Source organism: Balaenoptera physalus (genome assembly GCF_965194825.1).
Source record: "Balaenoptera physalus genome assembly, chromosome: 7".
Lineage (NCBI taxonomy): Eukaryota > Metazoa > Chordata > Mammalia > Artiodactyla > Balaenopteridae > Balaenoptera > Balaenoptera physalus.
The window spans coordinates 96,627,790-96,690,549 of record NC_138886.1 but is presented as its reverse complement, the minus strand read 5'-3'; the positions used below and the strand labels follow the sequence as shown (position 1 = coordinate 96,690,549).

Genomic DNA, 62,760 nt, shown 5'->3' with positions numbered 1-62,760 from the left:
CAAGGAGGGGAAAGACTGAAAACTATAAGAGATTGATTAAAAAAAATCGAAGAAGACACAAATAAAGGAAAGTTATGTCATGGTCATGGATTGGAAGAATTAATACTGTTAATAGATCTGGACTCTCCAAAGAAATCTACAGATTCAATGTAATCCATATCAAAATTCCAATGGCATTCTTCACAGAACTAGAACAAAGAATCCTAAAATTTGCATGGACCACAAAAGACCCAAATAGCCAAAGCAATCTTGAGAAACAACAAAGCTGGGTCTTCACATTTCCTAAATTGGAACTATATTAGAAAAGCTATAGAAAAAAAAAAAAAAGAATGCTGTTGACAAAAAAACAGACACATGGATCAATGCAACTGAAGAGAGTCCAAAAATAAACTCACAAATATAAGGTCAATTAATTCACAACAAAGGTGCCAAGAATATACAAGGGAGAAAGAACTGTCTCTTCAATAAATAGTGTTGAGAAATGTAGACAGCCATATGCAAAATAATGAAACTGGACCCCTAATTTATACCACACAAAAATCAACTGAATGGAATAAAGACTTGAAAATAAGACCTGAGACTGTGTAACTCCGAAAAGAAATATAGGAGGGTAAACTCCATGATATTAGTTCTGGCAATAAGGTTTTTTTGGATTTGACACCCAAAGCAAAGGCAACAAAAGCAAAAATAAACAACTGGGACCAAATCGAACTAAGAAGCTTCTTGACAGCAAAGGAAACCATCAATATATTGAAAAGGTAACCTATAGAATGTGAGAAAATCTTTCAAATCATATATGTGATAGGGCTAATTATGAAAATATACAGAGAACTCATATAACAATAGAAAAAACATTTTGATTAAAAAGTTAGCAGAGGATATGAATAGAGATTTTTCCAAAGAAGACATTCAAATGGCCAACAGACACGTGAAAAAGTGCTCAAGATCACTAATTGTAGGAGAAATGCAAATCAAATTCCCAATAAGATATCATCTCATGCATATTAGAATGTATATAAAAAAGACAATAGAGAACAAAGGTTGGTGAGGATGTGGAGAAAAGTGAACCCTTGTGCACTGTTGTTTGGAAAGTAAAATGGTGCAACTACTAAGGAAAACAGTATGGACATTTCTCAATAAATTAAAAATAGAACTACCTAATGATCCAGCATTCCACTTATGGATATTCATCAGAAGGAAACAAAATCAGTATCTCAAATAGAAACCTGTACACATGCACACCCCCAAGTTCACTGAATCATTATATTCTAGATGCACCACAATGATTTAATCTCACTAGTAGTTGGTCTGTTCATATTTTTTATTTTTCATGATTCATAATTGGTAGGTTGTAAGCTTATAGGTATTTAGTTTTTCTATATTGTCTAATTTCTTGGCAAATAATTCGTTCATAGTAGATTCTTATGATCCCTAGTGTGTCTAATACATCAGTATTGGGAACTAATTTTCATGGTAATACACTGTTCTTTTCCCCATATACAACTGGCTTTATGAGGAACATCTTTTATATGCTTCTTTATATAATGTATTCCATGCACTAGAATTTGGTGGATACATTATGTCAGTGAAATGTCACTCTGCTCTTTCATATGTATAAATAACTTTCTGAGAAACATCTCTTATACCTGTGTGTTTACATAGTGTATAGCAAATATCAAAGCGTGATGAAAATATCTTTAGTGAGCTAATATTCTCATTTATATATTCAGCTAGCAGTCTTTGAAATTTATTTTACACAGGTATTTTTACATAGCATATTCCAACAACAGTGTGTTGAACACGTTTTCACTGGAAAAAACCCTATCATTTTATACATTCACATATAAAACTAGCCTTTTAGAATAATCTTTTATACATGTGGTTTTCAATATGTATTCCATGCCCGTTCTTCCAGTGACCACATTCTTCCACTTAACACTGACTCATTCAGGAGTACAACTACAGTAAGTAGAAGCAACCTTTATATATGTGTCTTTTTTGTTTTTTGATTTTTTTTGGCTGCACTGGGTCTTCGTTGCTGCGTGAGGGCTTTCTCTATTTGTGGCGAGCGGGGGCTACTCTTCGTTGTGGTGTGCAGGTTTCTCATTGCGGTGGCTTCTCTTGTTGTGGAGCACAGGCTCTAGGTGCACAGGCTTCAGTAGCTGTAGCACGCAGGCTCATTAGTTGTAGCTCACGAGCTTAGTTGCTCCGTGGCACGTGGGATCTTCCCGGACCAGGGCTCGAACCCGTGTCCCCTGCTTTGGCAGGCAGATTCTTAACCACTGCACCACCAGGGAAGCCCTATATATGTGTCTTAATTAGAGTAACCTTAGCACCACAGTATGGTCATTCTTTCCTTCACTGAAATAACTCTGCCATATTCATATATACAATGAGCATTCTTTGAAACAATTTTATATGTGAGTTTTATCATAATATATTACATTAATAATAGTGGTAAACACTTTCAATCACTGAATTTATATCACCTTTATACACATAAACACTAGTATTCAAAGAAGCATGGTTTTCAAACCTACCTTTACATAATGTTTTCCATGTAGCACCTTGTGGTGAATTACTCGTTCAGTAAAATAAAACTATCCTTATTCACATACACAGTCAACATTCTGTAAAACATGTACATTTTTCTTTATAGTGAATTCCATGCATCACAGATTACTGAACACAGTCTGTCATTCAAATAACACTACAGAAATGCAACAAAATTCTAAGTCTTAGGAATGTCTTTTATACATGTTCCTTTACAGGGTATATGATATATTGTACTTGGTGAACACATTCTTTCACTGAAATAACACTGTCCTTTATTTACATATGCAACTAGCATTCTTGAAACATTTTTCATACACGTGACTTTTCATAGTGTATTCAATGCATCACAGTATTGTAATCATATTCTCTCACTAAAATAACAGAAATCTTATTCATGTATACAACAAGCATTCTATATGTTTCATGAACTTTTTTACATACATTATGCTATGCACTCCAGTATGGTGATTACAATTTTTCACTCTAGTAATACTGTTCTTATTTCAATTACACAACTAGCTTTATTAGGAAAAACGCTATACAAGTAACTTCACAAAGTTTTTACATGCTCCACAGAATGTTGAACTCAGTCTTGTACTAGAATTACACTGTCATTTTTACAAGTACAACTGGCTTATTTATAATCATCTTTTATACGTGTGTCTTAGAAACTTTTTTTTCCCATGTGCCACAGTGTGATGAACTAATTAATTCACTGAGAGAAGGTAGTCTTTATTTGCACATACCACTGGCATTCTATTTAACATATTTTATATATGTGCCTTTACACAGTGTGTTGTGTCTGGTCTGGGATTTTCCGTTGGGAGGCATTGGGAGGCATTTGATTACTAATTCAATCCCCTTACTCTTTCTTGGTCTGTTCAGACTTGCTATTTCTCCCTGGTTCCGTTTGGTAGGTTCCATGACTGTAGGAAATTATCTTTTAGGTTATCTAATTTGTTGTTGTATAATTATTGATAGTAGTCTCTTATAATCCTATGTATCCTGTAGTGTTAGTTATTATTTCTCTTCTTTCATTTCTTTAAGTCTTCTTTCCTTTTTTCTTAGCCAAGCTAACATTTTTTTCTATTTTTAAAATCTCTTTAAAAAATCAGCTCTTAGTTTCATTGATCTTTTCTATTGTTCTCCTGAAGTCTATTTTATTTATTTTTGCTCTGACCTTGATTATGTCCTTCCTTCTGCTACTTTGGTTTAAGTTGCTTTTCTTTTCTTAACATGTAAAGTTTGGTTGTTTACTTGCAGTCTTTCTAACTTCTTAATATATGCATTTATTGCTAAAAACTTCCCTCTCAGAACTGCTATAGTAGCTCCCATAAGGTTTGGTAAGTTGTGTTCTATTTTTTATTTCAAATATTCTTGGAATTTTCTTTTTTTTTTTTTTTTTTTGGTTATTCAGGAGTGTGGTGTTTAATTTTTACAATATGTAGATTTTCCAGCTTTCCTCAAGTTGTTGATTTCTAACTTCATACCACTGTGGTCAGAAAAATATTACTTGGTGCTGTTACCGAACCAAACATGGGTCCACTTGCACAATGCACAGCAAAGGCAATCTACTAACACTGACAGCGTGGTGAAGGAAAGTACACTGTTCACTGCATGGTGCCCAATATGGGGTCAAGCAAGGAGAATGGGCAGCTCATGATCAACAGAGATTCAACTCTACCAGGCCTGGAATGAGCCTGAATTGTTTTGCTAATATATCTGCATGGCAGTGAACTCTGAACAAGTAGTGAAAAATACTAATTAATAGTTTTGCTTGGGGTCCATGAAATATCAGGGTATATTGTACCAACTCATAAACATTGTGTATTGAAAACAGTAGGACAGATAATTGCACTTGGTTTTGGTGAGACCCCTGAAGGCCTCTGCTGTTGAAGCTCAATATGTAGCAGTAATATGCCTGAATGATTAGCAAAATATTAAAATAATATATCTCAGCCAACATTCCATTTGGGGCTCCCTGATTTCAAGGCGTCTTTGCAAATGTTCGTGGTTTCTGATCTAAGACAAAGTATATTCTGTCACAGCACTTACAGAGGTAGGATAATCAGAGCCAAAATTTGACCTCTACAAACCCCTTGCTATGACACAGGTTTCAATGTGATTCATATCATTACTTAGATGTGTCACTACATTGTATATTTTTCCTTCAATAAACTGTAGATTTGTAAGTATAGTCATTGTATGTCCTGTGTAAATTCTTTAGCAATTGAACCCATGTTGCATGACACATTTAGTGCAGTTACCTATCAAAAACAAAACACAAAACACACACACACAAGGAGAAGAAAAAGAAAGGTCAGTCTTTTACATTTGCTGATAGATTTACCCTCTCTGCTGCTCTTCAATTTCCTCTTGTGGATACAGGTATGCATCTGTTATGACATTACTACAGCCTGAACAAGTATCTTTCTCATTTTTTATCTGGCATATCTGCTGTAGCAAAATATCTCAGTTGTCATTTTTCTAAAAATGTTATTTTATTTCAACCTCATTTTTGCAATATAATTCCCTTGATATAGAATTCTGGGTTATCTTTTTGTGATGAGAAGGATGTCATCCACTTGGCTATTTCCAATGTGTAATATGTCTTTATATTCCCTCTGAAAACTTCCTTACATTAAAAAATAATCTCTGTTGTAATATGTTGTGTTGACTCAGCCTGATACCTTTGTTCTCTGCCAGGAATGCCTGGGCAAGTGCATTTACTGTATTGACTCAAAGTGAACCCCACAGACATTTCCCACCATCACCACTAGGGAAAATGTTATGACTGGGCCAGCCCTTGTGGTTCTTATTATGATTATAGGACACAACTCAGCAAGAAACCATCAGGGAAATTTGAAGAACAAGAGTTATTACTCACAGGTCCTTGAGAGTACATGGCACACATGGGGCCACTCAGTGAAGCTGTGGGGAGAGAGGGAGGGAGGGAGAGAGGGAGAGAGTACACACCTGGGGCTCTCCGTTTACTAGGATTAGATGGGTGGGGTGTCTATGGTTTCATGGGTTCACAATTTTTGGGTGAATTTAAAGCATAGGTGTGAGAATTAGGGTATGGAAAAGAAGAAGTGACCCAAGGGGTCGGTTCTAAGGTTACCAGAACTTTCTAAAAGGGAAATTTTATGAGTGGGGCAGTCTGGTTCCTTCTTTAGTACTTTTACTAATAGCTGTGTCACACAGTTGGCAATACCTTTGAGATGTATGCCTTTGACATTGATGCCAAGGCAATCAAAAGCTTAATGTCAGGCACTTACACTACAATCCACCCTAATATATCTAGGCATCAGATTTAATGGTGAGGACATTAACAGCCTGGGTAGCAGATGTATTAAAACTCAGGGGTAGGTACCAAGAAAGTATGTATTTGATTTTGGTTATGATAACAAATCCTATAATTACACAAAAAATGGTCTGAAATACAGTCAGTAGCCATTGTCCCAAACTTGAAATGTCCAGCCATGAAAATACGTCAGTGATCTTGGAGGCCTAGGGAATCTGGTCAAAGATTTTGGTAATATTACAAAACATTTTAACATCTTGGGCCATCTGATGTAAGTAAGTTTGAACTTGTCCTGAACTAGTGATGAACATGCAGCACGTGGTCCCTGGGAGGGTACAAACTGCTCTTTCCTTGGTCAGAAGATCATCTAGGGCCGGGAGGTTATCTGAAACCACTGGAGCAAGAGACTCATGGGACCGTTGCACAAGGTGTAGGGTTTAATGGAGGCTTTGTATTTGTAAAGATGGCCAATAGTTGTATTTTGGCCCCAATTACCCAATTTTGGGTGGCCAGGGCCACTGCATTGGTGCCTAGTTCAGTCAGTTCCAGCAGAATGGACATGCCCAGGACTAAAGAAATGAAAATGGCTTTTTGTCGGTGGTAGACAAACAAATTAGGAAACTGAGGGATTTTGCATCCCAAGGTTTATACCTCCAGAGGCAGGACAAGGGAGACAATGGTGCACTTAGTATGCAGCCCAGGGGAAGTTGATTGGAGGGCTGGGGAAGAGAGTAATATACTAGGTGAGATTCTTACACTGTGGGCCTACAGTGGAATCAAAAGGTGGCTGTTCTTACTGTAAAATATTCATTGGGGCCTTCAGTGAGAAAACCAGGAGCTAGTGCCCATTCATGTCTATCTGTGCTATATGAGTCCCAGTGGTGTGGTTAAAGGGGTATGTTGACTAAGATTTGTTTGTGTCTGGGCACAGAATCACCAAGGAGGCTTAAAGCCTACCTCAAAATGATCCTTTGAGGAGCTACTGGAGTAGAAACTGGGTGAGGCACATAACTGAAGGGTGGCCAGGGAAAGGACATCATTTTTTAAGTGCAGTTGACTGAAATTGAATATGTCAGCAGGGTAAGCATTTAAGGTAGAGTACAAGTGATTGGAGGACAAACAACAGGCCTAGCAATTTCTAATTTCAAAGTATGGGCAGCCTTCTCAGCCTACTGGATATAAATGTTGGTGGTGTTTGCTAAGCATCTTGCCAGTGTTGTGGAAAGTATAGGAGGAAGTGTAGTGGACGAGGTTCTGAGAGTGTCAGCGGTAGGGGATGGTGGTGGCCCACAGACATCATGGTTGGGAATTCCCATGTAAGCACAGAAAATTGGAAGGTCAAGGGGAGCAGGTGAAGGCAAGGAGTCTAAATGGGTAGTTTTTCTTGGCAGGAAAACTGTCTGCTTCTGAATGCACATTTTCAGCCACCAAAATAGGGAAGACAGGAGGCAAGGCTGCCCTGCAGTTGACAGAGGATGTACTCACAGTCTGACAAGCATGTTGGTATTAGGAAAGGTCAGCAGGCAAACACCAGGCAAATTCAGGAAAATAATATTCTGGTGGGTCCCCTGATTCTATTAAGGCAATACAAACACTTAGATTCAATTGCAGTGTTTCAGAGACTTTAGAGTGAGCTCGGGAGTGCAGCAATGTGGGCAAGTGTCAAGGTCTCTGACATGGTGATATGCCCCTGGTGTGTCCTCTCTATTGTATGGGGGCATAGTCATCTCCAGCAATGAACTCTTGGGCTGGGGCAAAGTCATCTGAGGTGATGTCCTCTCCAAATCTTTGACCCTCCCATGTGGCTATCCAGTTGGGGTTGGTCACGGGCTGGGGATGTTACAGGAGGCTTTCCTGATGTCTCACCTTCATATTTGGTGCCTCCTGCTAGTGGAACAAATTATTAACACCTCCTTGGCGTCATCAGGGACACATTTAGGAAACAACAGGTGGCTGCCCTTTCAATCCCAGTAGAGCTCATCCAAGGCACATAAGGATTCTGGGCACATTCACATCCCAGGCTAAGGAAGATCCGGATGTTATTTAGGCGTTCTTGGGACTGACCCATGAGGGTGATGGACAAAACATGGGAGCACAGTCCCTGTAACCAGATGAGTTTTGTGTATGGTCACTCACAGGGCCAATTAGTTTGTGACAATACTTGATATATAGAATTGGTGGGTGAGTATCACTTAGACATCACCTCCAGAGGGCCCATTTCCTGTGAAGGGATTCAATCCCTTTGCTCCCAGATTTGGTGACATGCTAGCCTAGGCCCTTCCAACACAGCTCTCCAACATTTCCCATTTTGCCACCTTGTGGTGCAGTTGTGGGCTGGAGCAATATTATTCCAACATTGCCCTTGTGTGATGGGTAGGCCCAAGGGGATCTACCAGTAACTCAATTATCAGGACTGCACAAAGCAGTAAGAATAGCTATAGCCATACAGAGTACCAACAGTTGATGAGCTTCGATAGGGTTCCTTCTGGCTGAGCTACTTGAATATTGTTTAACAGTTGACAAGAAAGCCTTGGGTTACCTCTTGTAGCATGGGAAAGTCACATTCTTCTGTAATTTGGAAAGGCTTTTGATGTCAAGCTTAGCCCTTCTTGAAGATACCATTTCCATTTTGCCAAGGATGCCTCAGTGGCTGTGCTGAGCTTCTGCTGGCAGGCATCTCGAACCCAGGGCATTATAGAAACTTGGGTATGGAGTAGTCCTGGGTGTGGGCTGTTTAGGGCCTCGGTTTCTAAAAGAGTCCAGTAGAATGCCAAGAGTTGGCACTCAAGGACAATGTATCAGGATGCCACTGATATACTAGGTTTTAACTTTTATGCCAAAAACCCAGAAGAAACCAGGTAGACTTAGGTTTGGTGCAGAGGCTCCAGGAGGAATAGTCAGGCGTGGCCACAGACTATACTCAGAATGTGGAGTCAGGTGGCACTAAAGGTAAAGCTTGTTGGACTTTCTGTTGGGCAGTTTCCAAAACACAGTATTGGGCCTCATCCTAATGGAAGGTGGCAAATTTGCATGTGGTTGCATAGACAAGGCAAATAACTAGTGAGAGATGAGGGATGTGTTGCCGCCAGAACCTGAAAAGGTCTATTATTTGTTGTGCCTGTCTGAGCGTAGTGGGTGACTCAATAGTGAGCAATGGATGTTTGGCAGTTGGGGGTATTTCTCAGCCCTTAAAAGTCCCAGGTGATGCTCAGAAACGTAAAGATAACACTGGGCATTAGATCTCCTGAGGGGCATTTGCCCAGCCACATTGGTTTAGGTGGTGTGTAAGGGTGTGCAACTCTGCCCATATCATTCCCTCAGAGGGACACCTCAGCATAATGCCATCAAAATAATGCCTCAAAAATACAATTTTCCAATTGTAATTTATCTAAATCCCAGGAGCAGAGGTCTGTGCGACTGCAGGGCTGTTTAAATATGCCATTGGGAGCCACATCAATGAATGTTTAACCCCTTCAAAAGTAAAAGCAAACTGGATCTGGGATTCCTTTGAGATGGGAACAGATATATTAGCTAGGTCAGTGACGGCAAAGAACACTCCTTGGGTCCCTTGTATCTCTCCAATCCTTCTATAATACTAGAAATTGGGAAAACTGAGAACTGAGGTTTAGCTAGTCCATGGTGAGGCACCACTCATTAGTGGCTAGCTTAAGTACCAGTAAAACACTGCTATTGAAAGGGGAGGGTGGGGGCTTAATGACTCCTATTTCTGTAATAACAGGGCACAGGCCTTCAGCGCCCTGTTTAAGTCAATATCGGGGGTGTTCACCATCTTGACCCAGGGAAGAAGAGTCACTGGCATCCACTTGGCCAGGCCCACCAGGAAGGCCAGGAAATTGGGCTTCTTCCACGTGGCATGGCATCATGTAAGTGCATCCATGCCAATAAATAGGGAAAGAACCAAGGGGGGCACCATGAGAGGAAGCCATTTCTTGTGAGTGGTCCCAATAGCTACATCCGAATGGATCTGTACACTTTTGATGGTTTTACCAGCAATGCCCTGTAAGTAGTAGGGCTCCCACACTGGGAATTTAGAGGGACTGCCCGGAATGACAGTGGTATTGGTTCTAACGGGGCCAAAAGAAACCCCTGTATATTTTTATTGTCCACCAGAACGGTGTAAGAGTGATTGTCCCCAGGAGGTGGAAAAAGCCCTCAGGAGCCACCAGTTTTCCAGGATAGGGGCTTAGAGGGCTGGAAGTCCTGGAGGTTAGGGAAGAACACAGAGGGAGCATTAAGGACTGAGGGGGCTTTGTGGGAAGAGGATGGATGGTAGAAAGGGGCTGTAGTGGGAGAATGCTAGTTTTATAAACTGAAATTTAGAGACTGGCTGTTCAGAGATCAAGTGGCCATGATTTCTGAGGTTTCATAACACCCAGTAAAGGTTTGCTGCGTATTCCCTTGAGGGGTAAAATTAGGATGGGAATTTATTGGGGAGGAAATGGGGAGCCTTTTTCATTAAGGGAAGTTTGCTTGAGGGAGGCCCCTCCAGGACAGTAGGGGCAGAGGGGCATAAGCCTGAAGTATTTGGGTGTCTGGGTGCAAATCTCTCCTCCATGTCTAAAAACCAGGTTCATGTCCGCCAGTGCCTTTTGAATGGTTTTATCAGTCCTAATAAAACGGAATAGTGCCACTCTGTAATTTAGGGGGAGTGCTTTGTAAAAATCCTCTGGACTCAAGGTCAAATGGGCCATCTTCAGGGTTAGAAATAGAGAGGCGTTCATTTGAGTCACTACAGTCATAGAAATGGTAAACCCATTGGGTCATGCCAATTTTGTGTAGCAGGAGATGGGCTTCATCTAATGTCTTCTATTCACTGAGCTTAGCAGTAATCACCATGATGAAAGGTGGGCATGGTGCCAGGCAATAAATATCCAGGTGAGGAGATGGAGGGCTCTGGTGCGAATATCCGTGGTCCCTGCCTTCTCTTGTCCTCCCCTCCTTGTCACTAGAGGCCTTAATAACCTTATCTGCTTTTTCCTTGGTGGCAGGGGTATCTCATGAGGTGTGTTTTTTGGTTCTGCCCTCATTCAGGGGAAAGCCAAGAGGGCTTAGGATATGTTATCTCAGAGGAAACGAGCACGCAGCCCAGATGGATCTTTAAGGTCTTTAAGACATACTGGCCAGTTGGTACATTTCAGCAGCTGAGAGTAACAATCCAGAGCCCATTCCAAAAACCCACAATAGTCAATCAGCTCCCTTCTCTTCCCTCTGCTGCACCAAATTTTTAAGTTTTCAATTTAAGATGTAATTTCAGATCTCAGTTTGACTTTGAGTTTTCTCCTGTTACCTGAACCTTATGTGTTGGTATTGGAAATTTTGTGGAGGACTTCTTGTAAGCCCTCTTAGTAAGTGGCTGCCTCCCCTTCCTGGGTGTCACAGTGAAGCACCCAAGAATTAGGGTCTGCCTCCACTAGTGTCTTACACACAGGGTCTTTGGAAAAAGCCCCAAGGCTGCTGGAGAGTAATAACACAGCCCTGGCCTGCTGGCGTGCTGTGCTACCAAGCCACACCCAGGAAGTTCCTATAGGGATTTTACATTTATGGAGGAGTTGCTGAATCTCCTCCAGAGTTTCAGAAGGCACTAGCACAAGATGCTCAGAACACTTACAGTTGTCCATTAATTTTTTTTTTTGCAACACTGTGTTAGGGATTGGACCCACTGTTTTGTTACAGGGCCCAGCAGTAAGGCCAGGTAAGAATCACAGGATTGAAAATACATGAAACTAGCCGATATTCAACCAGTCACTTGGTTTATTGCACACAATTAGCACACATCACAGATTAGTCAAAACAGTTAACGTTCAAAGGGGATAACGAAGCACACCAAGGAGAAGTCTAAGAAAGAAATGTGTCAGCACCAGCAGCAATCTCTCTGGTCCAGCAATGGGTCTTGAGACAAGCATGAGTGGGAAGCTGCCTCCTGCTCCCACAGAGGCTCCAGCAGCATCGGTCGGGAACAGCTCTCAGCAGGGTGGAGGCGGTCCTCCAGCAAAGTGCCTTCAAGTTGCTGAGTTCCGTGGTCTCATTTGAAGGAGCCTGCCAGCAGGGTATAGTAGTTACACCCAGGGGGTCGCGTATCTTATGAGTTGCTCCTTCTGTTTCAGTGAAGTCTTTCCTTGGATGTCGTCAAATTCCCTATCTATTTTTTTTTTTAATTCAAGTGTAGCTGATTTACAATGTTGTATTAGTTTCTGGTGTACAGCGAAGTGATTCAGTTATACATATATATACACATATTCTTTTCCATTATGGTTTATTACAGGGTAATGAATATAGTTCCCTGTTCTGTACAGTAGGACCTTGTTGTTTATCCATTCTATAGATAATAGTTTACATCTGCTAATCCCAAACTCCCAATCCATCCCTCCCCCACGGCTACATGTCTGTTCTCTATATCTGTGAGTCAGTGTCTTTTTCGTAGATATGTTCATTTGTGTCTTATTTTACATTCCATATAGAAGTGATATCATATGGTATTTGTCTTCCTCTTTCTGAGTTCACTTAGTATGATAATCTCCAGGTCCATCTATGTTGTTGCAAATGGCATTATTTTATTTTTTATGGCTGAGTAGTATTCATTGTGTAGTATATATATACTACATCTTCTTTATCTATTCATCTGTTGATGGATATTTAAGTTGTTTCCATGTCCTAGCTATTATAAATAGTGCTGCTATGAATGCAGGGGTACATGTATCTTTTCAAATTAGTTTCGTCCCGATATATGCCCAGTGGTGGGATTGCTGGCTCATGTGGCAAAGCTATATTTAGTTTTCCGAGGAACCTCCGTACTGTTTTCCATAGTGGCTGCACCAATTTTCACCCACTGTGTAGGAGGGTTGCACTTTCTCCACACTCCCTCCAGCATCTGTTACTTGCAGACTTTTAAAATAATGGCCATTCTGAGTGGTGTGAGGTGGTACCTCATTTTACTTTTGATTTGTATTTCTCTAATAATTAGGGATGATGAGCATCTTTTCATGTGCCTTTTGGCCATCTGTATGTCTTCTTTGGAGAAATGTCTATTTAGGCTTTCTGTCCACTTTTCGATTGGGTTTTCTTGTTGTTGTTGTTATTGAGTTGTATGGGCTGTTTGTATATTTTGGAAATTAAACCCGTCAGTTGCATCATTTGCAAATATTTCCTCCCAGTCCATAGGTGGTCTTTTTGTTTTGTTTATGGTTTCCTTTGTTATGCAAAAGCTTGTAAGTTTGATTAGGTCCCATTTGTTTATTTTTCCTTTTATTTCTCTTGCCTTGGTAGACTGACCTAGGAAAACATTGTCATGATTTATGTCAGAGAACCTTTTGCCTATGTTCTCTTCCAGGAGTTTTATGGTGTCAAATCTTACAGTTAAGTCTTTAAGCCATTTTGAGTTTATTTTTGTGTATGGTGTAAGGGTGTGTTCTAACTTCACTGATTTACATGCAGCTGGCCAGCTTTCCCAGCATGACTTGCTAAAGAGACTGTCTTTCCTCCACTGTATATTCTTGCCTCCTTTGTTGAAGATTAATTGACCATATGTGTGTGGGTTTATTTCTAGGCTCTCTTTTCTGTTCCATTGATCCATGTCTGTTTCTGTGCCTAAAGTAACACTCAACTTATCATACCAAGACATCTACAGTCACATACCAAACATTTCAAAACAACTAATATGTAAGTTCACATTAGCCACTGTGACTCCATTTAAAATTATTTAACATAGCTTGAGTCCTATAATTTCACACAAGATGGATCATGATACAAAAGAAATCAAATCATAACACATGATATCCCATCAGGTTGGGGGACAAAGAGTGATGGCAGGGGGTGAGGCAGCACTGAGAGAAAGCAAGTCTTGGTTGAATTTCCCTTTTCTTGGTGCTGTTAGTTTCTGTTGCAAGAATATTTCACTCATCTAGGTTAGGACACAAATAGTCCTGGCACCACCTACCGCCTCAGTGGATGCAGGGACAAGTTTCCCTCCACCTTACTTATGGGAATATCCTTTCCTTGTGCCTTTGACCAGAAGCTCCACCTTGTGCAGTGATAATAGCCTTATGATTCAATCCACCTTCCTTGGCTCTCCTTGGCGTGAGGTGTGTGAGCATATGAACAGTTAATTAGGCCTTTATAATTACTGGTCTAATTGTTTTATTAGATCATACAGCCTTGATCATGCAGCTCTGGGAAAACTGTTGAATTATTATGGCAGTTGTGATACTTGGGGACGGGTACTGCTGGCAACACATGGTAGAGATAATACACAAAAACAGATAACAGTGTCATGGACCTCCAGCAAGTGGCTGCTTCCTTCCCAAAGGGTGTTACCCAGCTAGGTTAGCCAATCACTAAGCCAGTCACAGCTAAAGGGCATTCCCCTCGGTTAATTGCAAGTGCAATCATGCAATCATGCTGGCTACACCAGCAGGATGTATTGGTCTCATTCTATTGATAGTGAGGTTATTGAGTAGGAATCCCTGAGGCACTCACCTAGGATGTACTATTGGTACCACAAACATTTCTCCTACCAGAGCCAATGCTGTGGCTAGACCAATGCTTGTGGTTATTATGATCACAGGATGCACCTGATCAAGAAATCATCAGGAAGTTCAGAAGAACAAGAGATCCTGGAGGGTACAGGGCACACCTGAGGGCCACAGAGTGAGTTAGATATACAGGCAGGGAGCATGGACATGGAGCTCTGCCTTTATTAGGGTCTGGGGTTGGCTGCATGTCTATGCTTTTGTGGGTTCACTCTTTCTTGGCAAATTTAAAGTATAAGAGCAGGAATTAGGGTGCAGAAAGGGAGAAGCAGGGTCATTCAAAAGGATAGTTACCTAGGTTACGCAGGGCTTTCTAAAAGGGGAACTTCATGGGTTGAGGTTGGCTGGTCCCTCATCTACTTAATTTGCTAATATCTGTGTTGCACAGCTGGCAATATGTTTATTTGAAATGGATGTCTCTGAATGGATCCCTCACCAATCAAAAAGTTTTTGTACTCTGTTCTACAGGTTTATTAATTTTGATCCAATTTCTTTATAATATATGGGCATAATCACAGCCTTGTGTTAGTTTTGGTAGACTGTCTTTTATGAAGTTATATTTCACAAAACTGGTCCATTTCACCTAAGGTATACAAATTGGGGGCATATAGTTGTTCGTAATATTCCTTCATTTTCCTTTTAATATCTATGGATTTAGTAGTGATGGTCCCTCTTTGACTTCTGGTACTAGTAATTTGTGTCTTCTCTCTTTCCTTGCTTAGCCTGGCTCAAGGTTTATTGATTGTCTTGATCTCTTCAAACTACCAGCTTTTGGTTTTGTTGATTTTTCTCTACAGTCGTTCTCTACTCAATTTAATTGATATCTGCTCTATTTTTTATTTCTTTTATCCAGCTTGATTTAGGTCTGAATTGTTGTTCTAGGTCTAGTTTCATAAGGTGAAAACATATACCTATTTTTCATACTCCTGATGTGTTTTCAATGAAATACCTACCTAGAACTGCCTGTGCAAATCTTAACTCTGTAATCCATATACTGTCTGACTTTGTAATTAGTATGATGGAGTCCCACATAGTGTACTCTGACTTTTCCAGGTTTGGTAAATGACACAACGTTTGAAAACATGGACTTGTTACCAGACTGCATATGCAGAAGTCTCAGGTCTCCTGTGGGACACTGGGTAGGATGCAAACTCTGTACCATTGTATGTTTATCTGAAAAATGTGTGTAATATATTGTCAACTTCATAGGGCTATTATGAAGTATGAAGACGTTAATCTATTGGATTGGCCAACAGGTTCCTTCAGCTTTTTCTGTAAGATGGCTCTAGTAGAACTTAGCTGTCTTTAACTCCATTTGAAACAATTTTGTTAGACTCTATGTGACAGCTGTCATATCACCTTGCATTTAAAAAAAGGTTTATCAAAGTTGGTGAATTTTTGTGCAGCCATTTTAATATTGAAGATGGATTTTAAAAAAGCAACATTTTAAGCATGTTATGCTGTATTATTTCGAGAAAGGTAAAAACGCAACTGAAATGCAAAAAGAGATTTGTGCACTGTATGGAGAAGGTGCTGTGACTGATCAACCATATCGAAAGTGGTTTGCGAAGTTTTGTGCTGGAGATTTCTCGCAGGAGGATGCTCCACGGTTGGGTAGACCAGTTGAAGTTGATAGCGATCAAATTGAGACATTAACTGAGAACAATCAACATTATACCACACGGGAGATAGCTGACATCCTCAAAATATCCAAATCAAGCATTGAAAATTATTTGCACCAGCTTGATATGTTCATTGCTTTGATGTTTGGGTTCCACATAAGTTAAGCGAGAAAAACCTTCTTGACCATATTTCCGCACGCGATTCTCTACCTAAACATAATGAAAACGTTCTGTTTTTAAAACAAATTGTGACGGGCGATGAAAAGTGGATACTGTACAATAATGTGGAACAGAAGAGATTGGGGGGCAAGGGAAATGAACCACCACCAACCACAACAAAGGCCAGTCTTCATACAAAGAAGTTGATGTGTATATGGTGGGATTGGAAGGGAGTCCTCTATTATGAGCTCCATCTGGAAAAGCAAACAATTCCAACAAGTACTGCTCCCAATTAGACCAACTGAAAGCAGCACTCAATGAAAAGCATCCAGAATTAGTCAAGAGAAAACACATAATCTTCCATCAGGATAATGCAAGACCACGTGTTTCTTTGATGACCAGGCAAAAACTGTTACAGCTTGGCTGGGAAGTTCTGATTCATCTTCCGTATTCACCAGACATTGCACCTTTGGATTTCCATTTATTTTAGTCTTTACAAAATTCTCTTAATGGAAAAATTTCAATTCCCTGGAAGACTGTAAAAGGCACCTGGAACAGTTCTTTGCTCAAAAAGATAAAAAGTTTTGAGAAGATGAAATTATGAAGTTGCCTGAAAAATGGCAGAAGGTAGTGGAACAAAAGGGTGAATATGTTGTTCAATAAAGTTCTTGGTGAAAATGAAAAATGTGTCTTTTACTTTTACTTAAAACTGAAGGCACTTTTTGGCCAACCCAATATATAAAGGGAGCGGAAATACGCCATTGCAGGTGTTTTACAAGTGTTAGGTGGTGGTGGTGGTGTTACTATCATCAAATTTACATGGAAGATAAGATAGGAAGTTTTAACAGATTCAGTTCATTGGCTGTCCAGGACCCAATCCTTGCTTATTCCTCGGGGGCAGACAAACATCTGTCCCAGAAGATACAGAGTTAAGGCCTATTAGCTGGATTAACCTAGGAATACACATCAAGCCTGTGGGCATCATAGTTTCTCTCCTGGGTTTACTCCAGCCACCTCCAAATGGTCCACTCGCCTCTAATCTTAGCATCTTTAATCCATTTTCTGCAAAACAGTCACAATGATCTTTTAAAAAATGCAGTGTCTTTAGACTTCTGGGCTGCTAGTGACAGAGTACTTAGTACCCAACTGGTACTAATTCAGCCAAAAACAACTGTATAAACGAACAAAATATGTCACACAAGTATTTTCAGTCATGCACAACTAGGCAATTGCTTTTTGTTATGGGGGCACATTCTTGATCCATAGAAATTACCTAAACTAAAGATCAGAGAGAAACAGGCTGAGAAACAAGAGAACACTGTATCAGTGATCTGTGAGAAAATACTAGTGATCGAATGTGTGTGGTTAAGATGTGAAAAAATGATAAAATATTTGAAGAAATAATTATTGAAAACTTCCAAAATTTGGTGAAGAAATTACGTTTTGTATCCAAGAATCTGGAACTCAAAGCAACATAAATGTGAAGAAAATATGTAGGTCCACAACAGAAAAACTTCAAAACCTAAACATAAAGAGAAAAATTTTAAAGCAGCCAGAGGGTTTTCTGAGGCTAACCACTCAGGTGTGGTGGATCATCTACTCATATTAAAAAAGAGAAAACAAAAAAACAGCAAAATAACTGATTTAACTGGAGAAAGTTGTCTTTAAAATATTACTAAGTTTCTGGATATTGCCTGAAGGGCGTATCACAAAGTGAAAATCATACATTCAAGAAAATCTAAACTAAGAACAGCCAGAGTCTGACATATGAATGCACTACTTTCCCCTTCCCCCACCCCACAGATCTTTGCTGTGGGCATGCTAATCTGAGCAAATTCAAACCAGCAAATGGGCTCCATCCCCTCATTTCAGAATTTTGCGTTTTTACCTCAGGAGGGACAGGACACTGAAATTTCTCATTTCTGCCAGCCCGGGGTTGTAGAAGCTACTTCTTATAGACATGGCAGTGAATATCCCCACCCAGACAGTACACATGGGATGAAAGCTGTACTCCTGGTACATTATGTCAAGATTATTTGAGTCCAAGCCTAGCAGCATTATCAAAAACTGTGAAGACTGCTCTGGTTTCTACTCCAACATGTAAAAACGTCGGAAACTGTCAGTCCCATCTTTACAACAATGAAGAAAATCTAACAAAGTGAACAACACTTCTAAGACAACTGAGGTCACTGGGAGAACAAATGCCCCAAGAAAGGTGAATACAGAGAAACACAGCTTGCCAAGAAGCTGCTAGAGCCAGAAACTGGTAGGTAAATATAATCAAACTGCTGGAGCTTGAGTATGGACTAGCTTGAGATTTAGAAACTCCCGTGAGCCTATTCTTAGGGGAAATGCCACACATTCATGAATTTTACCTCAAGGAGCCCCACCAAGTTCTCCTGATGACAGTCAGAGAAAAATTCCCTCGTGTTTCCAGCAGGGAGAGGGGAAAAGGAGCCATTTTTAACATATCCAGAGCATTCTGTTCTGTGCCTGTTCTTAAGGAAAACTATTGTGAGTTAATCTAACTCATGTAGGGGAAGGAAAACACTCAACTCCAAACCTCCCTGTTTCTCACACCTACGGGAAACAAGAAGCTGAGAAGCACTTGAGAAGGATACATCCCAGGGGCACAGGTCAAGTAAAAGACTGATATGTAATCATGGAATCATAGAATGCTTCCCCTGCCCCACAACTATCAACTCATCAACAGGATTCTTGCATAAAAGAGGATTACAGCTGAAAGAACTGCAAGATTTAGACTCTGAGGAGGAAATTCTAGGGAAACTCAAAGACAACCAAGAACAGAAAAACAAGCATATTAGCAGAAATTGATTTAGACATCTACAGGTATAGCAAACAGTGAACATGCTAGCATAAATCTTACCAAGCTAAACATTAACTCTCCCACTGAAGTCCTATTTATCTTAGATTCTGTACCCAATAAATCATGTCTGCCTTTCTACAAAAAATTACAATGTATTGCAAGAGAAGAAAAAAACACAGTATGAAGACACAAAGCAAGCAAGAGAACGAGACTTAGATATGACAGATTTTGGAATTATCAGACTGGAATTTTAAAATATGATTAATATGCTAAAACCTCTATTGCAAAAATGGACAACATGCAAGAACAAACGGACATTAGAAGAACAGAGATTAAAATTCTAGGAAAGAACCTAAGGGAAAAACCAGTAATTAAAAACAGTGCAGCAGAAATGAAAATACCTTTGAGGGGCTCCCAAGTAGCCTGGACACAGTAGAGGAACAGTAAATGAACTTCAAGATGGAAACATCAGAAATTGAAATGCAAGAGGAAAAAAAGGAAGAAAAAAAAAGGACAAAATACCTACAGAATGTGAGAACAATTACAAAGGAAGGAATGTACATATAATTAGGATTCCAGAAGAAGAAAAAACAAACAAATTAGGGGAGTTCCCTGGTGGTCCAGTATTAGGACTCAGCACTTTCTGCTGTGGCCTGGGTTCAATCCCTGGTCAGGGAACTAAGATCCCGCAAGCCACGTGGATCTTAACAAAAAATAAATAACAAAAAATAATGGCTGAGTTTTTCAAAATTAGTGACACACTCCCACCCCAGATCCAGGAAGCCAGAGAATACCAAGCCATATATAAATAAAAATATCTAGATATATCCTGTCCAAGCCTCCAGCATACAGAGTATTATTTGAAGGTTACTTGAATTACCTTTAAGTGTATACTGTACTCTGGGGCAACCACTAAAGCTTTAAAAATTATAATTGATATGCCAAGAAGAAAGAAAATGCAATCATATAAAATACACAGTTAAAATTATATAAGGAAGAAAAAGAAAAGAATGAAAAAGTACAATGAATAGATAATATTTCAAAACATGGCAGATATATGTGAATTATCTAAATGTACCAATGAAAATACAATCTCAGAGTGGATTAAAAAAAGACCCAAATATGCTACCTGTACAAAACCCCTGTGAATATAAAAAGAGATATATTAAAAGTAAAGGGATGAAGAAAAAAATGTCATACTAACACAAACCAAAAGAAAACTAGAGTAGCTTTATTACTTTCAGACAAAGCCGACTTTAAGAAAGGAAAATTATCAGGAATAAAGAGGAGCATTACATAATGACAAAGGGGTAGAGACAAGAAGGAGATATAACAATCCTTAAGAGTGTGTGCCTAAAAACAGATCATCCAAATTGGTGAGGCAAGAACTGATAACAATTATAGTCTGAGATTTCAACAAACTTCCATTTGTACTTCATGGATTCATCAGTCAAAACAAGGACATAGCAGAACTGAGCAGCACCATCAGTCAATGGGATCTAATCAACATTTATAGAATACTTTATTCTACAACAGCAGAATACACATTTTTAAGCTCAGATGGCACTTTGAGATAGGAAATAGTTGGGGTCAGAAAGCACAATTCAACAAATTTAAGAGCAGAAATCATACAAAGTATTTTCTCATATGACAAGACAATGAAGCTAGTCATTAATAAATCATGGCTATAAATATGAAAATATCTGCAGATTGAACACATTTCTAAATAACGTGTGGGTCAAAAAACTCCCAGATAATTTTAAAATATTTTGAACTAAAGGAGAATGAAAATACAACTTCTTTTTCTGTTTACAGTGTAAATATTGAGTACCACTGCTCACAGCAACTCCTCGATTGACTCAGATTTGTTCTCCAAACAACTGTGCTTATGACTTTTGCATAATGAATCTAATATTCACACTAAATGCACTGCCGACCTTGAGACAATAAAAGTCTTGCAGAAAACATTGTTTGGCTTCTTTCTTGAAGAGGCAATTCAGTTAACAATGGTCTTCCTTATATACACTGACCAGAAGACAGTAGGAAAAAATAGGAACATATGTATTTTAGCTAACCAAATGTATCCTCTAACGTATTTACGTGATGATAGTTTTTGCATAAAAAGTGCATAATTCCCACAACCCTCATGTTGGATTCCAGTACAATTAAATTGAAGGTGGTCTTTGGGGAGAAAAGTTTTCCTTATCCATTTCCTTCACAGGCATTTTTTCCTGTGTAAATTTCTAACACCCATTGAGTAGTCTGGCGGAAAGACTGTTCATAAGTGATTAATTTCAAGGATTTACCTCTTGTGTGAGTCCTCTAATGTCCAATGAGGGCTGAAATCTGGTTGAAACACTATCCATACACAATACACATGAGGGATTTCTCTGTGAGTTTTGTTGATTGATAGTTGATCTCTCAAAGGGAAAATTTCCACGTTTATTATATTCATTGATCTTCCCCTGAGTTCTCTGATGCTGCACTTCCAGTCAAAGTTTCCCCATATCCATTACATTCATAGGGTTTCTCCCACGTGGCGACTGTCTGATGTACTCTGAGGTTGTTTGTAGATGAAAACGTTCTCACATTCATTAATAATAGGATTTCTCCCCAGTGTGAGCTCTCTGAAGTGTTTAGGACTGGCATTTGGCTAAAAGCTTTCTCACATTCAACCCATTCACAGGGTTTCTCCCGTGTGAATTCTATGATGCAGAGGTAGATGAGAATTTCTCTTGAAGGATTTTCCACCCTTGTTACACTCCTAAGGTTTCTGTCCTGTGTGAATTCTCTGATGCCGAGTGAAGTGAAACTTCCTAGAGAGAGATACTTCACATGTATTACATTCATAGGGTTTCTCTCATGTGTGGACCCTCTGATGTAACCTGAGGTTGACTTTATAGGTGAAAACTTTCTGACATTCATTACATCCATAGGGTTTCTCCCCAGTATGAATTCTCTGATGTCTATTTAGTAATGACTTCCAGTTAAAAGCCTTCCCACATTGAATACATTCATAGGGTTTCTCCCCTGTATGATTTCTCTGATGCTCAATGAGGTTAGACTTTCTATAGAAGGACTTTCCACAGTTGTTACACTCATAGGGTTTCTCCCCTGTGTGACTTCTCTGATGCTCAGTGAGGTTAGTCTTTCTATAGAAGGACTTTCCACATTTGTTACACTCATAGGGTTTCTCCCCTGTGTGACTTCTCTGATGCTCAGTGAGGTAAGAATTTGTATAGAAGGATTTTCCACATTTGTTACACTCATAGGGTTTCTCCCCTGTGTGACTTCTCTGATGCAGAATGAGGTAAGACTTTCTATAGAAAGATTTCCCACATCTGTTACACTCATAGGGTTTCTCCCCAGTGTGAATTCTGTGATGCTCAGTGAGGTAACTCTTTCTATGGAAGGATTTTCCACATTTATTACAATCATAGGGTTTCTCCCCTGTGTGACTTCTCTGATGATCACTGAGGTAACTTTTTCTATTGAAGGATTTTCCACATTTATTACACTCATAGGGTTTTTCCCCCGTGTGAGTACGCTGATGTATTTTTAGGGATGACTTATGTCTGAAAGTTTTCCCACATTTATTACAGTCATAGGCTTTCTCCCCTGTGTGAATTCTCTGATGCACAATGAGGTATGACTTCCTACAGACAGATTTTCCACACTCACCACATTCATAGCGTTTCGCCCCTGTGTGACGTCTCTGATGTTTTCTGAGGTATGATATGTGGGTAAAAGCTTTCCCACATTCAGTACATTCATGGCGTTTCTCCCCTGTGTGACTTTTCTGATGCTCAGTGAGGTGAGAATTTCTATAGAAGGCTTTTCCACAGTTACTACACTCATAGGGTTTCTCCCCTGTGTGAGTTCTCTGATGTCTTTTTAGGGTTGACTTATGGCCATAAGCTTTCCCACATTCAATACATTCATAGGGTTTCTCCCCTATGCAACTTCTCTGATGTTCTCTGAGGTATGACATGTGGGTAAAAGTTTTCTCACATTCATTGAATGCATAAGGTCTCTCCCCACTATGAGTTCTCTGATGTCCAATGAGGTATGACTTCCTAGAGAAGGATTTTCCACATTCTTCATAGGGTTTCACTCTCATTTGAGTTCTCTCATGTACAGTAAAGGTAGTCTGAGGGTATAAGGTTTGCCAAAATATGGTATCATCACAGAAGCTCCTCTTTGTGTCAAGTTTCTGGGATATGGTAAGGGCTGCATTAGGGCTTAAGTTACTTCCAATTTCAAAGGGCTTTATTTCTGAGTGAGTGCTCTGATGTTCTCTGCAGTGTGACTTCTGGCTGAAAGTTTTCTCACCTGTGTCTGTATGCTCAAGTTGAGTAAAAAAGTCTTGCTGCAAATGTTTTCCTTGATTTGCCAGGCTTTTCTCTAAGAGGTTATCAAGTTTGCAGTCTTATAAAATAAAGAAAATAAAAATGCCTTATAAGCCTTAAAACACATTTCTTACAGGATGCAGCCTTTATATATATGCCCTATATTGTATTTGACTCTTTGGTTTCTAGCCACCACATCTTCCCAAAATAAATAAATTCCAAATGTATGTTTCCTATACTCCTTGAGAAAAAAGGACACCAAAATTATGATGATTATCTCTATATAGCTGGCATTTTAAAAATAAGGAAATGAACAGTAAATAGCTAATAGAGGACTCTCAAAAGTGATTCACTCAGGCAACCAGAAATGAGACATTGGGATGACTGATTATAAGCAATAAGTAGAACTACAAGAAAAATCAGTCAGTAAGGGTTTTCAAACAATATATCAGAGAAGGGATTGGACTGAGAAAGAATATCAATGTCTAGGTCCTTATACTTCCAACCAAAGATTACGATGGTAGGAACTTACTAGTCTACAAGCTTCCAGCTGGAGTTCCCTCTTTTCTATTCTACACATCAACACTGAAATAAATTCATAATTGCACTGATTTTCTTCTGATTAAAGAAACAATTCTAGGGGCTTCCCTGGTGGCGCAGTGGTTGAGAATCTGCCTGCCAATGCAGGGGACACGGGTTCGAGCCCTGGTCTGGGAGGATCCCACATGCAGCGGAACAGCTGGGCCAGTGAGCCACAATTACTGAGCCTGCGTGTCTGGAGCATGTGCTCTGCAACAGGAGAGGCCGCGATGGTGAGAGGCCCGCACACCGTGATGAAGAGTGGCCCCGCTTGCCACAACTGGAGAAAGCCCTTGCACAGAAACAGAGACCCAACACAGCCATAAATAAATAAATTAATTAAAAAAAAAAAACACTTCTATAGCTCAAGCTCAAATCCTCCTGGAGTTATTCACAGAATTACAAATGTACAAGAAGTGTAAAACTGATGAGAGGTAAAACCATATATTGACCTGGAATGAATTCACTTCTGTATGCTGTCTCTGATGCCTTAGTTTATTATATCAATGTTGGTCAACAACAAACTTCTCTTGAATATCAAGTCACAAGTTTCCCCTTTCATTATGATCACTCACTCTCCTGAAACTAGTTTTTTTTGTTTTGTTTTGTTTTGTTTTTGTTTTTTGCCACACAGCACTACATGCAGGATCTTAGTTCCCTGACCAGGGATCAAACCCGTGCCCCCTGCAGTCTTAACCACTGGACCACCAGGGAATTCCCCCTAAAACTAGTCTTAACCAGGACTAATCTCTATGTAAGCATTCCATCTACTTCTGAATATACAGTTTCTATTAACTGAGATCCTTTAATATCACGTTTCAACCTGTTTCCAAAAGCCTATTTAGAAATGCACATTTTATTCATTTCTCATAAAAGTTTCTTTCATATATTTGACTGCTCTTACCTAGGCTATTTTCACTTTCTACATAAAATGCCAGCCCTATGCTAAAACCTAAGATGGCACTGAACACACTGCTCTAAATACCACAGATAAAAAGAGTTAAGTGGCATCATTTTGGAAAACAACCATTTTTACCAACTTTAGGCACATGAGATATTCTAGCTATCATTCCACAACTCCACGATATTTTCCAATCTAGCCTGGCCAGGCTATTTGTCTCCCATCAGTGGTTCCTTAACAACAATAATATTTTTCATTTTCAACAATTATCTTCTACCCACATCCTTTCTCTACATAACCCTACATCCCAACTTAAGGACTAACGATTAATCTAGATATTTTTTGAGGCAATGCTATTCTCTAAACTTGACCAAGAAAATACCTTCTAAGAGGTTCCCACCAGTAATTTATACTCTCACAATACGAGCTGCCTATACTATTTACCTTAATAATGAATACCCGGAGAGCACACATGCACATTGAGGCACACATTTTTAAGCAAATTACCATCACTCAATCAGGATGCATCTTAAAATTTATGGCATGTCCACAGTTTTTTAGCTATCCCTAAAATAATGGCTTGTCTCTCAACTGATACCATTTTAGATCCTATAAAATATATTTCATGCAACTCTGTGCTCCTAAATCTGGAACAGAACTCTCATTCTGTGATTATTTTTGCACCCCTCTGTGATATAAAATAAATCAGTAGTCTTTAAAAATGCAGTATGCTTCAGAGCTACCCAGACCACTCTTGGTTACACTGGCTCAGGTTCAATGCCAATATACAGGATGATTCAGAAGTCAAAGAAATTTGACTGGTGCATCAATAAACATGAAATACCTCTCACCTACCTGGCTCTATTGTCAACCCCAATGTAACTGTACAATATTAATTATATATTACATCCTAGAGGAGGGAGGAATAGGGAATATTCTTTTTTGGTGCATTACAATACACCAAATTATTTATACACACACATTAGTTTTACATATATCTTAATTTGTGTATGTATGTTTTAACATTCTTATTCCAAATAATGAGGCACTATTCAGTTTATTATGTTTCTGACCATTATTTGTATGGCATTTTTCTACCTACAAACATCTTCTGCTTGATTTCATATGCACAATTTTCATTTTAGATTCATAGAACATGATTGCCCTACAGTGTACAATGTTCCGTTTTATTACTACATCATGATTTAGTTTTAAGTTCACTTGTGAATAAGTATTGAGGTTCTTTGCAGATTTGGGCTTTTTATAAATGTTGTATGAAGAAAGTCTTATTTTTGTCTCCCAGTGAAAAAGTGCAGGAAACTCTAGAAGATAAACCTGGGAGTGAAACTGCTGAGTCATGGGGAACAGGTATGTTAAACTTTTTTTTTTTTTTTTAATATTTATTTATTTGGCTGTGCCAGGTCTTAGTTGCGGCATGTGAGATCTTCAGTTGCAGCGTGTGGGATCTTCAGTTGTGGCATGCGGGATCTTTTAGTTGTGGCATGTGAACTCTTAGTTGTGGCATGTGGGACCTAGTTCCCTGATCAGGGATTGAACCCAGGCCCCCTGCATTGGGAGCACGGACTCTTAGCCACTAGACCACCAGGGAAGTCCCAGGCATGTTAAACTTTAAAGAAAATGCTAATCTGGTTTCCCAAATACTTATACCAATTAATTCTGCTACATGCTTTGTAGATGCTTCCCTGCATGATATCCTCATACTCTTGGAATCATAAGACCTCTTCATGTTTGAGAATTGAGTGCATATAAAATCATACTATATGAGATCCAATCTGAATTTGTACTTCCCACATTACCAAAATTGAGCACTTTTTCTCATAAATTCCATTTATTCCTTTCTTTGAGAAATGCCTGTTTATGGACTTTGACTCTTTTTTTAATGGGTTGCTTGACTTTTTACTCACAATTTCAGTAGTTTAATGCTTAACATACATTTGAGTCCCAAGTTTTTGTCTCAGGTGTTGAATCAGTGAATAAAATATTTTAAATATCTGCTCTCAGAGAGCTCATATTCCAGTGGAAAGAGACAGACAGAAAACAAAATACCTGACAATTGTATATTAGGTGATGAGTGGTTTGGAGAAAAATAAAACAGAAGAAAGGACAGGGGTGACATTTTAAATATAATAGTCACAGAAGGCCATACTAAGAAGATACTTGTCTTGAGATCTGAATTCTTTATCTGTTATAGAAACAAATCCTTTCTGAAATACATTTGTAACAAATATCATCTCTCACTGTCTGATTTGTCTCCTCATGTTTATAAAAATGTGAAATTTAGCATAAATATACATACAACTATTCTGTCCATTATAATAATACCACAGAGTGACCACCCACGTAACTATCATCCTCATCAAGAAATAGAATATGACTGGATCAGGGAAACTTCAGAACTTTCTTAAGCGCACGTTTCTGCATCATTACACGTCACATCACTCATAAAATTTAGAGTAATTATTTGCTCTCATTTCTGTACTGTTTTACAACTCTCTTTTAGAGGCCTTAAGAATTTGGACGTTTAGAAAAAATATATCCAATATGTGGAGGAGGAAGATGTAACAAAAGCAATGAGACGTAATCCTGATGTTTTTCTCATTGTGAAAAACTAGGAACCAAAATATATACTTTTAAAATCAAGTAAGAGTCATATTTGATATTCAAAAGCTAAAAATTAAGAGATTATAACAGAAACTAAAGTTGGGTATTAAAATATGGGACAGAAGAGAAAATAAGCATTTTAGTTTCATAACTGGTTTCATATCAGGTGATTATTAGATACTGTCTAAATAAATAGATGATTAAGCCATTACATGAGATTATAATTTTTTTTTGTGGCCACACCGCATGGCATGTGGGACCTTTGTTCCCTGATGAGGGACTGAACCCATGCCCCCTACAGTGGAAGCACGGAGTCTTAACCACTAGACTGCCAGGAAGTCCTAAGATTACAATTTTTAAGGTCACTTAAGCCAAAGTACAACTTAACTAAATTACCGGGAGAAAAATACACTTATTTTAAAAAGCAAAGGAAATAGGCCTATTATTGAAAAGAGTTTCTGTAACATTATACATAAGTTTGCATTACAGAAGTAACAGACAGTCAATCAATATGAATGGGCTAAGGTCAACTACTAAAAGAAAATGCTATTAGACTGTATCAGAGACATACCTAAAATTAATTTGAAAAATTAGAAATAAAAAATTGTAAATTAAGTAAACATTTAAAAATAATTCAGGACTCACTGATCTTAGTTAAGGTTAAATTCAATTTTTCAAAGTTAAATTCAAGGTTTAGCATAATGCCAAACAAAATCTCATGAGTATTATTTTGAAATTTGATCAGCTCATTATTAAAACATGCTATAAAGGTGCTATAATCAGTGTGAAATGGTACTAGGGTAGAGATAATTAAACAGGCTAGAGAAACAATAGAGAAACCAGGAGCAAACACATTTACTGACTCTTGATTTCTATCTAAGGTAGCAGTGCATAAAACTGAAGAAAATTACCCACATGAAAGATCAGTAAATTTTATATTTGAACGGAAATGCTTATATCATTCATATTTAAAGTTACCATCTATATAGGTGGATTTCTATCTTCCATTTTACTGTCTGCAAAGTGAGAACATCAACGTGCTTATATTTTACCCCTTTTCTTACACACTCCCTTACTACATCATATTAGGTCTACTCTTTCTAAACTTCAAGATATAAGTCCTCAAAAAGGGAAGCATTTAAACAATTTCCTGGTGTCCACCTCTAAGTGACCACTTTGGATCCTATTTCCCCTGGAGACCTGTATACTATACTCAATAACTCACCTGCATGGCTCTTGCTTAGAATCTCTTCCTCTAATAACAATGGATCGTCTTGCTCCAACTTGACGATTACATCTGGTTTTGTTAAACAATACCCTGCAAATGGGAAATAATTTAGGATTTGGATCAGCTGCATTGGCTTTAATGCATATAAATGTGAAGGAAGGAATAGTTCTAGGGAGTAGCATAGTTATGGTGCTCATTTGACCTTTCCTTTGGAGAGGAAACTACAATGTTGTTTTTTCTGAATCTAAAAAGAAATTGATCTCCTTAAACCCCTGAATCATAAGGATACATAACATTGAGTCTACATGTGCAGAGGTTTAAATAAGGCTCTGCATAGGAACTTCCAGTCATGGCCACGATGGTGTAAGAGGAATAATTCTACATGCCAAACAAATGGAAACCATACAAAATCAATGAAATAATGACCTTTAGGCATTACACACTGGACAATGGCACTGGAAGACAAGGATCTCTGAGAGGAGGGAAAGAAATAGAATTTCTAGGTTATGGTACAGGAAGAAGACACCGAATCACAGCCTGCTGATCTCAGTAACTACAGAAAGCAATGTTGGGAGTTCAGGAAAGCCAAAACAATTAGAATTTCTGGAGTAAAAAATTTCAGAGGAAAGAGGTACACTGAGAGAGAAGCAGGAAACTCTAACAGAAAGGTCACCTTGAGTAAAATTTGTACATTCATATAAGAAAACTTCCAACAGTGGAGGAAAAGAACCCAAATGCAATAGGTGGAAAAATTCCCAAAGCATAAACACAGACAGGATATTTAGAAAGAGTGAAAAGATCTTCTAATACATAAGGAATACATGAGGTATTAGACACTCTGTTCACAAGAGTATTACTGTCCCACTACTGTGACCAAATTAGTCCTAAACTAAAGAATGTTCTAGACCTGAAATAACAAGCAAACATTGAATTAATTTAATCTGCTTAATTACAAGCCAGCACTTAATGGATTAAAATTACTCCCAAGTCATTTACTACTCCCCCTCAGGAATGCCTCCAAGTCATTTACTACTCCCCCCCCCAGGAATGCCCCAAAGTATTTAAACAAACACAAGACAATCTAGCAGCCAACAGTGTAAAATTCACAGTATGCAGCACACTATCAATAGAGACCAAGTATGAAAAGAAGGAAAACATGATTCACGACAAGGAGACAAGTCAATCAATGGGACAGAAGAAGAAATGTAACCAGAGATTAAATTAGCCTCCAAGGACGTTAAAACTGCTATTATTAATACACTCCACATGTTAATGAAGATAGAGAAAACAGGAACATGGTGAGAAAACAAAGTTATAAAAAAAAGTCACAAATTGGAAGTAAAGGCAGGAAAATATATCACCTGGGGGAAAAAACACTGAAAGACTCCAAAAGATTTTGTGATATGGATTACCAATATTTACAATAGAAATAAAAACTGACACAGATCTCTTTAATAAGACATCTAGGTTCTCCCGTGCTCCTGCTCTATTTGTTCTATCATGTCCAGCCACGCAGTTACTTGAAAACTCCATTGTTTACTTGTGAATGGTGAAAAAGGCTAATATCTTAGTGTCATTATCACAATTTTTGACCTCAAAGGCACTCTGAAACATCACTGGCCTCCTAGGTCAAAGGACTATATGGTCTCAACAGACCTGCCACATTCAGTGCCTCCAAGAATTCCTCATAAATTTCAATGGGCACCCGGCCAACTGAGCACTCTATTAAGTTGTTGTTCTGGGATGACATATGAGAGATTGCACTTCTAACCAATTCCAAGATGATTCAAAAGTCTTTAATATTAGAATAGCAGACATTTCTGTTCCCCTTTGATTTATTCTAAACGGCAGCTTAAAAAAAAGTCAACACTCCCAAACATAAGATTTTCAAACTGTTCATACTTATCTTACACATTCAGTGTATCATTCACCTTATCAACTTTCTCAGCTAAAAAAAGGACCCAAAATTAAATATTAAGTTTCAACAGCCCCCAAATCAAATGAGGCTCCTCTTCTCTCCCCAAACCAGTTATTTGGAATTTTGAGCAAACTCAAACAGAACTCAGAGCGCTAGTACATATCAAAAAATATAATGCTGTTTTAAGACAAACAAATAAATAAATAAATAAAACCCACTGCCAGCTGACCTGATCTAAAAGAAAAGTTAAAATAAGTCATTTAGATTTAAAAAAATGATACAAAGTGTAAATTTGAATCTACACAAAGAAATACAGAGAACTGTAAATGGACGATATGTAAATAAAATATTGTTCTCATTTTAAAAACATACTGAAGTGAAAATAACACTATAAGAAGATAACAATACATTACGGGGATTACCAGATATGTAGAAATAAAATCAGTAACAACAATAACACAAAGGGTGAAAGAAAGTGAAAATATTCTGTTGTAATATTCTTATGACATAGTTGAAGTAACAAGTATTACTTGAAGGTAGACTGATACTTCAGAGATGTATATTTAGCAACCACTAGAAAACAAAAAGTACATTTCATAGAAGCCAAAAGTGGGTAAAAGAGATTCATTAAAAATAAGCACAAGACATTCCCTGGCAGTCCAGTGGTTAAGACTCTGCGCTTCCACTGCAGGGGACGTGGGTTTGGTCCCTGGTAGGGGAACTAAGATCCCGCATGCCATGTGGTGTGGCCAAAAATTAAAAAACAAAAAGCACAGAGAAACCAGGGAAAAGGAAAAAAAAAATAAAGACAGAAAAAAATAGAAGGTATCAACCACAAAGATAACATTAAATATAAGTGATGTGAACATTTCCCTAAAACACAAAAATTGTCAGAGTGGATAAAAATCAAGACAACCTTGCTGTCTCTTAGAAACCGACTGTGAATATAAAGACAAAGATAGGTTAGAAATAAAAGGACAGAGAAAAGTATATATCATATGAAGCACACAATAAGCAAATTAAAGTCTGACTGACTATACAGTACCAAACAAAATTCAGAGAAAGAAAGATTACCAGGGATATCAATAAAAACTGCAAAACGCTAAAAGGGAAAATTCACCAAGAGGATATAACAATCCTAAGTGGTTTACTACTTAAACACAGAGTTTCAAAATGCATGAAGCAAATCCTATTAAAAAGGAAAGAAGATACAAATAAATTAGACTTGGATACTCACATTCCTTTCTCAGTATTTAACAGAACAAGTAGATAAGATATTAAAAGGATATAGAAGTTTTAAGCAATACAATCAGCCCACTGGAACTAATCCCTATCTAGAAAAAATACCCTTTTCAGTCACATATGGAACATTCCCCAGGATCATATGTTAGGCCCTAAGACAAACTTCAGTACCTTTAATAAGACTGAATCATGCATGAAATATTATCCAGAGTAACACACAAACAAAAAAGGATATAAAAATTATAACAGTAAGAAATTATGAAACAAATATTTAGAAAGTAAACAAATTCTACAAAACCAATGGATGAAACAGGAAATTACCAGGCATTTAAAAAAATATCTTGGATTAAATGAAAATAAAAACACAACATCAAAACTTGTGTGATGCAGCTAAAGCAGTTTTCAAAGGAAAATATAGCGTCTTATGCTTACATTAAAAAAGCAAAACCAAGTCTCAATTCATGAGCTTAAATTTTATCATAAAACAGTAAAGAAAGGAAGGGCAAGGTAAACCAAATCAGTATAGAAAACCCTGAGGATTCCAAAAATAAACAAACCTCCAAAAGCTAATAACCAGGTTCAACAAGGTTGCAGAATACAAGGTAAATATGCAAAACTCAGTTGTATTTCCATGCACTAGCAATGAACAAGCCTAAAATGAAAAATAAAAACAATTTCATTTAAAATAGCATCAAAAAGAATATAACACTTAAAATAACTTTAACAAACGTATAAAATTTGACCACTTAAATCTACAGAATATCATTACAATAAATTTTAAAAGTCCTAAATAAATAGAAAGACAGATAATCTCAGTGTTCATGGATCAGAAGAGTTAATGTTGTCAAGATGGCAATACTCCAGAAATTGAGCTACAGATTCAATGGAACCACTAACAAAATCACAGCTCCATTCTTTTACAGAAATTGACAAAGAAAAAAACTGGAGAGCTCACACTTTTCAATTACTCTGTTTACAGAAAACACTACTGTTACTCATTTATATTACTGTCTCTACTCACAGAATACTTCTGTATTCTCAATATTACTTCATTGCTGGTCACTGAGTGTGTAGAGGTTTTTCCCACTACCAAGCAACTCTGCAACACCAGCAAGGTGTCCTACATTCAATTCAGTTCTGACATATCCACTTGGAGTTTGCATCAGATTCCACAGGCTAGGGGTTGAGTCCACAAGACTGCCTCTCCTCACACTTCAGATGTCAATTACAAGCCCAGGTTACTACCTGTGCTACTGACCAACTAGCTATAAATGGGAGGTTCCCACATCCTCGTTCTCAGGTTTAATTTGCTAGAATGGCTCACAGAACTCAGGAAAACAGTTTGCTTACTATTAATAGATGGCCAGGTTTATTACAAAGCATACAACTCAGAAACAGCCAGACAAAAAAGCTGCATAAGGCAAAGCTTCCATGCCCTGTCCAGGAGCATCAACCTCCCACCACCTACAAGTGTTCACCAACAACAAAGCTCTCTGAACCCCACAGTTCAGAAATTTTTATGGAGACTTGTTTATACAGGAATAATTATTATTAGTAATTAAGTCAACCTCCAGCCCTGTCCCCTCTCTCCCTGCAGGTCAGGGGGTGGGTCTGAAAGTCCCAACCCTCTAGTCACTTGATTGGCATTCTTGGCAACAAGCCTATATCCTCAGGGGGTTTCCAAAAGTCACCTCAGTAACATGAACTCAGGCATGGTTGAAAGGGGCTCATTATGAGTAAGACACCTCGATCTCCTGTATCACTTAAGAAATTGCCAGGGTTTTAGAACTCTGTGCCAGGAATAGGGATGAAGACCAAATATATCTTTCTTATTATAAATCACAATATCATACTATACTATTAAAATAGTACTGGTGTAAGAATAGACATATTAAGAATAAAAACAGAGAACAATGGAGAATTGAGAGGCCAGAAATAAACCCTTAAATTTATGGACAGTGGTTTCACCAGGAGTAGATTTCATCTCAAGAAACCACTTTCTTTGCTTCTTCAAGAAGCAACTCCTCATCCATTAAATTTTTATCATGTGATTGAAGCAATTCAAACATATCTTCAGATTTTACTTCTAATTCTAATTGTTTCTGCCACCACATCTGCAGTTACTTCCTTCACTGAAAATTTGAAACTGTCAAAGTCATCCATAAGCGTTGGAATCGACTTCTTCCAAACTCCTGTTCCGGTTGATATTGTGACCTTTTCCCATGAATCACAAATGTTCTTAATGGCATCTAGAATGGTCAATCCTTTCCAGAAGGTTCTGAATTGACTTTGCCCATATCTATAGAGGAATCACTATCTATGGCAGCCATAGCTTTACAAAATATATTTTTTAAATAATAAGACTTGAAAGTCAAAACAACTCAACACATGGGCTGCAGAATGGATGTTGTGTTAGCAAGCATAAATATACTAACCACATTGTACATCTCCATCAGAGTTCTTGAGTGACCAGGTGCATAATCAATGAGCATGTTCTGAAAGGAATCTTTTTTCTGAGCAGTAGGTCTAACAACAGGCTTAAAATACTCAGTAAATCATGTTGTCAACATACGTGCTGTCATCCAGGCTTTGCTGTTCCACTTACAGAGCACAGGCAAAAGAGATTCAGCATAATTCCTAAAGGCCCTAGAATTTCCAGAATGGTAAATGAGCATTGGCTTCAACTTAAAGTCACCAGCTGCATTAGTCCCTAACAAGAGAGTCAGTCTGGGCTTTGAAGCTAGGCATTGACTTCTTCTCTCTACCTTTGAAAGTTCTAGATGGCATCTTCTTCCAATGGAAGAGTATTTCATCTACATTGAAACTGTGTTGTGTAGTGTAGCCACTTTCATTAATCATCTTAGCTAGATCTTCTGGATAACTTGCTGCATCTTTTTCAACAGCACTTGCTGATCCCCCTTGAACATTCATCTTAAGAGAGACAGCTTCTTTCCTTAACCCCCATGAACCAAACTATACTAGATTCAACCTCTTCTTCTGCAGCTTCCTCACCTCCCTCAGCCTTCACGGAATTGAAGAGAGTTAGGGCTGTGCCCTGGATTAGTATTTGGCTTAAGGGAATGTTGTGGCTGGTTTGACCTTTTATCCAGGACACTAAAATGTTCTCCATATCAGCAATTGAGCTGTTTCACTTTCTTATCATTCATGTGTTCACTGGAGTTAGCACTTCTATTTTCCTTCAAGAACTTTTCCATTGCATTCACAACTTAGCTGACTGTTTGGTGCAAGGGGCCTAGCTTTCAGCTGATCTCAGCTTTCAAGGTGCCTTCTTCACCAATAATTTCTAGCTTTTAGTATTAAGTAAGAGACATGCAACTCTTCCTTTCACTTGAACACTTACAGGCCACTGTAGGGTTATTAATTGGCCTAATTTCAATATTATTGTGTCTCAGGGAATAGGGAGGCCTGAAGAGAGGGAGAGTGATGGGGGAATGGCCAGTTAGTGGAGCAGTGTGAACACACACAATATTTATCAATTAAGTCTGCCATCTCATATGGGTGCAATTCATGATGCCCCAAAACAATTACAATATAACATCAAAGATCACAGATCACCATAACAAATAAAATAATGAAAGAGTTTGAAACGTTATGAGAATTACCAAAACATGACACAGAAATAAAGGTGAGCAAATGCTGTTCGAAAACTGGGAGCAATAAATGTGGTCAGACCCAAGGGGTTGCCACAGACTTTCCATTTGTAAAAAACGTAACATCTGGGAAGCCTAATAAAGTGAAGCACAATAAAACCAGGTATCCTTATAGGTACAAATACTTGCCGTGAGACCCAGAAAACCACAACTAGAGTCTTTATACAAGGGAATGAAAACATGGACTTAAATATTTATAACACCTTTACTTATGATAGCTCCAAACTGATAAGGACCTCAATGTCTTATGAACAACTGAAAATACATGGCATAGAACAAAACACTACTCGTCAATAAAAAGAATAAATACAGATACACACAACAAACATCCATGAATCTCAAAAGAATTAAGCTAAATGAAAGAAGCCATACAAAAAAATAGTACACAACCTTGTATGTGAAATTTCAAAAAAGGCAAATGTATTGAAATAGTGGATCAATAATTATCAGAAAATGGGTGGGAAGAGAGGACTGACTGAGAAAGTCAGTGGAAAATTTTCACGTGATAGAAATAATCTGTATCATGATTTTACTGGTATAGCTGTACACATTTTTCAAAATTCACTCAATTATAAACAGAAACTTGCTGAATTTTCTTTTCTGTTAATTATACCTCAATATAGGTGTTTTTTTTTAAAAAAAAGAAGCAGCAGCAGAAAATCACATGCACTCTAGGCAGAGTCGCATGATAAAGTAGGCTCACCCGATGAGACAAGGTGGCTGTAGTTCTCCAGCATCACATCTCTGTACAGGGTCCTCTGAGCAGAGCTCATACACTGCCACTCCTCCAGGGTAAACTCCACAGTCACGTCCCTGAATGACACTGATGTCTGTGAAAGCACATTTCTCATCAATCTGAAGAATTCAAAATTAAGTGATATGGAAAATACCTTTGGAACTAATTCCTATCAAGTTTATGGTTAAAAATGTAAGACAAAAACTGAAAATCTTTTCATATTATCAAAAATATCTGACAGTATACTCTTTATATGCAATGTCCTAGGGAAGAAGGCATTTTCATATATTTGGCTCTGCCTTCAAAATCCATTCAAAATTTGATCACTTCAAAGTACAGCTGCTAACATCATCATTTCTTGAAAGGATTACTGAAAGAACCTGCTAACTCTTCTGTTTCCACCACTGTCTCACTAGAGTCCATTCTCAGAGTTATATTTTAAATTATAAGTCAGGTGATGCCCTTTCTCACCTCAAAATTCTCTAAAAAACCTAGTAAACAGAGATAAATATTGAATTCATAGATTAGGAGGTTCAATATGGTGGAGGTATCAGTTCTCCACAAAGAGATCTATAGATTCAATGAAATCACAGTTAAAAGCTTACCAGGTTCTTTTAGATTCACAACCTAATTCTAATATTTATGTAAAAAGGCAAACATGCTAGAATATGCAAACCATTTTGAAAAACAATAAAGTTGGAGAGCTGATATTACTTGATTTCAAGACATACCATACAGCCACCTCTAGATAGTATGTGATATTAACAAGAGTGAAACACACAGATCAAAAGAAGAGAAAGTCTAAAAATGATATATACAAACATATGTGCACACACACATTTCTTTAATTTAGGTGTCTGGGCAATTCAATGGAGAAAGTATATTCTGACAAAAAATCATGCAAGACTAAAAAACTCCATTAGAAAAAAATAATAACAATAACCTTGATTCATTCTTTGAACCACAAAAAATAATTCAAAATGATCACAGACCTCAATGAGTCTGCTTTCTGCTTAGATTTTAGAGTCAGAGGAACGTATCACCTATCTAAAAAAAGAAACTGACAGCTGGTGTACTGAAGTGGGAGCCAGCAAAATGGTTGAGTGTATGCTCCCTCAACTCAGTATTTAGAATACACTACCTGTACAAATTTCCAACCCATCCTCAGACTCTGAAATTCTAGATTTATGACAGGGCCAACCAGCAACACATTTGGTTGCTTTCTGATCAGCATTCTCTGTATTAAGTAAAAAATTTAAATATATGAAAACCGAAATTATAGCTATAACAAAACAGATATGAGAATACAATCAACAAGGTTATGAAATACATTTAAAAACAGATAAAAATGTACAATTTTCTCTGAAAATGTAGTAATTAAAAAAATAGAAAACCAGACTAGATCTGTGATTGTTTAAATAAAGTGATTCAATAATCTACATCTACACAAAAAAGCAGATGTACTCACAAAGCCCAATTTTAGAGTTAAGTTTAAGGAAATATATAGCAGGTGATTTTCTCATATGAAATAGAGAGAGAGAGAGACAGAAAGAGAGGAAGGGGGATAGGAGAAAGGAAAGGGGAAGGGAGGGGAGGGGAGAAGAGAGAAGAGCAGGAAAGTGCCCTGAAAAGACTAGTACAACCGAGATACCACAGTTGGTCAGGTATACAAGAAAACAAAATTATAGGCTAATCTAGTTTGTCAATACAGGAATAAAAATTCAAATATGATATTAGCAAAAAGATGTCAGTTATAAATTTAAAAACAAAAACAAAAAAACACACCCATGAGCAAATAGGGTCTACACAGGAGTTCAAGAGTAAGTTAACATTCTAAAATCCACTTAAGCTACATCTAATATTTGTAGATTAAAGAAAACAAGCTATACCTTTACTCCAAAAGATACAAAAAGGTGTTCAATATAATTCAGTGTAGATTCACGACTCAAGTAAAATCTTAAACTGATTATAAAAGAGAAATAACTTACACTGATAAAGGATGTGTAACACAAGCTGAGAGCAATCTGAAATCAAGTTATATCTATCACAGCACAAAGTAGCTGATGAATAAAGAGCTCACCTCAGATATGTTCATTTTCGGTAGGTTTTGGGAGAGTGTAGAGGACGGTGAAGATTCAGCTGGGGGGACAGAAAGAGGAAAGGGTTAGGACACCTGGCCTGCCTTACAGTTCCTACATTCACCTCCCAATCACCTCAGCAGCCCAGCCTAGGGGCAGCCTCTGTACAGCCTCCCCTTAGACCTTGAAAGGCGAGGGAAGGACACAGTGGAAGCACCACTTATCCATTTTCCAGTTTGAAATGATCACGGCCTTAAACCTACCACTGCTCATTTTGTAAAAACAATTCTGTCTATTGATTTAAAGTGATTTAAACAATACAAACAGAAACCTAACAACAGATGACTGAAGTACACCAAAGGATGACACTATTTCATAAAAATTAACAGTAGAAAAAGAGACACAGACTGTATTCTTTATCGATTTTCCCAGCAAAATTGTTTACCCCTTGAGTTAGAGAATCCACAAAAACCCCAGTAGAAAGGATGGGGTGCTTTATGGCAATTTAAAAAAATTATTGAAGTGGGCTGCACTTTCTCAAAAGGGACTCTTGATAAGTTTCTTTTGATGACTGAACGGTATGAACGACTGTTCGACTCCTGGCTCTGTCACAATCTGGGTGAGCCTGGAGAAGTCACCGGCCCTCTCAAACTCAGGACCACCTCACCAACCTGAGACTCAAATTTGCTTTTTGCTTAATGTGTGTTTAATGCAGATGCTCATACCGTTATCACGAGATAATTGGGAGGCTTATGTAAACCACCCAATGAAAAGAACAAAGTGTCTTCTAAGTACAACAGCTATTATCACTTTTTTGGCGGTTAGTACCTGGCACTTGGCTCTTTTTCCAAATGACACCACATCGAATTCTCAGAACAACGCCATGAAGCAGGCATTATTCATAGCCTCCTCTGCAGACCTGACTCGCCCCCAGGTTACTTCTCCCGCCCACAGTACAGGTGACACGGCTGTAACTGACCGGGTCTCTCCCGCTCCAGAGCAGGGCTGCCCAGCACACCCTCCGCCCGCGCTTTCTGGCCCGCTCACGGCCAGCGGGACCACCGCGCTTTCCCTCCCACTGTCCGTCCCGGCGTCCCCCCGTCAGATGCAGGCGGGGCCGGACATTCCGTCCCCACACGCACCGTCCCCGCTGCTAACGGGTCTCAGCTCCACCTGCCCCCGAGACCACAAGGCCCGAACCGGGATCGCCCCACCCACTTTCCCAGGGCCGAGATCCAGGCCAGACCCGGGCACTGCGGTCCCGCCTGGGCCGGAGGGCGGCCCGAGACGTACCACTTCCGCCCCCGCCACAAGAACGCGGCTCTCAGCAAAGCTCCAGGCCACGCAAAGTCCCCGTCCCGGCTGCGCAGTTCCCGCACCTGCGACCCCGACAGAGACGCTCCACGATCTTCCCTTCTCCCGACCTGTGAACGCAAAAGGGAAGAGGCGGGGCCTAAGTTGCACATGCGCAGAGGGAGCCCTAGAGACCAGGAGGAAGGTGGAGGGGAGAGACTACATGTCCCTTCGCTCTCTGCGCGCTCCCTGAGCTGACTTTGAACAGAGCAATCGGTTTCCTGCTGCAGGGTAGAAACATGGGAGAAATGCTTGTCCAAGGGTCCTCGGTGCCCAGAGACCCTGGATCGGGTGTGTCTCCACACTGTGGGTCTTAGGCCATCTTCATACCTGGCGTATGTGGAGGTTCAAGGGCAAAACTGGGAAAGCTCATGGCCGAAATCAGATTGTCCAAATTGCTAAATCCTTATAGTCTTGAGGAAATGTCCTCCTAATGGAATAGAATTTTCTGTCTCTGCATTAGTTAACCTACTTGCCATCATGTGGGCTTCCTTTGTAAAGGACAAATAGCGTATTTTTTCCAAAGTGAGTTCACCAGTTTATTCATAATGGAACAGATATCTTTTTTCATTTTTTGCAATTTTGAAACCAAGCAGCACCCTGCAGGGCCCTGCTAGGTACAAAAGGCTTTCCCTGTCCCCTGCTTTTTTGCAGGCAAAAGGCTTCAGCCTCCCAGGCCATCCCTGAGTTCCAAAGGGCAGATTCAGACAGTTACTAATAGGGGAAAGAATGGAATGTAGAAGAAAGGTGGAGCAGTCAAAAAAACAATAGTGCAACTATAAAGCAGGGACCTCGTTCCTCCTCAAGGGATATACATAGCAACATATATTTCAGTTCTTCTGAAGGAACTAAGGCCGCAAACCAGGGCTGCAACCCCGCCGGAGGATGGTAGCTTCAGGTGGAGCACACGATTCCTGAACACCACCCTGTTAGCTCACCACCAACCACAGTAACACACCCCGTAGCTCTTGCCTGAAATTTTGCCTATAAAAACTCTTACCCCAAAATCATCCAGGAGTTTGGGTCTTTTAAGCATGAGCCACCATTTCTCCTTCCTTAGCCTTTTCAATAAAACTTTATCTGCTCCAAACTTCCTTTTGGTTTGTTTGGCTTCACTATGCATCAGGCACACAAACTTGCATTTGGCAGTGATTTTCTACAAAAAAATCCTTGAACTCCAAGTGTTAAAGCTAAATATGACTATATAATAAACTGATAACCCAACCAAGTATGTTTTATGTAGACTAGATGGCCCTCCTTATGACATAGGCCTAGCAAAATAGTCAATATATTTTGCAACTTTTCATACGCCTGAAATTCTGGGCTGAGCAAAGCTGTTGAAAAAGCATTCTTCCTTCACACTTTACGGAGCATTTCCTGTTTTCTTTATCGTATATAAATGTATTTCAGCATTCTATATTAAATTATACAGAAACACAGGATCCATTTAATCAAAAGAGTAGTGCTTGATGGGATAACTGGACCAACTTCCCACTCTCCATCTCCTTCCCAAATGTAACCAGTGTTAACTGGTGCTTAGCTCTGACTTTATTCAGTGCAGACCACTAGAGGAATACATTTTTCAAAAAGGAATTATTCTTTTCTCTGACTTATTTACAACTTGTTTTGATCCTCAATTAGGGTATAATCATGTTAGCAGGTCAAATTATTTAGAATTACATCATGCTATTTCTTGGCTGCATGATATTTTATTGGACGGGTATATCTTTTTTTTAAAATAAAAATCTTTTTCATGGATGTTTAGTTTGTTCCAATTTTCATTACTGTAAATGTGCACTATATATTTGTGTCTATACTTCTTTTCATGTTTGCATTATTTCTGCAATACAAATTCTAAAATATAGAATTGCTAAATTAAAATAGATGTGTAAAAGTTGGTAGATGTTAACAACAAGCCATCAAAGAGGCTATGCTAGTTTATGCTCGCACTAGGATTTGTGAAAGAATAAGCTGTTCTGACACTTAGTCAAACAGTAAGAAAGACTTTATTCAAGAAGATTGCAGTAGGGGAGAGAGATCAGACTCAACTCCAAATACAGCAAAGAAAGGTGGGGATTTATAGCTGATGAGCAAAGTGAGGGAATACATGGGTAGAAAATGACTAGAGGGAGACTTCAAAGGTAGAGGGATTCTTACTAAACTGACCTATTGAGATTCTTGCTAAAGAGAGGCCTAAGGCTTAGATGTCAACGGTGAGGGATGAAGATCAAGGATGAGGATTCTAAACTGAATTAGTAGGATTCTTGTTAAAACTGAACTATGTATGCCTGTCAAGGATGGGATGTATATGGAATGCCAAAGTCAAGGCCGAGTCAAAAAGAGGGTTTAGAGGAGCCTGACTAAAGTTTGGTCAAGAAGAGAGTTTAGGTCACATTACCTGAACGTTCCAGTTCTCCCACCCCTATTCCAACATTGGATTTTATTATTCTTTGATAAATAGTTATTACAGAGGCTAATTGAATTGACCATTCACATCTACGTATTTACATTGGGCATTTTTTTACTGTATGTGTGAGTTACAAGTTCTAAATTTTTTTCAAATAGGTTCTGAAACTAAAGTCCTCTTTATTATTCTGAAAACCAATGTCTATTACATATAAAATTCCATTATGTACTTGGATGTATTCATAGACATTTCGTTATTGTTTTTCCCTTCATCTACCTATCAATGTACCATTTAAGCACAATGTTAATTATTTTAGCTTTCTTATGGATATAAATACCATGTAGTACTAATCATTTCTCTTGATTCTTAATTTTCAGAATTTCCCCAGCTATCCTCACAAGCTATTCATCAAGAGAAACATTACCATAAGTTTGTAGGGCCAAATCTCTAAAATAATCATGTTGAGGTTCTGATTAGCATTACACTTATCAGTTGAAGTGAGAAATAGTATTTTTACAATAATAAAATAATGACATTATCCAGTCTTCCAATAATATACTTCCAGTCACTGTGTAGTCTTTAAATCCCTTATGCAGGTTAATAGTTTTCTACAAATAGATGAACATACAGGTAAACACTTATTAAGTTCTTTCAGTTTGATTCTTATTACTATAAATAAATCATCTTCACATATTGTATAACAAGTATTTATTTGCACATGTGAGAGCTATTGGTTTTGATATGTTAACAATATTTTTTCCTTCATTCTCTTATTTATTTTTTAAACTAATTTGAATGTTAATGATCTTGATTTTCATGAACAAAATGTTACTCATTTTCAATATTTATCATTATTTGTCTTTCTAATATGGGCAGAATTGTACCCCAACCTTGAAGTTAATATATTGAAGCCCTAACCTTCAATACCTTAGAATATAACTATATTCAGGGTTAGGACCATCAGAAAAGTAAATTTATTTTTTTACTTTTTGTCTGTGTCACGTGCCTTGTGGGATCCTAATTCCCTGACCAAGGATCAAACCTGTGGCCTCGGCAGTGAAAGTTCAGAGTCCTAACCATTAGACCACCAGGAAATTCCCTTAAAGAAGTAATTAAGTTAAAATGAGACTGTGAAGGTAAGCTCTAATCCAATCTACCTGGTGTCCTTATAAGAAGATTTGTATACACAAGGAGATATAAGGGATGCATACATACAGAGGAAAGACCATATGAAGACACAATAAGAAGGCAACACTAAAAAAGTCCCAGAGATCTTTTTTTTTTAAGTATATTGTTGAGCCTGCATACTTTCTTTTCTTTTTAATATTTATTTATTTATTTATTTTGGCTGCATCGAGTGTTAGTTGCAGCATTTGGGATTTTTTGTTGTGGCTTGTGGGCTTCTCTCCAGTTGTGGCGTGTGGGCTCCAGAACGCTCAGGCTCAGTAGTTGCGGTACACGGGCTTAGTTGCCCTGTGGCACGTGGGATCTTAGTTCCCTGACTAGGGATCAAACCTGCATCCCCTGCATTGGAAGGCAGATTCTCAACCACTGGACCACCAGGGAAGTCCCAGTCCCAGAGATCTGGGATCACAGTATAATGAATATAGATAACAATATTTTATTTTATTGTTAAGAGACTTGCTAAGAGATTAGACCTGAATTATTCCAATCACTAATAAGAAATGATAATTGTTTGACATGATAGAGGTGGTAATTTTCACTACAATGGCAATCATATTACAATATATAAATCTGTCAAATCAACATGTTGTACTCCTTGAATTTACTTGATGCTATATGTCAAATATATTTAAATTTAAAATGGAGGCAACAATTTGCAAGTCAAGGAGAGATGCCACAGAAGAAATCAAACTTACTGACACCTTGATTTTGAACTTTGAGACTCTCAAACTATAAGAAAATAAATTTCTATTGCTTAAGAACCCAGTGCTGTTTTGTGGTGGCAGACCTAGCAAACTAACACAGCTTCATTGATGAATTAAAAATAATAAGCACAGGAAGGCTGGTGGAGCTGTATTAAATGTCATAATAGACGTTAACATAAAGATTACTAACAGAGAAAAAGTATATATAATTATATACTATATATATAATATATAAAATAGCTTTTCTGTGTATTTATTATAACCTGTTGTATGACATCTGTTTTTCTAGATGCTGGATTGACAGGAGAGAAAAAGAAATAAAAATCCCTCTACTCTGTTCTTGGGTTTGTGCTCAGGATTAGTGTGGGAAACCTATTAGAGTCCCAGCAAGAGAGCAAGGGGAGTATGTCCCTACCTGGCAGAAAGGCCTGACCAAATTGGTGCTGCTCCCTTAGGTTGAGGTGCTTGGTCATGGCTGGCCCGTGGTTCTGGGCAACATAGACCAAAGATGAGCCTTGCTTTCATGTCACTTAACAAATCTTAATGGTGAAACACAAAAAGATCAAATGGTTTACAACTAACATAAATATATCTCAGAACCAAGCTTAAGAATATTTATATGACTACAAAATATCCACCACCCAACAAGTCCGGAATCCAATTTAAAATGATCAGATTTATAAAGACTCAAAAAACTGGCACCCACAAGGAGTAAAAGAAATCAATTAAAATTGTTGCTATCCTGACACAGGTGTTAGAATTAGAAGAGAAGGGTATTAAAACAGTCATTATCACTGTATTCCATACATTCAAAAGTTAAGTAGAGGCATGGGAAATGAAACAGAAGATTCAAATTGAAGTTCTAGATGTAGATGAAACTTATAATTCTTGATATGAAAAATACAATGGATGGGATTAACAGCACATGATGCATTTCAGGAGAGGAGACATAAGGAAAAAAAAAAGAACAGACAGCAAAAAGCTAACAATGAACAGCAAATGGTAGAACAACTTCAAGTAGCCAAATGCATATGTAATTGGAGTTCCTGTAGGAGAGAAAATTTAAAGAAATAATGTTTGAAAAATTTTCAAAAATTTTCAAACTGTAAATACATACATCCATGAAACTTAGTGAACCTCAAGCCTAAGAAACATAAAGGTACACCAAGACACATCACAATCAAATTGCTCAAAACCAGTGATAAACATAAAATATTAAAAACAGCTGGAGAAAAAAAATATTTTGTACAAGGAAGCCAGGAGAAAGATGACAAATTTCTTGTCAGAATCAATGCAAGAGAAAAAAAAAAAAGAAGAAGAGAAGAAGAAAAAGAAAAAGTCTAAAAGAAAAAAAACTGTCAATCTGGGGGGAAAAACAGCAAAAGCTTTTCAATATAAGACAAAATAAAGTTTTTAAAAAATACCTTTTTTGGACTTCTCTGGTGGCACAGTGGCTAAGAATCGGCCTGCCAATGCAGGGGACACGGGTTTGAGCTCTGGGCCAGGAAGATCCCACATGCTGCGGAGCAACTAAGCCTGTGCGCCACAACTACTGAGCCTGTGCTCTAGAGCCTACAAGCCACAACTACCGAGCCCATGTGCCACAGCTACTGAAGCCTGAGCGCCTAGAGCCCCTGCTCCACACAAAGAGAAGCCACCACAATGAGAAACCCTTGCACCACATTAAAGGGTAGCCCCCTGCTAACCACAACCAGAGAAAGCCTGTGCACAGCAATGAAGATCCAACGCAGCCAAAAATAAATAAATAAATAAATTTATTTAAAAAATATTAAATATTTTTTAAAAAACCTTTCTTGAATTTTTAAAAGAATTTATGTTTATTTGTATTTGCCTTTGGAATTTAATCAGAGCTACTCTCAGGGGCCCTTTTTCCTGAGAATTATTAGCTAGAAAGTAGGGTGAAACCAAATCACAGATTAGACATCCCTCTGTAAAAAAATAACAATTTAAATAATCCTTTTATCTGAGTATTCTGACAAACTTCAGGGAAGGAAACTAAAATAGGATTAGTCACCTAAGCCTCCGTATATGTGTACAGCCACTCAAGACTATAACAGTGGGTCCCCCCAGGGAGGTGTCAAGGAAAACAAGGGGATAACCTAACCTAGAATTATCAGAAGAGAACCTAAATTTCAAAATAGCTCCATATAAACCCCTATCCTTTTTATCCTGATCATTACCCAGGAGGTGCTGGGGGGAAATTAATCCTTTCTGAAAAGAGCTGAATTCAGGTGCCAAACTGCTTTACTAAGGTTAATTGTTACCTTTCCTGTCCTTTCCTTTGTCCTATAAGGTCAAAGGGCAGTGACTTTATTCTGCAAGCAATATGAGCATGCAACGCTGTGAAGGCCAGCAATGACATAATCAGGTTTGAGTTTTGGAAGCATTTCCTCTTTTTAGAGGTAGTGTTTCTAACAAATCTTTGCTAAATATAATTCATACTCTAAGTTTCTGGTGAATTCCCACTAAGAAAAGAGATTTCCTGCTATTCCTGGTTTGCTAAAATTTTTCAACAGGAATAAGTGTTGAGTGCTACAATATATTTTTCAGCATTTACTGTAATATTCAGAGAGTTTAGTCCCAAGTCTATCAATGGAATGAATTAAGATTAATTATTTAACAAAGTTCATTAATTAATGGAATATATTAGGCTCCTAAGTGAGACTGGCCTTATCTGGTTATTTAAGGAATAAATAAAATAAAATGATTTACACTACATTGTTTTCTGCCTAATATAATTCAAGCACTGCCAAGACTAATAAATATAGGAAAGCAATACATTTTCTGATTTTTTTTCCAGTTTTGTTGAAATATAATTGAGAAACATCACTGTATGAGTTTTAGGTGTACAACATAATGATTTGCCTTACATATATCATGAAATGATGACCATAAGAAATTTAGTGAGCATCCACCATCTCATAAAAATATGTTAAAGAAATAGAAAAAAAATTCTTCCCTGTGATGAGAACTCTTAGGAGTTACTCTCTGAACAACTTTCATATATAACGTATGGAAGTGTTAATTGTATTTATCATGTTGTACATTACAGCCCTATTATTTATTTTATAACTGGAAGTTTGTGTTTTTTGTCCACCTTCATCCAATTCCCCCTCTTCCCACCTTCCATCTCTGGTAACCACAAATCTGATTTCTTTTTAAATGATTTTGTTTGCTTGTATGTTTGTTTTTGAAGTATAATTGACCTACAACACTCTGTTAGTTCCTGGTACCCAATGTAGTGTTTTGATATTTTCTATACATTTCAAAATGTCACAACGATTAAGTCTAGTCGTCATCTGTCACCATATAAAGTTATTACATAATTATTGACTATATTTCCCACACTGTACCTTTTATACCTGTGAGTTATTTATTTTGTTATTACAAGTTTGTACATCTTAGTTTCCCTCACCTTTTTCTCTCCTCTCCTCCCCAACTATGAATTTTGATTAGTATTTACCCTGAGGTTAAAACATATTATGAACAGCAAGGGCATGGAAAAATCACCAGGGACTTCCAATATAGATAGCACATAGTCTCAGAAAAATTTATATTAAGTAGATTTTCATGTATACAAATTTAACCTGAGAAAGACTGGCCATCTCTTCTTATTTGACAACTCTTCCCTTGAAACTCATTAATAGTACTACATCAAATCTAGTTGTTTCTATTCTCTCACTTTTCATAAGGTGTGTATGGTCAGGCTACTTCCTGACCAGGGCCTGCTTCACCTACACCCAACTCACAGGACTGACCTTCCTGACTACTTGCCTCAGGCCCCAGCTAAGGATAGCTTATCAAAGGGGTGGTGAGGGGAAAACCCCCTCTACTGGTTCCCCTGGTAACTAATGAGCCCACCTGACGTCAATTCCCCTATAACTGGTAATCTCCCCTTCCCCTGGGAGTGAAGACTGCCACCATGTCCTGCCTGCTGTCCACCACACATGGTGGGATGTTCCTCCAGGACCTTGCTTCAGACGTGTAAGCTCCCCTGTTCATTAAACCATTGATGTCTCTGCTGCTGACTCCAGGCTCTTTTTTCTGTCTTAAAGCTGGGCAAGTACAGGCAGGCCTGTGGGGTGCAGCCCAACAAGGTGAAAAAACAAATCTTTATAATTTTCTAAGGCTCCTCTAGGAAATATCAAACAGTTTAATCATTCTAACTTGATTAAAATTTGGGTTATGCCTAAGATGTGGTAATGAGTGTCCAAAATAAAATATCTCATTACCTGTCAAATCAAAGTAATAATAAAACTTTTTAAAAATAGTTGCACACAATCTTTCTTGGCAATATTTCTGGCAATATATCAATTTCCTTTCAACTCCAGTTATTTCTCCTTTCTCATTTGTAACAAAATTTATGGATTGATTGTGATAAAATACACAGTTAATAATTTTAAAGTGTACAATACAGTGGCATTTTGTATATTTGCAAGGATTTGCAGCTGTCAACATTGTACAGTACCACAAATTTCTCATTACCCCTCCAAACAACTATACCCATTAAGCAGTTTCTTCTCATCCCTAGGTCCCCAATCTCCTTCAACCATCCATCTGCTTTCTGTCTTTATGCTTTTGCCTATTTTGGATGATTCACATAAACAAAATCATAGAATAGGTAGCCTTTTGTATCTGGATTCTTTCACTCATACTGTTTTCAAGGATTATCCATCTTGCAGCATGTACCAGTATTTTATTCCCTTTATGGCTGAATAATATTCCATTGTATATAATGCCACAGTTTCTTTATGCATTCATTAGCTGATAAGATATTTGGGTTGTCTCCATCTTTTAGCTAGTGTGAATACTGCTGCTATGAACATTTATGTAAAACGTGTTTACTTGAAAACTGTTTTCAATTATTTGGGGTAGAGCAGAAAGTAGAATTGTTGGGTCATAAGTTAATTCTATGTTTAACTTTTTGAGGAACCATCTATTTGTTTTCCATAGCAGCGGAACTATTTTAAATTCAAACCAGCAATGTACGAGGGTTCTAATTTCTCCATATCCCCACCAAACATAATGCATGTTTCCAATTATATGTAATTGTGGAAAAGGCAAAACTTTAGAGACAGTAAAATAATCAGTGGATGCCAGCTGGTTAACAAGAATGTGGGAGGGCTGAGTAGGTGAAGCACAAGTTTTTTTTTTTTTAATCATAGCAAAACAATTTTTTATGAACTATAATAGTGAGTGCATGATATTGTGCACTTGTCAAAACACACAGAACTCTACACCAAAAGGAATAAATATTAAAAAGCAGTAAGTCAGCAAAATGGTGGAAGCTCCAAGCCATCACTTCCTCAGGGAAACAAATGCATAAAAAAGCACAACTGGAAAATTATACTATATAGGAACTCAGGAAAACAGACAAAGGGATGTGCACCAACCAAGTGAACATCGAACTATGGCAAAAAATTCAAGTCGACAAGAAATTTTGTGGCATTTTTGCTCACACATGTCCCAACCCCTTTATTGCATGGCACAGCTTGGTATGGAAGAGGTGGCATCCAGTTCTCAATTTCTTTCCTTGAACAGGAGGGAAAAAAGGAGAGCTTATTTACAGCATTGTGACCTGCCTTGGAGCTGCCTGAAGAACTGGTCTCTGTCTTGCCTAACTCAGACCTCATATGGGAAGAATAAGTGGGCACTGAATGGGAAGGCTTTGGGGATCCTAAGACCTGCAGATCCTAAGATTTGAAATCTCTAGAGCAATAGATTATAAGACCCATATAATAAATTATCTAAAGCTCCAAGGAGAAGCTGGAGTGAGACCCTTCAAAAAATTAAGTTATTTAAAACATGTGTGTATACAGGGAATTAAAAACACACACACATAGATCTATATAGGATGCATGCCCCTGAGAAGAATTAAGCTTACTATTCAGGCTAATCACTAGAAAGTCTCCTAAATGGAGAAAAGCAGATATAGTGAGAGGAAAGATGAGACAATGAGCTCAAAATAATAGGATTAAGTGAGGGTTTTCATATTGTACTAGTGAGATTTTCCAAACCTCTTTTCCTGTTGCAATATAAGAATGACAGCTGCCTGCCACATGCCAGAGAGATTCCAACACACCGTTGGAGCAAAAATATCTGAGACTGGATGCATTGAAGAAGGTAAAGGAATAGTTTGACTTTACCTACATCACCCCTCCCTCAAGGTGGCACAGCTCAGTGATAAGAGACACCCCTGAAGCCCATGATTTCTCCCATGGGGCAAATTTAGAGCATGTGAGTGAGCAATCAGTTTCTCCAGCTATGCAGAATGCTGCCAAAGAGGTCCACTTCTTTATTACCTCACCTGGAATACTGAGGTGAGCTTCATTGCTAACAGGTTGGGAGAGGCTGGGAGCACAGCAGTCAGGGTTCTGAATGCATCAGAAGGGCATAGATCTTACTAACTGCTTCACAGACTCCATCAGGAAGTCTGCTCACAAGCCACTGGGGATGCTTGCCTCTGGACCCCACCCCCCTCAACCAACTCACAGACATGCCCAACAAACCATGTGCCTCACCTACCATCCCCCCATGACCAGCTCCCTGTGCATAACTCACTGGTGGTGAGAATGAGACATTGCAAATGGCTAGCACACAGAAAGTCAACCCAACTCTGTGAGATTGGGAGAAAGCACATAAGCTTGATCATTCAGCACTGCCCCAGGTAAAGCAAACGGGAATCTGTCTGCATGCATTCTGGCTTTGCAGGATCAAAAGAAGGCATGCAATCTTAATAATCCCTCCAACCCCAAGAGGGAACAAGAAGTGTAGAGCAGGCATATCCATAGAAAATATTTGAGGAAATCCTCCAAACTTTTAGGGGTTGCAAGAAAAGGGATTTCTCTCCTGATGTCAGTCATAAAGTCTAGGAGGGTGACTGCTGCTTCAATAATGTAAGACTACAACACACAAGAATTCAAGAAACATGAAAAATCAAGGAAACATGACACCACCAAAGGAACACAATAATTTTCCATTAATTAACCTCCCCAAAATGGAAATCTATGATTTGCCTGATAAAAATACAAAATAATAGTTTTAAAGAATTTCAGTGAACACAGGAAAATGCAGAAAGGTTATACAATGAAATAATTTTTAAAAAGCAATACGTGAACAAAATTAGAAGTTTAATAGAGAGATAGAAATTATAAAAAAGAACCAAACAGAAATTCTGGGGTTGAACAATACAATGACTAAAATGAAAAATACAATAAAGAGGATCAAATTGTATCAATCAGAAGAAAGAATACATGAAGTCAAAGACAAGTCATTTGAAATTATCAAATCAGAGGAGAACAAAGAAAAAAAGAATGAAAGAAAGTGAAGAAAGCCTATGTGCATTATGGGATACCATTGGGCAAAATGACTTATGCATTAATGGAGTCCCAGAAGAGGTAGAGAGAGAGAAAAAAAGAGCAGAAAGCTTATTTAAAGAAATAATGACTGAGAATTTCCAAAATCTTGGAGAGAAATGCATATCCAAATCCATGAAGCTCTTAGGTCCCCAAACATATTCAACTCAAAGAGATTTTCTCCAAGACATGTTATAATAATACTGTTTAAAATTAAAGAAAATGAGAATTTTGATAGCAGCAAGAGATAAAAAACTCACCATTTACAGAGAAACCCCTGTAAGGCTTTCAGTGGGTTTCTCAACAGAAATCTTGCAGACCATGGGAGAGTAGGATGATATACTCAAAGTGCTGAAAGAAAAAAAAAAAAACTGTCAATCAAAAATTCTTTACTAGCAAAGCTGCCCTTCAGAAATAAAGGAGAGATAAAGGACTTTTCCTTTAGCTGAAAAAGTTTATCACCATTAGAAATGTCTTACAAGACATGCTAAAAGGAGTTCCTCAAGGGTCAATGAAAGGATGCTAATTAGTAATTTGAAAACATGAAAGTATAATAACACACACAGGTAAAGGTAACTATATGGTCAAGTTCAGAAGAGTCTAATACTGTAATGGCAATGTGTAAATCACTTTACTGTAAAGTAAAACAAAAGAACAAAAGTATTTTAAAAATAAATATAGCTACAATAATTTGTTAATGGATACACAATATAAAAGGTGTAAAGTGTGACATCAAAAACATAAAATGTGTGACAGAAAGTAAAATTGTAGAATTTTTTTTTTTAAAGATTTTTAATTTTTATTTATTTATTTATGGCTGTGTTGGGTCTTCGTTTCTGTGCGAGGGCTTTCTCTAGTTGCGGCAAGCGGGGGCCACTCTTCATCGCGGTGCACGGGCCTCTCACTATCGCGGCCTCTCCTGTTGTGGAGCACAGGCTCCAGACGCGCAGGCTCAGTAATTGTGGCTCACGGGCCTAGTTGCTCCGCGGCATGTGGGATCTTCCCAGACCAGGGCTCGAACCCGTGTCGCCTGCATTGGCAGGCAGATTCTCAACCACTGCGCCACCAGGGAAGCCCAAAATTGTAGAATTTTGTATGTGATCAAAGTTATCAGTTTAGTATAGACCATTTTAACTAAAAGATATTTTATATAAGCCTCATTAACCTCAAGTGAAAAACCTGTAGTAGATACATAAATGATGGAAGGAAAGGAATCAAAGCATGCCACTACAGAAAATCATCAAATCACAAAAGAAAACAGCAAAGAGGAAGCAATAAAACAAATGAACTACAAAACAGCCAGAAAACAATGTATAATATGTCAACGATATGTCCTTACCTATTAAGAATGATTTTAAATGTAAAAGGAGTATTATTCTCTAATCAAAAGATATAGAGTGACTGAATGGATTAAAAAATATATCCCAACTATATGCTGCTAACAAAAGACTCATTTTAGCTTTAAGACACAAATGAGCTAAAAGTAAAAAAGATGCAAAAAGGTATATCATGCAAATGGAAACCACAATAGAGCAGGAGTAACTATTCTTATATCAGACAAAATAGATTTTGTCAAAAGTTGTAACAAGAGAATAAAATTTATTATATAATAATAAGATGGTCAATTCACCAAAAGGATGTATCAGTTATAAATATATATGCACCCGTTATCAGAGCACCTAAATATATTAAACAAATGCTAACAGATCTGAAGGGGAAAATAGACAACAATGCAATAACAGTAGGGAACTTCAATACCCCACTTTTGACATTAGATAGATCATTCACACAGAAGATCAATAAGGAAATATTGGATCTGAACTACACTTTAGACCAAATAGAGTTAACAGACATATACAGAACATTTCATCCAACACACCAGAGTACACAATATTCTCAAGCACACACAGAACATTTTCCAGTATAGATTACATAGTAAGTCAAAACGCAGGTCTTAATAAATTTAAGAAGATTGAAATCACACCAAGTATCTCTTCCAAAACAATAAACAAAACTCTTCTGAACAACTAATGACCCAAAGAAGAAATCAAAAGGGAAACCTAAAAGTATTTTGAGACAAACAAAAATAGAAACACAACATACCGAAACCTATGGTATCTAACAAAAGCAGTTCTAAGAGGGAAGTTTACAGTGAGTGATAAATACCTACATTAAGAAAAATGATCTCAAAACAGAATCTAACCTTACACCCCAAGGAACCAGAAAAAGAAGAATAAATTAAGCCTACAGTTAGAAGAAGAAAGGAAACAACAAAGATGAGAACAAAAATAAATGTAATGGAGAGACCCCCCCTACCAAAAAAAAAAAAAAAAAAAAAGGAAATAGAAGAAAAGATCAACAAAACTAAGAGCTAGCTTTTTAACAAACTGTACAAAATTAACAAACCTTCAACTAAACTAAGAGAAGAGAGAAGACTCAAATAAAATCTTAAATGTAAGAGGAGACGTTACAAATGATACCAAAGAAATACAAGGGATCATAAAAGATTACTGTGAACAAACTGGCCAACAAATTGAATAACCTAGAAGAAATGGATAAATTCTTAGAAACATAGAAACTGAATACTAATACTGAAACTAATACTGAATCATGAAGAAATAGAAAATCTGAACAGACCAATAACAAGTAGAAGATTCAGCAGTAATCAAAAACTGCTCATAAAGGAATGCCCATAACCAGATAGCTTTATTGATGAATTTGACCAAACCTTTAAAGAAGACTTAATACCAATCCTTCTCAAACTCTTTCAAAAAAGAGGAGCGAGCACTTTCAATTTCATATTATGAGGCCAGTATTACCATGATATAAAAACCAGATAAGGACACTACAAGAAAAGAAATTACAGGCCAATATCTCTAATGGACATCATTTCAAAAATCCTCCACAAAATACTAGCAAATCAAATTGAAATGCACTTTAAAAGTTTCACACACCATGATCAAGCTGGATTTATCTCTGGAATGCAAAAATGATTTAAATACACAAATTAATCAATATGATAAACCACAAGAACAGATTGAAGGATAAAAAAATCATATGATATCTCTATAAGTACAGAAAAAGCATTTGACAAAATTTAACATGATTTCATGATAAAAAAAAACTGCCAACAAATTTGATATAGAAGGAATGTAGTACAATGTTATAAAAGCCACATCTAACATCATGCTCAGTGGTGAAAAGCTGAAAGATTTTCTCCTAATTTCTGGAAGAAGAGAGTGGTGCCCACTTTCACTACTTCTATTCAGCACAGTACTGAAAGTCCTAGACAGAGCAAAGAGACAAGAAAAAGAAATAAAAGGTTCCAAATCAGAAAGGAAGAAGTAAAATCATCTTTGTTTGCAGATGACATGATCTTATATGCAGAAAACCATAAAGACTTCATAGAAAAGCTGTTAGACCTAGTAAATAAATTTAGTAAACTTGAAGGATACAAATCAACTTACAGAAATAGTTGTGCTTCTATACACTAACAACAAACTATCAGAAAGACAAATTAAGAAAATCATTCCATTTATAACAGCATCGAAAAGAATAAAATGCTTATGAATAAATTCAACCAAGTGAAATCATATGATATGTGTCTTTGTCTGACTTATTTCACTTAGCATAATGCCCTCAAGATCCATCCATGTTGTCACAAATGGCAAAATTTCATGGTTTTTTTTGGTTGTTGTTAATTTATTTAATTTATTTATTTTTGGCTGCATTGGGTCTTCGTTGCTGCACATGGGCATTCTCTAAGTTGTGGCAAGCAGGGGCTACTCTTCAATGCGGTGCATGGGCTTCTCATTGTGGTGACTTCTCTTGTTGTGGAACACAGGATCTTAGGTGCACGGGCTTCAGTAGTTGTGGCATGCAGGCTCAGTAGTTGTGGCTTGTGGTCTCTAGAGCACAGGCTCAGTAGTAGTGGTGCACAGTCTTAGTTGCTCCGTGACATGTGGGATCTTCCCAGGCCAGGGCTCAAACCTGTGTCCCCTACATTGGCAGGTGGATTCTTAACCACTGTGCCACCAGGGAAGTCCCAAAATTTCATGTTTTTAATGACTGAGTAATATTGCATATATATATATATATATATATATATATATATATATATAATATTTATCCATTCATCTATCCATGGACACTTCATTTGCTCCCATATCTTGGCTATTATAATAGTGCTGCAATGAACATGAGTGTATATATATTTTTTCAAATTAAAGCTTTTGTTTTCTTTGGGTAAATGCCCAGAATTAGAATTTGATGAAGTGGTCCAGTTTGATTTCTTTTATGTGTGGCTGTCCAGTTTCCCAAAACCATTTACTGAACAGGATGTCTTTTCCCCATTGTATATTTGTGCCTCCTTTGTCATAGATTACTTTACTGTATCAGTGTGTGTTCATTTCTGAGCTCTCTATTCTGTTCCATTTATCTATGTGTCTGCTTTTGTGCCAGTACCATACCATTTTGATTGCTGTAGCTTTGTAGTATAGTTTGAAACCACCTTTTGTGCTTGGACTCCTTTCTTTTTGTGTGTGTGTGTCTGTTACTGATTTTTGGTTTGGGGTTACCATGAGGTTCATATATAACAAGCCATATATATATGTACATATAGCTTTATATATATATAATTATTTAATGTTGATAATCTCTTAAGTTCAAGTGCATTTTAACATCCCTGCATTTTACTACCTCCTCTCCAACACATTTAATGTTTTTGACATCATATTTTACATCTTTTTGTTTTGTGTATCCCTTAACTTCTTCTTGAGGATACAGACGATTTTACTACCTTTGTCTTTTAACAGTTTTGCTTGGAAAAGTTCCTTTAACATTTCTTGTAAAGCCAGTTTAGTGGTACTGATCTCCTTTAGCTTTTGCTTGTCTGTGAATTTCTTTATCACTCCTTCAAATCTGAATGATAGCCATGCTGGGTAGAGAATTCTTGGTTGTAGGCGTTTTTTCTTTCCTTACTTTGCCTATTGTGCCATTCCCTTCTGGCCTGCCAAGTTACTGTTGAAAGTCATTTGATGATCTTTCCTTGTACATAAGTAGTTGCTTTTCTCTTGCTGCTTTTAACACACTATTGACTGGGGGATTTTTGCAGAAACTAATGTCTGTTGCTGGCAATTTGTTATGTCAATGAATATTGCAACGTCTCTGGTCAATAATGTTGGGGTAACAAAAGTCATATTAATACATCTCTGGTAAATAATGAGTTAAGATTCTCTCTTTATCTTTAATTTTTGCCATTTTAACTTTATGATGTCCTGATGTGGACCTCTTTGGTTTTATCTTGTTTGGGGCACTCTGTGCTTCCAGGGCCCGGATATTTGTGACCTTTTCCAAGCTAGGGAACTTTTCAGCTGTTATTTCTTTAAATAATTTATCTGCCCCTCTTTCTCTCTCTTCTCCTTCTGGGATCCCTACAATGCAGATGTTAATAAGCTTATTAAGTTAATAAGCTTAATAACTTACTATTTTTTTCTTTTTTTCTGTTCAGTTTGGGTGATTTCCACCACTCTATCTTCCAGTTTGCTGATCTGTTCCTCTGTACCAACTAATCTACTATTGATTCCTTCTAGTGTATTATTATTATATAACAATATAATATATATTATTTTTATATAAATAATTATTATATTATATATAATATATAATATTATTGTTATATAATAATTATCATTATTTTATTTCAGTTATTGTTTTCTTCAGCTGTGTTTGTTTTTTCTTTACATTGTCTAACTCTTTGTTAAACTTCTCATTGGGTTCATCATTCTTCTCCTGAGTTCACTGAGTATCTTTATGACCGTTACCTTACACTCTTTATGGGTGGATCTCTTATCTCCGTTTCACTTAGTTCATCTTCTGGGGTTTTGTCTTGTTTCTTCATTCAAAACAAATTTCTCTGTCTCCTTATTTTGCCTAATTCTCTCTGTTTATTTCTATATATTACACAGGTAAATTTCCCAGTCTTGGAGTATTGGCCTTATGTAAAGATATGACTGATCCTTCAGTGGTGTCATGTTTCCTTGATTTTTTGTTTCTTAGTTTTATATTGCTCTCTTCCAGTCTTTATGAAGTGCCTTGGGAGAGTAATACCTTTTATCTGTCCTGCTAGGTATTTTGAGACTTTCTCAGACTGTCTATGAATATACCTGCTCCACACTTCTTGCTCTCTCTTGTAATAGAGTTTAAGCACACATGACTTCTCTCGGTCCTTCAATACACCAGGCAAATTGTTGACAACATTTTTGTTTTCCTAATGGTGGCACTAGAACTCAAGTTCATGGTCTCTCCCTTGCTGCAGATTCAGGCAGGCTTTCTGCATATGTTCACTAGCCGTCTACCAAAGCTTGCTCTTGCCAACACCATGGGGAACGCACACAGGGAGCCAGCCACAGAGCGGGAGTGTGTGTGGGTGAGGCACACTGAGCACTGGGGGTGCCCATGGGTCAGCTGGGAAATCCGTGTGTGAGGCATTCTCAGCAGTTCAAGGAAAGGCTTCCTGATGGAGTCCACAATGGGTTTGTACCTTCTGAGAGTCCTATCTGCTCTTCTTCTAGCCTGTTCCTGTGCCCCCCCCCCCATTAATGCGGCTCACAAATTAGTACTCTGGATGGAGTGAGAGAGAAATGAGCCTCTTTGGCCGTGTCCTGTCTTGTTGAGAAACCAGGTGCTCAGTCACATGCTCTCACTTTCCCTCACAAGAGAAATCATGGGCCTAGAAGACTTCTCTTGGTCCTAAGCTGTGCCACCTTGGGAAAAGGAGATGAGAATAAAGTAATGTTGTTCCTCTTACCCTCTCAAATGCATCCAAACTCGTATATTTTCCCCTCTATTAGTGTCCTGAAACGTCCTCTGGACACCTGAACTTCCACAAAGGCTTTTTCACCTGTGGATGATTGTCTAACACAGTGTTTTCTAGGGGATCCTAGATTGTGACCAAGAAGAGCTGAAGCTGGTTCATACACTGCTGTAAGGTCCACACCCAGGATTGAGTTTTGTGTTCTGATGCATGGGAGGGTGAGACTCCTGGGAGGTATCTTGGTATATGGTGTTGGATCCCACAGCTCCCCAAAGGCATTTCGTCCATGGATGGATGCTGAATTATTGTTGTTGAGGGAGGGGACAAAAACAAGGTATGTCTTATTCCACCATGATACTGACCTCACTCCTCTGTACATGTTAAGTATATACGATTTTATTTGTTAATTATATCTCAATAATGCTGGGGGGAGCAGAGAAAGAGAATGAGTTAAACCCTTAAAATTCTGGGGGGATTTTTTTTAAACAAATAATTCTATGCCCAGCAAAATATCAATCAAGTGTGATGGTGGAATAAGTACATACGTATGAGGACTCAAAAAATTCACACCTCATGCCCCCTTTCTTAGAAAGCTGTTAGACGGTACACTACAAAGACAAGGAAAACATGGCTCAAGAGCAAGTGATGCCAATTTGAGCAGGCAGTGAGGATTCCCCAAGAGCCACGTCCAGGAAAGACGGAATTGATAAAATATCTAATCTGTGTAAACATTTAGAAATAAACTACTAACAGGAATTGGCATAACCAATGCAAAAAAAGTGAAACAAAGCTAACAGAAAATTATACAAATAAAAATAAAGATGGCAATCAAGGAAAAGCAAAGAGAATAAGAAAGGTGATAAAGTGCTATTACACCAGGAGACTCATAAGGAAACAGTAATGTAATACTGTAATATCATCATTTAACAATGTAAATCCTGACCTTATGTAACCAAAAATTGCAAAGTAAATATTTAGTATGATGGGAGTAGGGAAGAAGGAAAGCTAAATAGTCATTTATAATAAAATGAAAGCAACAGATAATATCTAAAATGAAGAAGTCAAGAGGCACCAGTTTAAAACTATTATCAAAATGAAGTAAAGGGACTTCCCTGGTGGCGCAGTGGTTAAGAATCCACCTGTCAATGCAGGGGACATGGGTTCGATCCCTTGCCTGGGAAGATCCCACATGCCATGGAGCAACTAAGCCCGTGAGCCACACTACTGAGCCCGTGTGCCGCACCTACTAAGCCCACGTGCCACAACTGCTGAAGCCCGCACAACTAAAGCCCATGCTCTGCAACAAGAGAAGCCACTGCAATGAGAAGCTCGCACACTGCAATGAAGAGTAGCCCCCTCTCACCGCAACTAGAGAAAGCCCGAGTGCAGCAAGGAAGACCCAGTGCAGCCCCTTCCCCCCAAAAAATGATGTTTAAAGATGAATACAAGAAGACACAGCTAAAAAGATTGGAAGTGCTTAGTTATCTCTGTGGAGCAGGAGGAGGGAAGGGGAGAGAAAGAGCAAGGCTGTAGACTGTGTTTTCTTGTTGTGTTATTTAATTACACTGGATTTTAAAAATGTGTTTGATGCTTCTTAATTTAAAATTTTAAAAGTTATTTTAAAGTTAAAATTTTAAGTTAAAAAATTATTTAGAAAAATCATAGTGCTCTTTTTTAAAGAAAGAAAATGAAAAAAAGGTTATATGATTACCAGCAGGTGGCACTATTTTCTGTCTCAGTGTGAGACTTTGCTTCCTAAATCCTGCCTCCTCTGCTTTTTCCTCACTCATTTGATTACATTAAATTGTGTAGCTTTTTCCTCACAAGAACTGAGAAGCCCAAACTTGTTGATCTTTACGGAGAAAATTGTTTCTATATTGCTTAGATTTTAGGCAATCACAAGTATTTCCATAGTGACTACACTAAACTGAAATTATCAATTTTCTAATGCAGTACAATTATCTTTATATTTTTCTTTTGTAAAACAGAGATGAAATAACTAAACTCTTCTCTTTTTCATAAATCTTTGCCTTCAAAGAAAACCAGCAAATTTTCCCAGAACCAGCTTATTTGTTTAGGTACTTAACCTGCAAGTTCACGAAAAACTATCAAATTTTGAAAGTACAAATGCTGCTGGTTATGTTAATATAATTTGGAATATAAATACATACTGATTACAAAGAGTAAGATTAGAGATTAAATTGATTTTACCTAACTCCACCTCCTAGCTCTATATGACACTAGAACGTAGATCTTGAAGCAACAGAAAAGATTATTTTTTGAGCAGTGGTTCCTGAATTCTACTCACCTATAACTTCCTATCAATGCCCTGTCCTGTCTGGCACCTAAAATTTCTCACTCTTCCACCCTGCCTTCTCCTCACACTTTCTCTCCAACCCTGGCATTCATCTCTCCTCCTCTCACCTGTCAACCTGTCTATCCACCCACCATCTGACAGCTTTGTCTTATTGTCTGCTTTGCACCCACTTACCTCACTCTCTTTGCCTTACTCACTCTTTCCTCCACTTAGCAAACAGTGTTTTTCCAACATTTTGTATTTCTGCTGGGACTCTTGATGTTTTTTATTCTAGTCCAGTTTTCCCTCTCCATTGGTAATTATGTGCCTTGGTCTTCCTCCATGGGTTGAGGTTAGGGCAAGATTAGGGTTAGGGTCAGGGTCTTCCATATTTCTTTCCTTTTACTGTCCCTGTGAGCCAGCTCTTTTATCACAAATTCAGTAACAACATCTTAACTCTGCCATAAAGATAGATAACGTGTATGGTGTACTGTGAAAATAATTGTTACCACAGTGTCTATAACAGAAACCTGAAACCGGTATTTTTTTTTCCTGATATTGAATAACTTGGTATTGGTTCAATGGCAGAAGTATTTTTGCCTCAGCTTTAAAATGAGACTTGTAAATGATGAGACCCAGGCTGAAAAGGAATGAGCTGTGATTAGAATGGCAAAGAAAAGAAAAGTATGGGACAGATAACTTCACTGCCATCTCTACTCCTCACAAATGAGTAAGCTGAAACAGGGCTCTTTACCCTCAGTTTCTCAGGACTGTTTCTTTATCTGTAAAAAGGGCATAATAATATTGGTAATATACATGCCTGAAGCCACAGCCCCTGGACCTGGAGAATTCTTGATTTCCTGTCCATTTTTAGGATCTGTACACACAGCTTTCACAATTGCCTTAAATTGGCACACAGTAAAGAGCTTCTAGAAAGAAAGGAACTTAATAAAAACTTTACCCAGTGATTCAAGACTGATTATATGAAAATATAAGGGCATTCTTTGTACCAGTAAAGGAAACTGAAGGAATTTGGCTCCATGACATGGTGATAAGAAATAGAACTTTGTACTTTCCTAGACAATGATCCTGTCATTGTCTCGGATCTGCACATAAAACTTACCTGCTTCCAAAAGTGGGTCTGGCCCATCAAATCATTCAGTTTCTTCCACAGTAATTGGGTGGGATTTCTAAGTCACTTCCTTAACATGTATACATTTATTCATTCAAAAACATACTTGTAGTTCTGCTATGTGCAGATACTTCACTCACTTGTGATTTCTTGAGACATGAAAAAGGGAGATAGTATGGATTTTCTTTCCATGGGAGTAGGGACAACAGAAAGGGATTTTAGAAAGTGGCATTAAGAACCTTCAAAACCAGCAATGGGGATAGGAGAACAGTCTGGGGTTTCTACCTTAAACATCTAATAAAGCACAGTTTGTCACACTAGCCAGGTCTGCTCAGTTAGTATTTCCTTCTTTTTGTATCTTTTGCTCAACAAAATTAAATATTAAAAATAGAACTTGTCTTGGTAATACCAGTATTATAAAGTTAAAATAAAGTTGACAGATATTCTTTCTTTCAATGCATGTTTATTGAGCACCTACTATGTGTGAGGTATTGTTCTGTGTGCTAGGGATGCAGCAGTGAAGTATGCAGGCAGCATGACTCAACAGGAGTTCCCGCTCTGATGATGGGAGGTAATTAATTAATCAACTAATAAATAAATAAGGTAATAAGAAAATTTCAGATAGTGGTGAGACAGTGGACATACCTAATGACTGCACAGCTACTTTAGTTTAGGTGATTAAGTGGACATTTTGGGTTGAGGTCTGAAGGACAGAACGGTAAGCATAATGAGATTGGTGGAAACTGCATTCTGGGCATAGTGAACTGATAGCGTACATGCTCTAATGCACAACCAGGCCTGGAACTCAGATAGGCCTCTGTATCTGGAGCAGGCTCACAGACGGTGAGAGTGGCAGGAGAAATTGGCAGGGAAGTAGGTAGAAACCAGGCTGTGTGAGATTTAGCATTTTGGATATCTGTGCACGTGCAGACAAAAACAAGTATATCATAACTAGTTCCTCAGTTCACAGCAATGTAACATACGTCCGAATTTTAGCGTTATTAAAACATTTTTTAAAGTGCTCTCAAATCAATAAAATATAGTACTTTAAATGTGTTGCAGAAAGTTCTATGTAAATAGGATGTTTTAAGTCATTTTATGGAACTCTAGTTTAGACTGTTCAATTTTTTGTGAAGTGAACTATCACTTCCATGT

The 62,760-nt window shown here is 37.9% G+C and overlaps 1 protein-coding gene and 1 long non-coding RNA gene across 10 annotated transcripts; one reads left to right on the top strand and one right to left on the bottom strand.

Annotated features, from left to right (window-relative positions):
• Window positions 1–11,614: 11,614 nt before the first annotated feature.
• LOC309664401 (uncharacterized protein) lies at window positions 11,615–46,760 on the bottom strand. Of its 9 annotated transcripts, XR_014265735.1 has the most exons (6): window positions 39,718–46,760; window positions 38,341–38,399; window positions 36,228–36,379; window positions 28,691–28,783; window positions 21,321–23,442; window positions 11,615–12,016 (listed from the first exon to the last, which is right to left on the bottom strand). XR_014265735.1 is itself a non-coding variant. In XM_082469717.1 (5 exons), exons 2-5 carry the CDS (start codon window positions 38,353–38,355, stop codon window positions 21,875–21,877), a joined length of 1,803 nt encoding a protein of 600 aa, XP_082325843.1. In that variant the 5' UTR covers window positions 38,356–38,399; window positions 39,557–46,760; the 3' UTR covers window positions 20,225–21,874. The 9 variants fall into 9 exon arrangements, 8 of the variants coding, with proteins under 8 accessions (XP_082325843.1, XP_082325838.1, XP_082325842.1 ...); XM_082469717.1 differs by lacking the exon at window positions 11,615–12,016 and having other exon boundaries at window positions 20,225–23,442; window positions 36,228–36,354; window positions 39,557–46,760; XM_082469712.1 differs by lacking the exon at window positions 11,615–12,016 and having other exon boundaries at window positions 20,225–23,442; window positions 39,632–46,760.
• LOC309664533 lies at window positions 13,157–16,062 on the top strand. The gene is made up of 2 exons (XR_014265897.1): window positions 13,157–15,459; window positions 15,915–16,062. It is a non-coding gene; the product is annotated as an uncharacterized lncRNA (long non-coding RNA).
• Window positions 46,761–62,760: the final 16,000 nt, after the last annotated feature.

Excerpts from the sequence above, each read along its gene's own strand:
- LOC309664401 (XM_082469712.1), bottom strand. The coding sequence starts at position 36,375 with ATGAGAAATGTGCTTTCACAGACATCAGTGTCATTCAGGGACGTGACT. Across the intron at positions 28,784-36,227 it reads CAGCCACCTTGTCTCATCGG|GGTATTGTTTAACAAAACCA; the intron begins GTGAGCCTACTT and ends TCCCATTTGCAG. Across the intron at positions 23,443-28,690 it reads TCTAAGCAAGAGCCATGCAG|ACTGCAAACTTGATAACCTC; the intron begins GTGAGTTATTGA and ends TTATTTTATAAG.